Here is a 60,948-nt window from a genome sequence, read left to right on the forward strand (position 1 = left end):
TCTATCATGTGACCCAAGAAAAGGGCTACTTTGTCTGGGTTACCGTCGAAAGAGACCTTCAAGGAGGGAGACTTCCAAGGACCCCCCACTATAGCCTGGCCAAGTATAGACTGAATGGCCACTAGATACTGCCTGTGGCCAATGTTGACTTCTCCTCCTTAATTATTTTAATTTTTTATTACACAGACAACAATGGGAAAGGGAGAGGATGGGGAAAGAAAAAAAAGGGGGGGAGGGGAAACCCATCTTCACATACAATATGTCATTTGATCACAGGTGCATATACATCCCGTATCTCTCTGTGTTGTATATTTAATAAACACCACAATAAACTAGGGTTTAAAAAAAAAAAAAAAAAGCAAAAAGAAAAAAAAGGGTGGTGGGGGAGGGGGGAGGCCAAAAGGCCCCCCCAAAAAAAAAGTCCAAAAAAGGGGCGGAAAAAAAAAAAGCCATCATCACATGCAGCATGTCGTTTGGTTACGGTTGTTTTAACATCTACATCTTCAATAATATTTACCATCTCAGATATTCCTCTAATGTAACTAAGGTCTCATTTTCCTTCTACAAGCTGTGGCGGCCAATGTTGACTTCTGTCGTCACTTAGCGGTTCCCTTTGCTTTGGGGTGGAAGCCTTAAAGGCAACTGGGGTCCAGCTCCCTGCCACTGGCCTGGATATATTCCTGGGATGCACCCAACCTCAATTTTGGACTGGCTAGACAGAAGTGAGGGATAGGCTGGGAAGGGGGCTGTGATGTATTCCTGCTATCTGACCAGCCATCCCCTCTGTTCTCCTAATAACCAGAACTGCTATCATGGAAGCTAGCCACCCCAAACCACTCCCTCAGACAATCCATCGTCCGGCTACCCAAGGCAGTGGAGTAGCTCCAATCACCCTCTTCATCTTCAGTCACCCTCCTTTCTCTCCACCGAATGAGGTGACCCCCCTGGGGAGAAGGCACAGGTAGTCCTGAGCTGGCTGTTAACCCTGTACGCTTCCATCACTCATTCACTGGCACCACTGTTTGATAGGAATAGCCCCAGTGGCAGAGGCCTGGTCTCCTAAGGGACTCTCCTTACATTACAGCTACCTCTGTTTCTCCTCCTGTGTTGGAATGACCAAAGGAGTGACCTCAGGTAGGAGCACTGCTGCTTCTGCTCCTTCAGACATCATTCAGACCAAACAGGAAGTGTGCAAAGTGAAGTATTGATAGGGGGTGAGAACTGACTTTTCTGTCATGTTCCGGCGTTCACGTTGCATACAAACGAGATTCAGTTTGTTTGGTGAAAAACTTTCATCTCTATCTAAGAAACTACGTGATAACCAGCACTAAATGACAATGATACAAAGGTAATCAATCCAAGTCAGTTCTAACCAAGTTAACACCAGCACCCATATATATATTTATGTGTGTGTGTGTGTGTGTGTGTTTATTTGTGCTGATAATAAATAAGGGAGACTACTATAGATTATTTCAGCTATTTAGCTCTCATCAGCTAGCCAACCCTTACTGGGATTTGAACCTGGGCTATATTACTACTAGGCAGACTTCTTAGCCATTAGGCCACAGGCTCTTATCCGTTATCAGCGAAGCCAGGGTGAAAGGTATCTATTAGATTTTTTTTATTTTTATTTTTTATTTTTATAAAATAAGAGTGATGGACTCTTGTGATGAGCCGATTGACAGATGATGGAAGCAGTTAGCTTCCTCCATAATTGGGGCTTACCAGGGGTTGTAAAAAAAATCTAATAGATACCTTTCACCCTGGCTTCGCTGATAACGGATAAGAGCCTGTGGCCTAATGGCTAAGAAGTCTGCCTAGTAGTAATATAGCCCAGGTTCAAATCCCAGTAAGGGTATGGCTAGCTGATGAGAGCTAAATAGCTTGAAATAGATCTATACTAGTCTCCCTTTATTTATTTATCAGCACAAATAAAAAACACAAATATAACAAAGGCAACAGTAAAAATATTGGGTTTCTGTCGTGATGGACTCTTGTGATGAGCCGATTGACAGATGATGGAAGCAGTTAGCTTCCTCCCATAATTGGGGCTTACCAGGGGTTGTAAAAAAAATCTAATAGATACCTTTCACCCTGGCTTCGCTGATAACGGATAAGAGCCTGTGGCCTAATGGCTAAGAAGTTGCCTAGTAGTAATATAGCCCAGGTTCAAATCCCAGTAAGGGTATGGCTAGCTGATGAGAGCTAAATAGCTTGAAATAGATCTATACTAATCTCCTTTATTATTTATCAGCACAAATAAAAAACACAAATATAACAAAGGCAACAGTAAAAATATTGGGTTTCTGTCGTGATGGACTCTTGTGATGAACCGATTGACAGATGATGGAAGCAGTTAGCTTCCTCCTATAATTGGGGCTTACCAGGGTTGTAAAAAAAATCATATTATATATGATATATATATTATATAATATACATACATACATACATACATACATACATATATATATATATATATATATATGAGCCAAGGTGGCGCAGTGGTTAAATGCAGCACTGCAGGCTACTGCTAGATCAGCAGTCAGCGGTTCAAATCTCACCGGCTCAGGGTTGACTCAGCCTTCCATCCTTCCGAGGTGGGTAAAATGAGGACCCAGATTGTTGGGGGCAATATGCTGACTCTCTGTAAACCGCTTAGAGAGACCTGAAAGGCCTATGAAGCGGTATATAAGTCTACTGCTATATATATATACACACACACCACCACACAACACACACACACCCATTACCCCACCCAGCTCCACCCACAACTCCACCCCTCAACTTTGATCGGGGTATTTGATATTAAATAGGACTATCAGACTACCTTAGTGACACCCACCCACCATCACCAATCACCATGACCCACACCCTGAGCCACACCCCCACTCAGTGTCATCATAGCCTCTTTCCTGGTTAGCCGCATCCGAGCAAAAGAGTTACATCAGAGTAGGCAGTTGCACCCGAGTAGAAGAGCCACATGCAGCTACAGGTTCAATCGACATCAGAGAGGCAACATTAACATGGCAGCGTTAGTGGCGTGTAAGCATGGCCGAGTGGGCATAGTGATGGACAGGTTCCCCTGGATGGCAGCCTGATGGCTGACATTTGCTTCTACCAGATTTATTCTTTAATTCATTCAAATAGCGTAGTAGGATTTGATTTCTCTTGAATTCTTCTTTATGCCTGGCAGAGGGGGCTTTAGCCTTTTGTAAATTGAATAAGAAGAACCATCCAGGTCCTTCTTTTGGTCATTTCTATTTCACTTAGATTTTAAAAAAAAAACATCAGCCAGTTTCTTTTGCATATCCATTAAAGCATGGACCACCAACACCTGGTCCATGGACCACTACTGGTGTAGAGCATGCCAGCAACTGGGCTGCGCAAACAAGCGAAACCTCAATTGTGGAATGCAGGCAGCACACAAAACCACATCCCGTCCAGTCCATGGAAAAACCTTTCTCCATGGAACTGGTCCCTGGTGCCCAAAAGGCTAGGGGTCGCTGCAGTAAGGCATCTTTTTCCAAGTCATTATGTTAGTCTTTCATTTGTAAATCTACTTTTGGTATCATATCTCTCGTCAGATGAAATTTGTTTGACATCTGTCATTTCTTCAATAATATCTTTTGGACATAGTCTATCTCTAGAGCAGACAGCTTTATTGACACTCATGATATTGTGACTATTAATTTCTGGCTCCATTCTTCAAAAATTTCATTTAATATTTTTAATTTTAAAACATTTTGCATCATTTTATAAGTCCCAATAAATAAGAGCAGGGTTGTATTGTTTTCCTTCTGCCTAGGAACTTGAGTCCCCTCTAGTGTTCAGATTTTAAAAGAATAAAATTACTTATCTTTGTTATATCTTGCAATAACCAAAATAATCAATTTCCCATAAAAGCTGTTTATTCTGTATCATTTAAGCAATTCCAAATATTACAGCAAAGTCAATATTCAAAATTTATCACACTTAATGTGTTGTAAAATTGTAACTCAAAAACTTATTTAGCTTTTGTTGTTTATTTCAAAGTTCTTTAAGTTGTTACGCTTATAATTATTTTTTCTTTTGTTGATAGTTGAAGACAAACCCACCTAGTGAAGACTGTTCAAATTTATCATTCCAAAGGTCTCCAATAGCGTTAAGATGGTCAATGGGCAATTTCTGAAAATGATTAGAAAGTAAGATATGCGAACTCAGTATCCTTTAAAATCCTCTGCCTAAACAAGTGCTTGCAACCATGATAGATGATCCTGGCATCTTACAGTGCTCAAACTCTCAGAAAGCTGCAGTCCTGTGGTCTCTTCATGAGAGGCATCTATCCAGAGTTGATTGGATTGATCTCCCATTCTTTCTTTATTCAGAGAGGCTCCTTGAAACCAGACTACTCTCCACTTCCCTTTTTTTTTGTCACAAAGTCAGCTCCACTTTTGCAGATCTGTCTTCAATTTGGAATACATCCCCCAAAATTCTAGATTAATGCTGCTTGAAGCACATGTGGGAATAAAAAATAATACTTATCCATCCACATTATTGTTATATACCCAAATCATACCTTAATGTCAGGTTCCTTTATTTCTCCAACCGCATTCTAATCACTCAGTGATCATTCATGTAATGTCTCTTAGAATATGCTGTAAAATTCTTTAGTGTGTTACAGCAGACCATAATGTGATGGTCTGGCCAGGGTGATGTAGTGCTTTATAGACTGACATGGTGAAAATCTACATTTAAATCCATCTTCACTCTGGAAGCTGACTGGATAACTTTGGGTCATTCTCCTTCTCTTTAGTCAAACCTATTTCACTGGCTTCTTAGGGAGAAAAAAAGGAGGATGGTGCAGCATCTAGCTGCTTTGAGCCACAGAGGGAAGGTAGGATATACATTTACAACTACATACATCCTGACATACATTCAAATGAGATAGATGGAAACTGGTTCTCCAGGAACAAAACAGCATAAATGTGTCACTTATGTTACAGGTAAACACATACTTAGCCATGCCTATTGAACATGACAGCAATTCTATTCCTTCCTTTGATCTTATGATCCAAATAAGGCAATCCAATGTCTTTGTTTTAAATTGACAATTCTCATCTAAATTACTTAGATCTAAAACTTCTAATTCAATGTAATTTTTTATTACAGCAATTTCAGATTTCCTTGGAAATGCTTCTCATATTCTTTGTTTCAATTGTATTTGTCCTCATAAAACAAGGAGCGTCTTTCTTAAGCCATTCACCACCAGATTTCGTGAGACTAGCCATAACACCATCTTTAAATTAATATACAAAAGTTTGACACTTTTCTCCAGTAATTGAAGGAGGCCTCATCATCTACATCTGTGTATCTAAATAATTCATAATAAATACTCCTGGAGTCAGACCCACTTAGTGTCTGAGCATAAACAAAGTCACCCAGGAGCTGTCACTTAACAGCTTCTTTAAAGTCTCTCAAAGGATATATATAGAAAAAGATCGGTAAAATGGTACTTGACACAATGAACCTACAAATCCATCCCAGGAAAGAAGCAGCCAACTTACAACAAAGCTCTCCTAATGGGGGTATTTAATCCATCCTTGGGGGGCGAGGGGGAAATCCCAAGAATGCATGCTGGCAAGTGATCAATGTTTATATTACATTATCATCTTCTGGAACATAGCCCAGAGACTTTAAGAGCTTAGGTGCATTCACAAATGAAATGCTAAAAAGAATGCTGCTATTCAAAGTTTACAAACTAACAAATAGCATCTATTCACGCTGCTTTGTCTCCTGTATATCATACTCAATGTTTAGGAAAACTGGCTAATACTTCATATAACCCTTATTGCCACACTACCGCAGAGCCCTGGTGGTTAAAGTAGTGCAATGTTACAGGCAAACTTTGCCTAAACCTGGCGTTTGATCCTGATGGGGCTCAAGATTTACTTAACAGTTTAGCCTTCCAAGGACAGTAAAACAAGGATCAAGATTTTGAAGGCAATGTGGAAATATTGCTTTAACACTGTAAACTGCCCAGAGAGTGAGGTAAAGTACTATTGTATATAAGCCTAAATTCTATTTCTATTGCTATTAACGGAAGATGTAGAACTGATTTATACTGAAGCTGCCTACTCCCAGTATAGATATATACATTGCCCAGTTTCAGGCAGTGGAAGAAATGTATATTTATTCATACTGCTGTGTAGGACAAATATATCCCATATTTACTCCAAGCATGTCTCATTAAATTCAGTGAGAATTATTCCTAGATAAATAATTGCTACTAGGGAACAGTCAGGCGAAAAGTGGGGAGGAGCCTGCAACTGCTTAATGGTCAAAAACTTAGGAAGGACCCACTGCAACTGATTTGTATTTTCAGACTTGCAAGATTGATATAAACTGTCCCAGTTATCTCAAACAGGAAACATGACCAGATGAACCAATTCTAATTTATGGTATAAGGCTACATTACCAGAATCTTGTGAGTCTGAAAGTTCAAATCTCCCAGCATCTCTTTTTGCAGCCTGATCAATTAGACCAGGTTCTTTCTAAATTTCTTTCTCTGCCTGTTAACCACTGCTGGCTCCTCCCCTCTGATCATTAGGCAGTATCTCCCCCTCTTCATTCAAGGTCATTCCCACCCTTTGCAGATCTCATACAAATAAAACCATTGCCATCCCATGGATCTAACACCTCACATGAATCCATGTACCCAAATCTTTGTGAGTTGATCAAGACAAACGGTTGTCTTCATGGGTGTTTATCTTTAACCAGAAGAAGGGGACAAGTTGGTGTATAAATATTATTCCATGATCCGCATACTTTTGGTTCTCTTTTGGAATTACTCGTTCTCTGAGAGGAGAATTCAGTTGCACATGTGTACTGTATTAATCCAAAATTGACAGGGAGGAAAAGTGTGGCTCAGTGTTTGCTATGCTCATCTGAAAGAAAGAACACTGCATTTAACTTTGGCATATGGTGGTTGGTCACAGAATTCAATTCTTTCATTATTTACCTAGGGATAACTCCCACTGAATTTAATGAGGCATGCTTGGAATAAATGGGGATATATTTGTCCTACATAGCAATATGAATAAATATATATTTCTTCCACTGCCTGAAACTGGACCATATGGTTTTAGGAGAAAGTCTCCTTCTGTTTGGCTCTCAGGCTATGGAAGGCCTTCCACAGCGATACGCATTTGGCTCCTATTCTTCCAGTAAATACAAACTTGGCAAAAACTACGTCTCTTCAACAAGCTGTTAACTGTTAATTTATCTGTAATCATTCCGATTTTTATTTTAATCATATTGATCTCTGTGTTGGCATTTTACATTCTTTATTTTGCAAACATCTTGAGTGTTTTATATAAGCTGAAAGCTGGAGTATACATTTAATATAGTTTTAAACTAGCAATCATGGGTAGTTCTCAACTCATGACCACAATGAGCCCAGAATTTCTGTTGCTAAATGAGACCATTATTAAGTAAATATTGCTCCATTTTACAATCTACAGTTGTCAAATTAGTAAGATGGTTATTAAGTGAATCTTGCTTCCTCCTGGACTTTGCTTGTCAGAACAGTCATAAATATGAATCAGTTGCCAACCATCTGAATTTTGATCATATGACTATGGGGATGTTGCAATGGTCATAAGTGTACAAACATAAGTCACTTTTTCATGGCCAATGTAGTTTCGAATGGTCACTAAATGAACTGTTGTGTAAGTCGAGGACTATCTGTACTTCAAATCACTTGGAGAGGCCTTTCAATCAGTGAGACAACACAGTCCTTTAATATGCGCTACACACATAACCATTTTTTAATTGTATCCATTTCTACTGTAGGTGAAAAATGGATCCGTAGATCCTTATCTAAATTTTACATATAGGCACATTCTTTTAACTCTAATTCAAATTTGCATTTGTGGACGGTCACAGAAAACATGCCCAGCCAGAGTTTCAATATAGATGAGAGAAAAATTCCACTTGAAAAGTAATTTTGAAAATTGCAAACTACAAGAATATGAAACACATTAATCACATTATTCCATCTACACACAGCCAGCCCGTCCTATGAGAATTACAAATGTCTTCAAATGTTCTAACTTGACACCTTAAGGATGCAGATATAGTGGCCTTCTTCCAAAGTCCAGGTCATCCAATAGAAGAGATATGGTACTAGAAGGGCATAATGAACAGAGAGATCTACCAACATGGCATAATATTCCTCCCTTCTCTTTCCTGTCACCTTCAAGCTTGAGAACTTTGTCCTTAGCAAGTTGCAATCTACCATCGTAAAGCTGCCAAGAATAGACTAAACTTTAGAAGAAGAAAGAACAAGTAAATAATTTGCTTCACCACTATTTACTGAAGCACTGAAATGGGGAGGGTGGGCCTAAAGTTATATACCTAAGCACATATAATCTTAGTTTTAATTAAAAAACTTAGCCCATCACAAAAAATGAAATATTATATAATCTAGAAAGAAACCACACTATTTTATGAGCCCTGGTGGCACAGTGGTTAGAATGCAGTATTGCAGGCAAACTCTGCCCACAGCCTGGAGTTCGATCCTGATGCAACGCAACGTTGACTTAGCCTTCCATCCTTCCGAGGTCAGTAGAATTCTGTTCTTATTCCAGCCAGCCAGCCAACCAACCAACTCATAAAGAATATTCAAGATTGTCCAGTGCAAAGATAGTGCCAGATTTGGGAGATATAAGGACATAGTATTTTCTGGCAGGCTTCCTTTTATATTAATGCCCTTCCCAGGAGCATTGGTAGGAGCAGACAGCAATTATTGCTTCAGTATTACAATGGCCAGCTTGCAACTGCCGTTTTAATTTCTCACAGTGTAAAAGGGTTATGTAATGTTTCAGTATTTTTCCTTCTTCTCAATCATGTACAGTTCTTGGAGATTGCTTGAAAAAGTCTCTGTAATTTTGATGGCAAGCTTTTTCAGAATTGGTTTGCCATTGCCTCCTTAAAAAGGCTGAGAAAAAATGACTAACTCAGGGTCACTCAGCTGGTTTTGCCTAAGACGGGACTAGAATTCACAGACTACCAATTTCTAGCCTGATGCCTTAATTACAACACCAAATTGACTCTCTTATATCTCAATAGATTACCATCATCACAGCAACAAATTTTATTAACATCACTCTCAAGAGAACATATGAAGGTCCCATAATAGCATCAACATGTGATGAAGCTTAATACTTTAGACTTAGATACTTAATGAGCCTAATTTTTGGATCCAAATTTTTGGAGTTCAGTTCTCCCCTATCAAAATTCAGCCCTGTCTTAAAGATCCTTTCCCATACTCTATATATCACCATTTGGTTAAAGAAGATACACTATTGGATTTCTTTCTGCTCTGCTATTTAAAAAAAAATCAAGTTCTGCCAGAAGAAAGATTGAGTACAATATAGAATTGATTAAATTATTTCCCCTGAAAACTAGATTGCTTTAACACTTCACATGAAGTGTTAAATTCATACAGGAAAGACATCTTATCCTTGCTAAAAGCAAATGACAGGAGATAGTATATAGTGAATTTTTCTTAGATAAGACTTTTCTTTTTTCAGCTTTGCACAAATTTTGGGCTCATATCTCAGTTTCTTGTTCCCTATGCCTTGTGGGGGAAAACCTTAGCAGCCCATTCATTCAAAGTATCTCTAGTGACATTTGTGAAACCCTCAAGGTGGACTATTGTTACCAGGCTACTTGCAATGCTACCTAGAAGCAGATTTGCTTGTTTGAAGGCACTCAGTTTAGGAGTAGACTGATCCTTGGGACTACATGTATATTAGCTCCCAGATCTTCTGCCAGCTGCTCTGTGTCCACAGCTCAGCAGGGAAAACATAGGCAGGAGTCACCAGAGAAAAGAGAAATATAATTCATGATTTAAAGGAGAGGATTGAATTGTTTTATTTAACTCAAAACCCTAGCTTGTGCCTCTCTCGTTCTTCTGTTAGACCACAACAGTAGTAGATTTACTCCACCTCTACTAGTTTTTTTTTAAAAAGCTGCGTAGCCGAAAATATGTTCAATATAGTAAATGGATTCTGACTCATCTGTCATGTGCCGAGAAGTTGCTTTCACCATTTGGTGAGTGTGCGCCTTGCCGGGTAACTAAGACACAGAAAGTGGGAAGAGGTTATAAAAATAGGCCTAGATTGTAGACTGCAACATATGGAGAGTTGCAATCAACAAACTGCAACAAGCTTTAGCGGCATCTTTGTCTAGCAATCGGCCGGTGGAAAGATTCTGAGAGGTTCTGCTTTAATTCTTTCTTCTAAGGGACAATAACTGATTAAAATCGCATTTCATAGTTGCTATTGCAAAAATAAGATCTGATATGGATAAAATTCTAGTGTGAACACAGTGTTTACCTCTAAGGCAGTGCATCTATTTAAATGGCTATGCCAAAAAAAAAATCCCAAACCTATCTACATTTGTTAACTGCTAATTTCTTTGTGAAGGACAAAACCAAAAAGGCTTGAAATAAACACTTTTCTACAAGCTTTTTTCTGCACACACTTATCAGTTAAGATATGGTGTGTTAATGGGAGGCCTCAGCTCAGATAACCAGTTAAGCCAGTTTTAGCAATCCTCTTTCAAATGTTATTTAATACTGTCCAGCTGTCTATACATATTTTCTCAATAACAGAAGACAAATTCCTTTTTCCCACAAAAGTGTTCTATTTTTTATTTGTCTGCCATTTTTACGTAGTCTTTTTCTCATACAGAAGCCCAGATCAGTGGTAGGATTCAAAAAATTTTTACTACCAGTTCTGTGGGTGTGGCTTGGTGGGTGTGGCATGGCTTGGTGGGCATGTCAGGGGAAGGATAATCTCCATTCCCTCCCCATTCCAGGGGAAGGATACTGTAAAATCTCCATTCCCTCCCCACTTCAGGGGAAGGATACTGTAAAATCTCTATTCCCTCCCCACTCCAGGGGAAGGATACTGTAAAATCTCCATTCCCTCCCCATTCCAGGGGAAGGATACTGTAAAATCTCTATTCCCTCCCCACTCCAGGGGAAGGATACTGTAAAATCTCCATTCCCTCCCCACTCCAGGGAAAGGTTACTACAAAATCCCAATTTTGTCCCGATCAGCTGGGACTCTGGAGGCAGAGAATAGATGGGGGTGGGACCAGTCATAGGTAGTATTTACCGGTTCTCCAAGCTACTCAAAGCACTACTGGTTCTCAAAAACTGGTCAGAAACGGCTGAATACCACCTCTGGCCCAGATGTATTATACAAGATAATCTATTTCTAAATAGAAGGATAGGTCCTAAAGTCAAGAGGTAAATCTGCTCCCCCCCCCCCAGCTATGTGGCTGGTACACCTAAATATATACTAATAACGATGTTAATGACTTTAATAGCTTTATAGATAGATACGAATTGTGATATGTGAGACAGAGTCCTCTAGATCTTTCATAGCTTTCATTGACATGTGGTACATGGTATTAGTGTTTATTAGCTTCAGTGTTTATAATCTTACAATAGATTAAAATTTTAATCTATTCTTGTATTAGAGAAAAAGGAACTTTTTTATCTACAAGCAAGGAAAATAAAAAGGATCATACTCTCACAAAAAACAAATGTGACTTATATACTACTCTAACAGTGCTTTACAGACATCTCTAAGCAGTTTACAGAGTTAACAAATTGCCCCCAACAATCTGACTCCTCATTTTACCAACCTTGGAAGGATGGAAGGTTGAGTCAACCTCGAGCCAGTGAGGATCAAAAACCCCTGGCAGTTGGCAGAATTAGCCTGCAATACTGCATTCTAATCACCGCACCACCATGGCTCTAAGTGGATTGCCTTGATGATCTCTGGGAGAATAAGAACCCAGACAGGCCCCCAGAAAAAAGGAGATCACCTCACACTATTCATTCTTCACAGGGTAGGAAAATGGCATTATTTGCTGTCTCCTTCACTTCCTTACTGATGATACAAAAAAATGACTCCTGTTCTGGAACACAGGCAACAGTATGGTGGCTTGCAAAACAGTCTCTAGATTAGAGATCTTATCTTCCACAGAATAGAGCAGGCATGATGAGGATAGAATTGGACTTTGCTTGCCCTTGCAGCAAAGGGAATGAGAAATATCCAAGAAGTCCTAGTTGGTTGGATGTATGGATGGGTTCCTCATAAGAGAAAAGTGACGAGTTTAAAAGATGGTTTGCATGCACTAGAACAGTCTAATGATTGGTGATGGTTTAAACTAATTGTAACTATTTTTTCCATCTCGTGTCTTTAATGTATTTCTATTACTCCAGTTTTGCATTCTGCATAACACCAAAGGGAATAGAACAGGGGTGAAATCAACTTACCTTTGCTACCAATTCACAAACGTGAATGTGTGCACGTATGCGCAGAGCGTCAAAAATGGGATGTGATGATGTCTGGCGGGTGTCTGGAGCCTGCTACCAAGCGTGCCTGCAAAGGTAAGTAGAACAGTGAGAGGGGGGAATCTGCTGTGCCATGCAATTTAAATTAGCTAGAAAGCAGGAAATCAGACTATTCTAGCTAATATAAATTGTGCATCACAGCTGATTGTCAGCTGTGTTCACCATTCACCACAACTGGTAGTAATTTTTTACTACCAGTTCCGGTGAAGCAGTCCAAACCTGTAGCATTTCACCCCTGGAATAGAATGATGAATATAAATGTCAGAATCGTTTTTAAAAAAAATAACTTTGAAGGAAGACAAATCTAGATTTTTTTCTTTTTTTCTTCAAATTCCATGTTCAGTACTTTGAATGGCACTCTATACAGAATATAACTATCCCTGCTTTCTTCAAAAGGGGATGAAGCAGTCAAAATCCTTATGGGAACCCTGCAATGAAAGCTGAGATCTGATCCCTAGCATGCACTCAAGACACTATTCTTTGTAGTTCAGTGCAATTTTCCAGATCTATAGTTATTCCAGATTATACAAATAGAGTTCTTTATTAAAGACTTATCAACATTTTAAACTGTAATTGTGGAGTCCCAGAGTAATGATTTGCATTGTGTTAAACATGCACAAAAGTGTCATTTGGAATGTGTCTGTTTTGCTTTGGGGGGCACTTACCTTTCCTTTAGCTTCATCAATGCAGTAAATACTCCATGCTTACCTGAATGCGTGCAACACATGGTTTTAAAATTCCAAATAAGGCCACTTATTTCAAAATGTTGGGGTTTCATTGTCTAATCTGTGTTCATACAGCCACATTACAAAGAGAAAAGTAAATCTTAAAATCAAAAAAAGTTTTATATTTTTACCAAGAGTACGCAATTTTAAATGTTGTAAAAGCATTATCCCCCAGAAAAAAACACATGTTGATTATAAACAGATTTAAACAGATTGTATGTTAAGATATTAATCAGCACTTCATCAATTTTTATGAAGAGACACTTATGATTTCAGATTATCAAGGAACCTTTATCATATTTAATCAAAATAAAATGTGGAGTGTCTCAATTTGTCTTTTGAATCTTTCAGCATTTATTGTCCTATAGGAATTAAGAAAAGGAAATTGTTCATCATAGGATGATTTGGCAGTGTTCATTTGTGCCTTTTTTGTCATCAGAATTAATTAAACAAGACAGCCCTGACACATTGCTTCTTTCACATCCATTTTGAAAGCTGAACAACTTAATAGGATATTATCTGTACACTGAAATTCAAGATAGGTTTCCAGTGCTGAGCTACAGGAAACCCTCAGAAAAGCATCTTGGTAGACTTTCAGTAAATTTGAGTTCTGTTTTGTCTTAAATGAAATAAATGGATGTTCAAAATTTATTCTGTCTCTTTAAATTGACCAATCTATTAACACACTATGTGGAGTTATTTTTTAAAAAATAATATTCGACAGACATGTCAAACATGTTGAGGAGAAAATATCACTGTGGCTTAATTAATGCATTTATTTTCAGATTAGCACCACATAAACTGTAATACCATTGTGGGGTCTCTGCCCATCTGTCCTCTACTTGCAGTCTTATTTGCTCAGGGTTGGGATTTACTCTTATGATAAGGTGAAGTATAAAGTTTAATTCCCAACAACTTCGGACACCTTGAAAAGGCTGAGATGCAACTGAAGGCCGCAGACTCCCTTATTTGTACTATGCTTTTCAAGTCATACAAGAAAGTCTGCTTTTAAAAATATTACTTCAGCCCACAGATTATATGTCACCGACAGTGTTCTCTAAAGATAATCACAGAAATGTGGCAATAACAGTTTGACATTGAAATTAGTTCACAACATAACTGAAAACCAATTCCATGTCAAACTGTTTTGCTACAATCTTCTAATATGCCACATAGTTTTCAAACATGTAAACATTAATTGGGTAAACTGTCTCATGCTTATGACAATTAATTTCATGAGAAGTAAACTATTTGGGAACCAATAGGTCTTAAACACTGGAGAAATTGTTTAAAGCAGTCCAAACTCTAGTTTTCATTATAATTTATGAAATCCACATTCTTCTTGAATCTGTAATAATTACCAAGCAAAAACAAAAACAGCTTTAGGGAATGTTACAAAACTTGCAGAAAAAGGAAACTTGAACATAGGGGATATTTTTAATACAATTTTTATAATGTACATCAGTAGAAATTGGGAACTGTGCCCAATTTGGAGATCACTGAAAATGCCAAATGAGCTTTATCAACAGTAAATGACAATCCAGAAATACAAAACATTATGTTTCCCATTGATCTTCTTTGGTAATAACGATTCTGATGTGTTACATTCAACTGCTGCATTGAGGGAATGTGTAGGAATCTCTTTGGGATAATATGAAGGCTGATACATTTTATATAAGTGAGTGGTTGTAGTCTTGGAATTCATTTCCCCCCCATAAAATTGATAATAACCGATCTATATTTTGACAAATGGAAAAACATCTATAATGATTGTTCATTCTTAATCGATCAAGTTTGCCATATTTCAACATATAGGGTTTCTTTTACAATTAGTGGGTTTCTGAAAAAGGACACTATTATTATTATTTCATTGTTCATGAAATATGTCACAGAAGAGCATCTAAAGAAACCCTAAATAACATCTAAAGATAGCAAATGTCACGGAAGTGCATCTAAAGAAGCCTTGAACAATTTGAGAAGTGAGAAAGAAGTGATTCACCAATTCCAATTTTCCATGTTTTTTTTTGGTGTGGAAGGGAGTGTTTATGAAAGTATCATAGAGTAAGAAACTTATAGCATTTCCTATGTATTGGAGCAGTTATGATGGGAGGAATTAAGTTTCTGTTGATTTTAGCTAGCACAATGGGCAAAATATGTTCAGTTGCATAGAATGATTCTTGTTTCTTACTACTTTCTAAACAAAAAGGGAAGTTTAGAATGCTTCGTTCTGCACAAGAAGACTCCACCTGGTTGTAGAAGTTCAAAGATTAAAATCACAGTTTTAATTGATACTATATTACTTACTGGTCTATAAAGCAGGATCTGATAGCTTGAGATGATGGAAGGCATATCTGGAATGGAGCCATTTCATTACATTGGAGTAGGATTTTATACTAAGTACCGTATACCCCCCAAACCAAGTTTCTTGCTTAAATACGTATTTACAAGATGTATTTACCCATCAACCCATGCCAATTCTATGATAACCATTCACTGTTTGTGCCAGAGATATTGAAGTGTTCTCCCAATTATCTTGGAAACAGTTCTTCCCCCCTCCCAATGCTGGGATTTAGGTTGTCTTCCAGGTGAACTTTTAATTCTAAGTGACAACATAATCACTAGTACATTTTCCTTGTCTTTCTACAGTTTCTTAAAATAAACATTTGCTAGGTTTGTCACTGAAGAAGCAATGGGACTACATAGAGTGCAGAGCAGTGGTGGGTTGCAGGCCGTACACCCTGGTACGGGCGTACCGGTGCCTGCCCAGAGCACTGGGTACCATTCCGGTACAGTGCTCTGGAGGGCCCACCTGCCTGCCCGTGCTCCTTACCTGTCTTTAAACTCTTCAGTGCTTCCGCGCATGGCACGTATAGCGCCTGCACAACACTCCGCTGAGCAGGTGGAGCATTGCAGAGGCTCGCGGGGGCATTGCTGAATGGTAAGATGCATGCGCGTGCTGAGCGTGTTCATGCATGCGTTCAGGACGCCGGAACTCACCACTGGCGCACAGCTGTTATTTTGGGGTTCACAATGGCAGAAGAAACAGGACTTCAAAATCTGGCACATGGTAGCAAACAGCTAACTAATGTTGGGCCTGGTTTAATACTTGAACTATCAGGAAAGACCACCATGTTAAGGACCAGAAAGTAAAAAAAATAAAAATTCTAGAAGAAGGGCAATGGGAGAGTACTTCCATATTGCTATTAAAAGGTAAATGTTTTCTCTATCAAATCATGACCAACTCTAAGGGGTGATACTCATCTCCATTTCTTAATTGAGGAAGCTAGCATTGTCCAAAGACACTTCCTTGGTCATGATTATATACTGAGGCAACATAATACTGTTATCTTCCCACCAAAGTGGTACCTATTTATCTACTCATAGTTGGTGCATAGGAGCTGGAGCAAGAACAGGAACTCACCTTTTCACCCGACATTCGGGTTTCAAACCCTAGTTGTCAGCTTTCCATCTGAGAAGGTCAGTGTCTTTAACTGCTATAGGGAAATATTCATGTAAGGGCTAGGATTGAAACATTACTCAAGGAAAACTTTTATATCTCCCTAAAAGCACAAAGGTTGCAGTGGCTTGATAAATTCATTCACTGTGTTCTTAGAAATTAGACTTGCCCCTCCTATCTCCTTATAGACTTCATTCACTGCAATCTAGATTGGAAAAAAGTTACTCCAAAAATGAGATTATATAAGGATTCAGTATTTATTGGAAGAAAGAATGTTCCATTGAATCCATTCCGATGAACTACCTACTCTTGGTAGTCCTTGATACATGACCACAATTGGAACTAGAATTTCCACTGCTAAGCAAAGTGGTTGTTAAGTGAATGGTGTCCAATTTACCACTTTTTGTCACAGTTGTTAAGCGAATATCTAAAGTTGTTTAGTGAATCATGTGGTCATTGAGCAAATCCAGCTCTCCCCATTAACTTTGCTTGTTGGAAGCCAGCTGGTTGCAAATACAAACCCATGACCCCAGGATGCTGCAACCATCATAAATACATGCTGGTTTCCAAGAGCTCAAATTCTGATCACATGACAGTAAGGATGCTGTGATGGTCATAACCACAAGGATCAGCTGTTAGTCATATTTTCAGTGCTGGTGTAATTTTGAATATTTGCTAAATGAATGGTTGTATGTCAAGGACTACCTATATTCAGACAATTTAGGGATGCAAAATTCAAGTCCATTTTTGCCTGTTTTTGTACAGAAAGAACTAGACATATGCATTCATACATTATACATACACAAACTCACTTTATGTGAAAGACAGCAGCATCCATCTGCTCACAGTTTTAATAACTGTCAGCTTTATACATGTGACAAGTTATTTTCACACCTCCATTCTTGCCCCACAGCTTCTACTGATGTGGGAAGACAATACTGATTTTTTTGAAGGCACACAGATTGCTTTTCTGTATCTCTTCACATCTTTATGTCACTGACAAAATTTTGAGATTCACATTTGACTCAATCTGCTTCAGATGAGCCTAGATTCAATTTGGATATGTTTCAAACTTTTCCTAATCATCAAAGTTTAATTTTCCCATTTGGCTGGACTGATACACATTACGTATAATTGGATTCCTTCCCATCCTATGTTTTGCATCTGGCTCCACCCCAGGCGATATTTTTCATTCAACTGCTTTAGTTAAAGCACAAAGTAGATATCATAACCTTTCAATTTGCTCATATACAATCTACAATTTATCAGTGATCACTGAGCTTGTCACTATGCTTTAAAGTCATTTCAAAGAATTAATCAAGTAAATTTACAGTGGAAAAAACAAGGACAACCATTCTTCATGCAGGTTTTTTTAAAAAACAGAAAAGATGGAGAGATCCTGCCTCCCTGCATAATCCCAGGAATGGTTAAAATATTTTTCCACCTCCTCCTTCTCTAGTGCCTCATTATTTGCTATCAAGCCAATGTAAATTCTCAGCAACAAACAGAAGTCTTTTCCAGAATTATCTATTCCGATTCTGCCTGTTCAAACCTTCAATGATACACTATCACCATTTTTGGATGCATCTACTTCATTGCAGATGGTCTTTTCCTTCTTTCTCTTTCCACTCTTCTCAGTGGTATGGATTTCACAAGGGAGCAGTGTCTAATAATGTATACAAAATATAATAATTTGAGCCTCATATTTTCTCTCTCACATGAGAACAGTGGATTGATTTCTTCTAAGATCCATTGTTTGTTTTCTTAGCTATCCTATGAGAGTTCTTTAACATAAAAGTTGGTGTCTTGAATAGATGTCAGTACTCTATTTATTTTTCAATAGCTTCGGTAGCTTCTTTAAAGCCAAAGAGGAAGTGAAGATACGTTCTTTGTAAGTAGTATGGAAGCGTTTCTCTAGGTCTGATGTACATAAATCTTGACACGGTACCAGGGGTGGGTTCCTCCCGGTTCGCACCGGTTCTTGCGATCCGGTTCGTCAGTGAACCTGGAAGTAATTAACTTCCGGGTTCCTAGCTCCTAGCCCCTGAAAAGGATTTGGGAGAGATGGGCAGCTGGTCTTTTTTGGGGGGGGGGGAATCCCCAGAACCAGGAGCGCAGCCCATTCCCCCGCCCAAGAAGACCTTTCCCGCCTCGGCGGCTGCAGGGACCACACCACCAATTTTATTCTTCCTCCTCCTCCTCCTCCCCTTCCGCCCTGAGCAGCAGCAGCGCCGGGCCGGGAAAGGTGCGCTTTGGCAGGGCTTCCACCGCACTGTGGAAGCCCTGTCAAAGCGCACCTTTCCCGCCTCGGCTGCTGCAGGGACCGCGCCGCCACTTTATCTTCCTCCTCCGCCTCCTCCTCCCCTTCCGCCCTGAGCAGCAGCAGCAGCAGCCAGGCCGGGAAAGGTGCGCTTTGGCAGGGCTTCCACCGCGCTGTGGAAGCCCTGCCAAAGCGCACCTTTCCCGCCTCGGCTGCTGCAGGGACCGCGCCGCCACTTTATCTTCCTCCTCCTCCTCCTCCCCTTCCGCCCTGAGCAGCAGCAGCAGCAGCAGCGGGCCGGGAAAGGTGCGCTTTGGCAGGGCTTCCGCCACGCCCCCAAGGACGCTGACCTCGCGCTGCCGCTTCTTCTTCTTCCCCGGCCTTCCCAGTTAGCTTGCTTGAAGCTCCGAGGAGGCGGGAGGAGGGTCGCAGGAGTGGAAGTGGGGGTGAGGTTCTCCCGGCCGGGAAGAGCTGAGAGGCTGCCGGCCCCTTTCGCAGGAAAGTTAACTTTTCTTGGCGAAATCCTGCCCCCCCCCCCGCGTGGTGTGAGTGGTCGGCTGTCCTCTTCCCATAAGCCGCCCGGAGTTACCTGTGTGTGAGGTGGGCTGCCCTATGCATTTGTGTGTGCGCGCTGGAGAGAGAGTGAAAAAGAGAGGGAGAAATAATTATATTAATTAGATAGATCAGTCTTTCTCCACCTTGGAGACTTGAAAGTGTGTGGACTTCAACTCCCAGAAGGGAGTTGGGAGAAAGGGAGAAAGGAGGAGAGAATGAAAGGAAGATGGGGGAAAGAAGAAAGAGGTAAGGAGAGGAGGGTGGAAAGGAGAGAAAGAGGGGGGAGAGAGGGTAGAAAGGGGAAGAGGAAGAGCGGAGTAGGAGAAAGGTAAGGGAAGAAGGAAGGGGAAGGAGAGGAGGAAGGAGGAAAGTAGAGAAGGGAGGGAGGGAGAAAGAAAAGGGAAAGGAAAGGAGGATGGAAGGGAGAGAAAAGGAGGAGAGAGGGTAGGAATGGAAAGAGGAAGAGCAGGAGCAAAGGAGAGGTAAGGGAAGAAGGAAGGGGAAGGAGAGGAGGAAGGAAGGAAGGAAGTAGAGAAGGGAGAGAGGGTGAAAAGAAAGAGGTAAGGAGAGGAGGATGGAAAGGAGAGAAAAGGAGGAGAGAGGGTAGGAAGGGGATGAGGAAGAGCAGGAGTAGGAGAAAGGTACAGGAAGAAGGAAGGGAAAGGAGAGCAGGAAGGAAGAAAGTAGAGAAGGGAGGAAGGGAGAAAAGAAAGGGAAAATAAGGTGGTGTTATAACAGAAGGAAGGGATGGTAAACAAAGCAACCCAAACTGTATATTATAAACCTATTAAATGAAATAATAAATGTATAAGAATGATAAATGTTAAAACACTTGTAACCAAACGACATGCTATATGTGATGATGGGTTTTTTTCTTTTTCTTTTGTTTTGTTTTGATTGTTGTGGGTATGTGTTGTCTATGTAACAAAAAAATAAAAAAAATAATTTTATAAAAATGTGGGAGAAACACTGAGATAGATGATAATGAGATGAGGGAGGGAGAGGGAGAGAGAGAGGAGAGAGAGACCATAACTAGATAGACAGATAGGCAGGCAGATAGACGGATGGATAGAGAGGAAGAGAGAGAGATAGGTAGGCAAGCAGATAGATGGATGGAGAAAGAGAGGGGGAAAGAGGGAGAGGGATACCATAACTAGATAGGCAGGCAGATAGACAGACAGATGGATGGATGGATAGAGAGAGAGAGGATGTTTATAATTAAGGTGACCAGACGTCCCTAGCGAGGTCGCGTGCTGGCAGTAACCGCCACGGCCTAGCTCCCCCTCCCCCCCGGTCAATGGTGTCCCTCTTTACCAATCTGAAAATCTGGTCACCTTATTTGTTTAGGTAATTCTGAGGTGGTTGATGGTTCTGTGAGTGCCTGTCCTTTATAATTTTCCACATTGCCTTGATGGTTTTTATTCCAGTGACTTTGTCTTTCCTGTTCTTAGGCTTAGGAAAAAAAAAACTGGTTTCACTGGCAGTCTTTTGGGGGGGGGGGATTTTTTTTTTTGTGTTTTCCTAGCACTGTCATAGTTTGTGGGTGTGGGTGGGTGTGTAATGTCCCACAGTTATCTATGCATTAATAATGATCTAGTAATATTAATAATATCTAGTAATTAGTAATATCTAGTAATAACATCATCTTGGCCACTCCCACCAGATCACATGGGTGGCAGGCCACTCCCATCCGGTCACATGGGTGGCAAGCCACTCCCATCCGGTCACATGGGCAGCAAGCCACTCCCACAAAGGAGGCCACGCCCACAGAGTAGCTTCGAACAATTTTTGAAACCCACCCCTGCACGGTACCTTCTATTCCAATAAGAGCCTATGTTAAATTATATCATATTGGCCTACGTTAAATTAATCCCATTGGCTATCAGTTGGACTACAAAGTTTCTGAGCCAGCTGTTAACCACTGCTAGTGACAATCCTCAGAATACTAATGACCAGATGACTGCAAAGAATATAAATCCTTCCATTCCCTATCAGTCAGTTAGAACTGAAGAAGCTTCTTGGATGAGAAGTGAAATGTTTTCAAAGGAAAAAAAAAACCAAGAAAGTCCAATTCCCCCTTTTTTTAAAAAGGGACAACAATGACCTGAATGATTGAGAATTTCCATAGACATTCCACATGGTTATTTGTAGGCTATACGGAGAATGACATCTATAGGGTTTATTTTCTACTCCTATTTATCCACTATCTTACTTGTATCATTAAACTCAGGACACTTCTTATTTTTTCTTTCATGGCACTTTCATGCTCCTGGGTAGGAAACGAAATGTACTACTGGTAGAATCTTTTGAAGTTCAGAATTAATTCTAAGAGCTTGGAAATTGATTTTCAGGACAGAACTTCAAAGCTTTTAAGCATTAGGAATGCAGCATATTAATCTCCAAAGTGACATAATCCATCTCACCTTATATTATCAAGCAAATAGCTCTAATTAAGAATGCCAAGGGGTTTTTTTTTACATTTCTTCTGAAGTATAGAACTTCACCACTGTGAAACCAGTGTTTACCTTGCACAGGAATATGGTTGTTCTGCCTTTAATTCTTGAAATCCATTGATGCTTTTTGACTCAGGATTTTGAATTACTTTTTAAACAGTTCTTGGAAGCTTGGAAATATTTCCAATGCCCTTCCTAATATTTCATCTGTCTTGCTTTCTTGAGTTCCAAGACCATTTAACTATAGGTGGCTTCATAAAGTTTAAAAAAAATAGCATTTTATATATAACAATCATTGTCTAAAAGAGAGTAACATACTGTCTATCCTTCTACATCATATCCACCAAGATTTAAAAGGGCCCATCCAACCATCCCAATCCAAGGTCTGGGAAAAAGCCTGGTTAGAAAGTGAGACGCATACCAATTTCCAAAATATACTGTTCCAAAGGAAATTACAATATAGAGGCCCTACGAGTGGTGGTATACACCAATGTTCCCTCTAATTTTTTTTCAGTGTGTGCGGAAAAGTATAGTATTTGAGCAGCACATTTTCATGCCTGAGCACCTGAATTTTTTTCACAGATGTTTCACAGAGCAATTGATTTATAGGATCTGAATTGGAATGGAGAAAAATGGTTTTGTGTATGTGTGTGTGTGTGTGTGTTTGAGTGAGCGAGGGATCCAGTAAGGGAACTGCGCCTATTTAGGAAAGAAGGTAAATTATTGCAAACATGATCAATCGAAGATAAGTATGGGGACAGGTTGGGCAGTAGAGAGAAAGTGATAAAAGTGTGGGAGAGAGGAAGAAAAAAAGAGGGAAGAGAGACAGAAAGAGACAGAGAAGGACAGAGAAAGTGACAGAAGAGTGGGAAAGGAGAGAGAAAGAGAGACAAAGAGAAAGAGGGTGAAAGAGACAGAAAGAGACAAAGAGGAGAGAGAAGGGAGAAGGAGAAAGTGACAGAAGAATGGAAAAGAGGGAGAAAGAGAAGAGAGACAAAGAGAAAGAGGATGAGAGAGACAGAGAGAGAAGAGAGGAAGAGGAAAGAGTAAGAGAGAACATCTTATTTCAACCCTGAGGTGCAAATATTCTCTTTGATTGGTAATTTTATTTGTCCATTTACTATCCAATACTCTCATTTCTCCTTAAGTTCATCAAGAATTCCCTTCTTTTTATTGAATTTATCACAATACCGTGAGAACAACTTTTTCACAATAGCTTTACAGCTATTTAAAATATATAGTAATTTAGGTCAGGTTTTCAGAACATTAGTCACTAAGTGCAAAGAAACAGATTCAGAAAGTTGGCTTCCCTTTTTGTAATTGCCTATTGCCTGCTTAATTTTCTACCTACATTTTTGATAACTGATGTTCACGATTGACCCAAGAAGCCCATCATAGAAAGAAACCCTCCCTATGAACTTTGTTGGGTTTCCATGGAATGAAGTTTGATCTTTTTCTCAACCATACAGTAGCATATTCTTTCTAAGGAGGATATAATCAAGATAGTCCATAATTGCCTATCAATCTAACAGTATGGCGATTGACAATCTCTTTATATTTCAACTCTAACTCTTTCAGTCTTAAAGGTTTGGTGAGGAGAAATCCAAAAATTCTTTTAAAGAGGGAAAAAAATGCTTGCACAATTGTACCCATTGAGACATGTATATATACACAACACACAGAGAAACAAACCTAACAAAGTGCTAAGTCTGCCCACCAACTAACTAACTAACTCTCTCTCTCTCTCTCTTAAAGAGAGGGAGGGAGGGAGGGAGGGAGGGAGGGAGGGAGGGAGGGAGGGAGAGAGAGAGAGAGAGAGAGAGAGAGAGAGAGAGAGAGAGAGAGAGAGAGAGAGAGAGAGAATCCCTCCTTCCTTCAGCCCAACACTCTTGCTGGAATCCCGGATGGATGAGAGGGACTGCAGAGGGTCTCCTCGAGTCTAGGGCAGTGAGTCATTCGGTGGAAAAGTTGCCTCTTGGAAGGAATGACCCGGAGAAGCAAAGAGACAGGAGAGACGAAGCGAGAGCCAAGCCAGGTCATTCCTTTCAAGAGACACGTTTCCCATCGAATGACTCACTGCCCTGGTCTTAGCCACTGAGCTACCGTGTCCCTACTAATCATACATGACACTAAACCAATAGATGATCTTCCCCACAAGCCTCGTGAAGAGGAGAAATAAGAGATCAAATCCTAAGGAACCCCATAATTTTTTCAAATAATTAACACTTCCACATACTTCCTGCTTGTTTTTGGACTTCAGCCATGTTGTTCTCAATGCTATCTTCCTTACTTTTTATTTACTTTCATATCTACTGACAGCATGCTTGATAGTGAAGTTAGACAGAAGGCAGCTTACAGGATTACTTTAGGTCTATTCTTTACAGACGGACTAGGACTTAGTGGAGTGGCCATGAAGGGCTTTTCTTTAAGCAGTCAATTTCACCATCTCCTCCAACTTCATTAATTTCACCATCCATACATCCACCTATGATATGCATTGAGAGAGTTAAGCAACAGGTTCAGACAGAATATTCCATTTAAAAAAAAAAAATCTTTTACACTGTTTGGATGGGTCTATCCAGTGCTTCCCATGGCATCATGAAAAAAATCAGGCTGCTGATGGAGACAACACAAGCATTTCCATATCCATTTCTTGTGTGTCTCTTACATTCCCCATTTCAGGCAGTTTGCAATCTACTTTTTTTTCTTTCTCTTTTTAATACCGGTACTTTACAACTGCAGTCCTTCTAAAGGCCTGTACACTTCCTTTTTACTGTAACTAAGAAGCTGCTTATACATCGCATAAAGGAAAAAGGGAGTTGGGGCTTCTTAGAAATATGATAAATTCACTCAACAATTTCTCAGCCCTGGGAAGGATAGATGGCTGCTTCGTTCCCTCTCAGTTCCCTACCATTCAATGATCTTCTCTGTTTTTTAAAAGCATCTTTGAGGCGATGTGTCCAGTCAATGACAAAAGAAAGGGCGTGAAAAAAAGTCCAGGAGTACACCTGCCTATTCCTCACCCTTGACTGGGAATCATTGCCCCAAGGCAAAATTCTGCTGGCTGGCAAATCACCAAAATTGATGGCCAAATATGGCCTTTTTCAGGCTTGTGCCTCAGTGTGCATATTTTCCAATGAGACAAACCGAGACAGGAAGATCATTTTATTACAATTTATCAGAATATTCAGACAAAAGGGTTTCCTCATTCAAAGAGGGAACCCCGATCTTTAGCTTACATCCCCTTTTATAGTTAACGTAACAAAGAAACCTGAATGAGGAAAGTTGATTGGACAGGATAATAGCATACATGTTTATTAAAATGAGATCTGAAGGGGGAATAAATTGTAAGGAGAAAGGTTGTTTAGGGTTCACAAGAGATAAGCCAGATCTCAATTTGTACTAATAAACTTTTCTTATCTGGAGCTAGTCTCCAGATTGTTTATCAGTTTAAGAATGTTAAAAGCTAATAAATCTTGAACATCACTTTAAAAGAAAGAATATAAATCAGATTAAAATACAAACTAACTATCTAAGTTAACAAATAACAAAACCCATGTTATTTGCCCCTCAGTATGTAGCTAATTATGATGTGAGGGAACTAGATTAACACTATTAATTGTGGATAACTAAGTGAAATATTTATTATAGAAAAATTAAATTTGATGATATATGCTATCTGTAGTAAAATAGAACAACAGATGGAAATGAAATGATAAATTTGATTAACTTCGAGGGACAAATAATAATATTGTTTATGTATTAAGAAAAATTAAACTTCAGATGGAGATATAGAAAGGAAATAATATGGTTGAAATTAGAAATGGAAATATGATGTAAAATGAACTATGTATATGAGAAAATGTTAAAGGGGAAAGCCTGGGCAACACTTTTTTTTATAAAAGAAGTTGAAATTTGTAACAACAAAAAAAAACTTTGCAGGCTGCTTAGCAAATAGGCACAAGTCAAAGGCAGCTGAATAATTGAAGGGAACAGCAATAATCACCTGCCCAAACTTTCCTGACAAAAGGGAAAACCACGAAATGTTTTTCAATTCTGTCATACTATCAAAAGTTGAGTTTAGTTTCAGGGCTTCTGTTTTATCCTTCTCTATATCATACTTTATTTTACAAGTAGTCCTCAACTTACCATTGCCATTGAACTTGCAGTAACAGTTGTACGTCATAACAGTCATTAAACAGGTTATCATGTCACTGCACAGGATTTTACAACCTCCTTTTTGCAGCAGTCAGAAAGCTAACTCAATGGTGTTTGTCACAGTTAAGTAAACCCATTGATTGCTATAAATATTTTTTGTCAGAATACGGGTTCCCGGCAAAAACATTGTAAATTGTGTGACTGCAGGACTCTGCAAAAGGCCATAAATGCTAGCCAACTGCCAAGCACCCAAAATGCAGTCACATGACTAGGAGGGGGCAGCCATAAGAACTTTGAATTTGGGCCATAAGTACCTTTTGGGAGAGGCCTATCATAACTTTAAATGGCTGCTAAGTTGCTAAGGTTGCAAGTCGAGGACTACCTGTACTTATAACTTTCTTTTTAGGAAACATTTCATGAACACACTATCCCCATAGCCAGAACTTCCACAGAACACAGAATAAGGGATGGAGGGGACCTTGAGAGATCTTCTAGTCTAACCGCCTGTGGAGCATGAGACCCTATACCATTCCAGACAAATGGTTGTCCAATCTCTTCTTTAAAGCCAAATTCAGGCAGCCTGTATTCAGACCAACACTTACACATGTGATCCAAGCACAGGCTCAGAATACATGCATTCCAGGCACACATTTCCCAAAGATAGAGACAGCAGTATAATGCCATCTGGCATGAGTGCAAGAAGGGAAAGGGGGAATCAAAATACAGGGGGAAAGGAACTGCACCATATGAGTTACATCATTGCCCTTGAATTTAAGCCCAAGGGAGGGGAAGGAAGAATTGAGAATATTAAATTTAGTTAATAATTAAATGGATGGCACTAAAACTATCGTATTGGCTACTCCCACAAGCAGAGGGAGATCTATAGCAGATCGCCTTTCACTTGTCGGGCAAAGAGCATCTTCAGAGAGGCCTCTCCTGTAGATCCTTAATAGCTTCATAACAAGAAGCCACCTGGTGCAAAAATGTAAACGAGAGAGAACTTGTGGACAGTTTGGAAGCCTGGATTGTAGTATTTCCTAGACTAAGAGCACATGCAGAAGCCCTTGTTTATTCCTTTCTCTTACTGTTCACAGAAGCACCAGCAGCGGTGGCAAAGTATGTGATTTTGCACAGTGCCCATCAAAAGAATAATGGGGTAAACTGGGGGAAATAACAATTAAAACTGGGGCAATGACTCCAGCGCAGGGGTGTCAAACTCAATTTCATTGAAGGCCGCATCAGGATTATGTTTGATTTGGGGGGGAGGGGGGATGGACATGGCCAGGGTGAGTGTAGCCAGCTCAACATCACTCATACTGGGGGCGCCTATGGTGGCCCAAACACTCTGCCAGTAAAAACAGGCTCCCACGCTCCATTTTCGGCTGAGACAGCCTCCTGCAACCCTCTGCCAGCCAAAACGGAGCACATGTGATCTGCCCATGGCCCTCGCAAATTCCATTTCCGCTGGCAGAGGCACCACAGGCCAGTCCTTTGTGGTTTCCAGGGCCACCCCACAGGCCAGATCTAAGCAGCCTGAGGGCCAGATTTTGGCCCTGGGCCTTGAGTTTGACACCCCCCCCCAATCAACTTATCTTTGCTACCGGTTCGCAAATGTGAGTGCTCGGAAGCGCCACTTCCACACATACACAGGATCATCCACACATGCATAGCCTCAAAAATGGGACATGATGACTTCCGAGCAGGTGGAAGTAGCCTCCCACCGCCACCACTACCGATTCGCCAGGACTGGGTAGAACTGGCTGAATTGCACTATTGCCCCTGCTCCAGTGCAACAACTTGCCTCCAGAAGTGGGTGCTCCAACAAGTTTTTAATAAGAGATTGCACAACCATTTGTCTCAAATGGTATAGGGTTTCCTGCCTGAGCACGGGATTGTACTAGAAGATCCTAGAGACTTAGACTTCGAATAACTTCATTGTCACTCTTAAATGGTACATTAATCGGCATACATTAAAATGGAATTTCGTTGCATACAACTCTCAAAGGGTCACCATCTCCAATATACACTACATAAACATGACTGAAATAAATAAATTACAAAATTATGTGCATATCCACATATATTATGCGACACAGAGAAACAACACAGTCTGATTCGGATGTATACATGTATACATGGCGAGGGACATCCAAGGTTAAGGTGACCAGACGTCCCGATTTCAGTGGGACAGTCACGATTTCTAACAATTTGTCCCGTGTCCCGGGCGTTTTAAAAAAGTCCCGATTTTCTGGCTTCATGTTGAAAGCCGAGTGGATTTGCTTAAGAAATCCTCACCGGGGCAAGACAAAAGACACTCTGTCTAACCTCTCTCTCTCTCTGTCTCAGTCTCAGTACTTTCATTGAAGATATAATTAAAACGTTAAAGCAAGAAAACGGACCCCCCCTGCCCTTTTACCTCATTTTATAAGAAAAGATGACTCAGTACCATAGAGCTCCAGGAAATGCTTGGCTAGAGAAGTCACGAGTGTTACTTCCTGGATTTTCCGGATGGGAGAGGCACGGAGGTTGGAAGTCTGCTCGTGTGGGAAAAATGGTGGCAAAGTTTCTTTGAAAAATGTTTCCCTGACTAATTTCACCATTTTAATTTGCTCAGTTCTTTGTATTAACAACATCATTCTGGATTGACTTGGAGTTCCTGCCTGCTGGTAAGTGAGCTGGGTTTTTTTCTTTTATTTTTTAAATGTATTTTAATCAAAATACATTAAAATTTTGATGTTTGGCAACAGATTCGTATTTATGATGGTTTCAGTGTCCTGGGATCATATAATCACTTATGTTACTAACTTATCAGCTGCAGTTATTCACTTAAGAACTGTGGCAAGAAAGGTGGTATAGTGACCAAAGTTACAATGGCATTGAAAAAAGTGACTGATGACCATTCTTCACACTTAGCGACCATTTTCACACTTAGCAACCGTTGCAGCATCCTCATGGTCACGCGATCAAAATGTTGATGTTTGGCAACAGATTCGTATTTATGATGGTTTCAGTGTTCTGGGGTCACCTTTTGACAAAGTCAAATGGGGAAACCAGATTCACTTATGTTACTAACTTATCAGCTGCAGTTATTCACTTAAGTACTGTGGCAAGAAAGGTGGTATAGTGACCAAAGTTACAATGCCATTGAAAAAAGTGACTGATGTCCATTTTTCATACTTAGCGACCATTTTCACACTTAGCGACCGTTGCAGCATCCTCATGGTCACGTGATCATAATTTTGATGTTTGGCAACAGTTACAATTTATATTTGTAAATTGTAGTTATGTTGAAATAAAAAATATTATAATAGTATTTTTGTGTTGTATGAAAATTTTTGTTGCTCCGTATAAAATTTTTAATCAAGCCCCCCACCCCCCCACCCCGGTCAAAGGTGTCCCTCTTTACCAATCTGAAAATCTGGTCACCTTATCCAAGGTCCTTTCCCATTCTGCTATTCTATTGTATTCTAATGCAAAAGGCGATTCGACCCTATAGTAAGGTGACCAGATGTCCCGCTTTTGGCGGGACACACCCGCCTTCCAACGCATTTTCCCGCGTCCCGCCCGCCTTTTTAAAAGGCACACTTTTTTTGGCGCTCGCAGCTCCCGCCCATCAGCTGCTAGCTTGCTGGGCTGGCTCATCGTTCTGTTCTCTATCCTACCAGATGAGCCAGCCCAGCAAGCTAGCAGCTGATGGGCGGGAGCTGCGAGCGCCAAAAAAAGCGTGCTTTTAGCCTTTTACCTACTACCTACAAATTTAAGCCAGCCCAGCCTCCCGCTCACTGATTGGATTGGCCTGGACTCCAGCCAATCAGTGAGCTGGCTGGGATGGGAAATTTTCAGCACGCTTGCGCGAGTTTCCATTTCCTTTCTACAAAAGACGAAAGAGGTTGCAGCTGCGCTGACTGGTGAGTAATCTAATTCTAATCGAATTTTCCGCTCGCCGCGGCAGGAGGAGAGGGTGGGGGCAGCTGCAGCCGCCCGTGGCAGAGAAGTTCCATGCGGTGCAGGGGCTCCCGCCGCCCGGCAGAAGCCCCTGAACCGCGTGCGGGCGGCTGCCCCCTCCTCCTCCCTGTCCTCCTGCGGCCGCGAGGAGTAGTCCGTTCGTGCAGAAATTGCCCGCCCTGGCTGAGTGAATTGGGATCGCCTGCGGCCGCGAGGAATACTCCATTCGTGCAGGAGTCCTCGCGGCCGCAGGCGATCCCAATTGAATTCACTCTGTGCGGGCGGCAGGCGCTGCGCCCACGAGGAGCTGCCTCTTCGTGAATGGGATCGCCGCCTCCGAGAGCATGGGCGCAGCGGCTGCCGCCCGCACAGAACGTCGTGCGGGGGTCCCGCCGCCCGGCAGAAGCCCCGGGACCCAGTGCAAATTCGCTGCGCAAGGTGAAACGGCCGGCAGCAGCCTCGCTCTCCTGCTGCGGCTTCTGTTTCAGTAGGGAAGAAAACTTCCTTTCGCTTCCCGGGCTTCTGCCGCCCGGCAGAAGCCCCGGGACCCAGTCAAATTCGGGAAGCGAAAGGAAGTTTTCTTCCCTACTGAAACAGAAGCCGCAGCAGGAGAGCGAGGCTGCTGCCGGCCGTTTCACCTTGCGCAGCGAATTTGACTGGGTCCCGGGGCTTCTGCCGGGTGGCAGAAGCCCGGGACCCAGTCAAATTCGCTGCGCAAGGTGAAACGGCCGGCAGCAGCCCTGCTCTCCTGCTGCGGCTTCTGTTTCAGTAGGGAAGAAAACTTCCTTTCGCTTCCCGGGCTTCTGCCGCCCGGCAGAAGCCCCGGGACCCAGTTAAATTCGGGAAGCGAAAGGAAGTTTTCTTCCCTATTGAAACAGAAGCCGCAGCAGGAGAGCGAGGCTGCTGCCGGCCGTTTCACCTTGCGCAGCGAATTTGACTGGGTCCCGGGACCCAGTCAAATTCGCTGCGCAAGGTGAAACGGCCGGCAGCAGCCCTGCTCTCCTGCTGCGGCTTCTGTTTCAATAGGGAAGAAAACTTCCTTTCGCTTCCCGGGCTTCTGCCGCCCGGCAGAAGCCCCGGGACCCAGTCAAATTCGGGAAGCGAAAGGAAGTTTTCTTCCCTACTGAAACAGAAGCCGCAGCAGGAGAGCGAGGCTGCTGCCGGCCGTTTCACTTTGCGCAGCGAATTTGACTGGGTCCCGGGCTTCTGCCACCCGGCAGAAGCCCCGGGACCCAGTCAAATTCGCTGCGCAAGGTGAAACGGCCGGCAGCAGCCTCGCTCTCCTGCGGCCAGCGTCCGTTTCAGTCGCTTCCCTTGTCCGTCTTGATTGCTGGAAGCAGTAACAAACGGCGCGTCCGCTCCGCATCGCCCTGACAACCACCCCAGCCGGCGGCTACCGGGCCTCGCTGGAGTCAATTGCAAAACTGCGTTCAGCGCTTTGAGGACCTGAGGCATCTTGGGAAATGTAGTTCCCTATCAGAAAGAATGGAGTAGCTGCGAATTTGTAACAACATAATATAACTTGGTGCTTCGCAGGTTACGAAAATCTCGTTTGATTTGCACACTGTTTTTTAAAAGTTAGATAAAGAAATTATGCTGTGAAAGCGACTAGATAGCCCCCCTCCCCTTCCTGTGTGTGAGAAAGGGAAGGAGAGGAAGGAAGGAGGGAGGGGGGAGGAAAAGAAGAAGGGAGGGGGGGAGAAGATGGAAAGAGAAAAGATGGATGGAAGGAGAAAGAATGGAAGGAGAAGGAGGAAGATGGAAGAAGAAAGGAAGAAAAAGAAGAAGGGAGGGAGAAGGAAGGAGGTAGGAAGAAAAGGGGAAGAGAGGGAAAGAGCAGAAAGACAAAGAGGATGAAGTTGATAGGCAAGAGGAAGGGGGAAGGAAGGGAAAAAAGAGGGAGAGAGGAAAGAAGAAAGGATGGAACTAGAAAGGAAAGAAGGGAAGGAGGGAGGAAAGGGGAAGACAGGGAAAGAGCAGAAAGACAGAGAAGGTGAAGGTAGATAGGCAGAAGGAAGGAAGAAGCAAGAAATAGGAAAGGAGGGAAGGAGAAAGGAACAAAAGCAAAGAGGAAGGGAGAAATGGAAAGAGCAGAAAGACAGAGAAGGTAGATAGGCAAAAGAAATGAAGCTGAAAGAATGGAAGGAGGAAGGAAGAGAAAAAAGGAAGAAGGGAGTGAGTGAGGAAAGGAGATGATGGAAGGAGAAAGGAAGGAAGAGAGGGAAAGAGCAGAAGATGGATATGTTGGCATGAAAGGGATCCGGGCACAATCTCACCTGTTCCAAGTAAAGTTGCCTTTTGCAATTGGCTACCGGTAATCCTCGACTTACGACCAGGATTGATCCCCCAATTTCTGTTGCTAAGGGAGACGTTTGTTAAATGATTTTTGCCTCATTTTGCGACCTTTTATTGCCACGTTAAGTGAACCATGGTGGTTGTTAAGTCAGGAACATGGCTGTTTAGTGACCAAAATTACAATGGCATTGAAAAAAGTGACTGATGACCATTTTTCACACTTAGCGACCATTTTCACACTTAGCGACCGTTGTGGCATCCTCATGGTTACGCGATCAAAATGTTGATGTTTGGCAACAGATTCGTATTTCTGATGATAGTTTGAAATGGTGACAGTATAAATTATTGCTGGTGTAATACTTAACAATGGTTTTTAAGGATTTCTTTTATTTATAGAATACCTTTTTTATTATTTTGGGGGGATTTTTACTTTTAAATTGTTTATAAAATGTATTTACTACAAGAAATGTTCCTTTTTGCAAATGTGATCTTTGCAAATCTTTGTGATGCAATATGTTCAGACCAGGTTTATGTGTCTCAAAGTGGCTGCTATTCTATGGGCAGGCCAGGTTGGTGCAAGGCAGCTTTGCCAGATTTTGTGTGTTTCACCCTCATTGAATTTTATATCGTATAAAGAATGGAAGGAGGAAGGAAGAGAAAAAAGGAAGAAGGGAGTGAGTGAGGAAAGAAGAGGATGGAAGGAGGGAGGAAGGAAGGAAGAGAGGGAAAGAGCAGAAGACAGATAAGGTGAAGGTAGATAAGCAAGAGGAATGAAGGAAGAAGTGAGGAGTCTCGAGGAGGGGGAAAACATTTAGTGACCAAAGTTACAATGGCATTGAAAAAAGTGACTGATGACCATTTTTCACACTTAGCGACCGTTGCGACCATTTTTCACACTTAGCGACCGTTGCAGCATCCTCATGGTCACGTGAAAATTTTGTTTGGCAACAGATTCGTATTTATTCTGGTTTCAGTGTCCTGGGGTGACCTTTTGACAAAAAAGTTTTTTTAATCAAGCCCCCCCCCCCCCCCCCCCCCCCGGTCAAGGGTGTCCCTCTTTTCCAATCTGAAAATCTGGTCACCTTACCCTATAGTGTAGCAACCGAACTATTTAGAGACAAGCGCTGTTGCTTTCTCCATCCGCCTCGCCGGAGGGATTTTGTTCCATGTTTCCGCCTGCAGCGAGCATCAAAGAGTACACAGCTGGCTACGCCTTTCTCCCGCTTGGCTGATGTATCTCCGCGCAGCTCCCCCCACCGCCTCACTGCTTTCCTTTCAAAATAAAAGCCGTCGAGCGAAATGCACTTTTTGCCTAAGTTTCCTCCCCTAGCGAAGAAGCGCCTCTTAGAGGGGGAGCGAACGGCCTCCGCCCCTTTCATAAGTTTTATAACTCGCCGGGTTTCCGCGTCCTGTGACTCCAGTCAGGTGGTTCCCGCCTTTTTTTTCCTCCGTCCCTGTCGGCGGTCGGGAACATCCTTTCCCGCCAAAGAAGCGGCGTTGGACAAAGAAAACTCCCGGAGTTGGTGGGGTGGGGAAATCCACGCGAGAGGGAGCTATCCCCCTCTTCCCTTCCTTGCTCCCGCCAGTGCTGGGCTTTCCCACGAGCGCGAGTCGAGGAGGGTGGAAGCCGGGCTGAGTGGCGAAGCCAGAATGGCTGGAGCAGAGAGAGGCGGCGTCGGAGTGCCTGAGAACCGGGAACATCTCTTTAAGGTTTTAGTCATCGGGGAGCTGGGTGTCGGCAAAACAAGTATCATCAAGCGCTACGTCCACCAGCTCTTCTCTCAGAACTACCGGGCTACCATCGGGGTGGATTTCGCTCTCAAAGTCCTCAACTGGGACACCAGGACTCTGGTCAGGTTGCAGCTCTGGGACATCGCAGGTGAGAGGGTGGGGGGAGGAGAAATTGGGCTTTCTGGAAAATGGACAATCCGGCCAGACTGGATTTCTTCAGCTGGAAGGGGAAAGTCCCTTTGCATGTTCTGAGACCTTGTGAGCAAGTTGCAACTGGCTTCCTTCCATAAGATAAAGACCACGGGGCATAGTACCTTGAGTTGCCCTGAAACGAATTGGGGGAGGCTTCGACTTCAGATCCTTTACTCAATTCCTAAAATCCGTCTCTTTTGCTCCGTTCTATATAGCTCGAGAGAAAGTATGAGAAGTTGTGCTGGGTTGTATTGTACTATGCTGAGCTGCTGAGAGGAGGGAGGTTGTTAAGGATTCTGGGAGTATGTTTGGCTCCAACTTGGAAAAAACTATTTGTTTGGAATATACTTACTAGTATCTTTGATCCTGTGTAGATTTACATCTTGTATGTACACTGAAATACGTTGGAGTTTTCTTCTTTAGTTTATCCACTTATGGATAAGTCAAATTAAATTATTTGTCCCTTAGATACTTATCGAATACTGCCCATAAACCTTTTTACAGAGCTAAATGAAAGATATATTCTAGATTCTAATCTTGCTTCTAAAACTGGGTGTAAATAGATTATTTGGGGCCTGTGTTTAAGTGACAATGGGGGATTACAGCTAGATATTAGACTTGATATTTTTTAGAGTAATGCATTTTATAAAAGGCACATGAGTTTGTGAACTACTGACCATCATATAAGTGGAGTGGCTAAAGCAGCATTTCTCAATCTTGACCATTTTAAGATATGAGGAATTCAACTCCTAAAATTCCCTAGCCAGCATGCAACAAACATTTTGCAGCCTTTTTACAAATCCTCCTTTCAATTGAGGTTTTAATTTTTAAAACTTAAAAATCTATTTAACAAAACTATTAGGTAATAATGTATCCCAGTGGTAGGAAATTAACTTTTGAGAAAAAATGAAAAATAATGCTATATCTTTTTACATCTATAAAATCCTTGTTCAAAGATGTGTTTGCATATAATGAGTATTGCCCTTGAAAACTTGGTATTGTTTGCAGATTGCTTGCAAAATCATTCATCAGATTTTGCAAGCAATAGAGAAATATTTCCCCATGATCCAGATAGGCCCCTTCTGCTCGTATTTCAGTTTCAAGGGAATAAAAATGCTAGCAGTTGCCACATGAATATATTTAACAGTTTAGTTATTGCTTTATCTGAATAACAGGTGTGTGTGTGTGTGTGTATGTAATATATGAGAAAGACAGTTGATGTAGTATAGGACTTACAGGTGGCATTTTGTTAGCAGTAATGAATGTTCTCATGAACCAAATGTAGTTCTCCACAAATTACAATTTTGTTGATAAAAGGGTGTGACTCCAGTTGCAACATGTGATAGTCATTCTGCACAACTGCCTAAGTCTTCTGTCTTTACCCATATATTGCCACAATTGAGAAACAAAGGCAAATGTTCAGCTAGTACACCATCAAAATTGTCAATATTTGAGGCATATAGAAGAGTATGGTTAAGATTTGGAGAATAAGTTTTGTTTAAAGCTGATTTCTAAAACATTAAAAATAAAATGATTGTCCAGTGAAAGAAGCTGACTAAACTGGTTCAGACTATAATTCCCATTATAGGAATCAAATAACATGAGACTGTTAATTTAAATCCTTATTAATCCATATCAGGCCAATAATTTATTAAATCAACTCAAAAGAGTATAATAGCGTGTAAGCTTTCTAGGTTCAACAAGAAGATACTAAATAAAACTGAAAAGTACGAGAAAAGTTTTTCACTTCATGTGTCTATATGTAATTATAGTCTGCTCTATTTACAGTCTTAAACTATAAATCTTTTAAACTTAAAATTCTTCACAAATGAAACATCTTTTTACTTAGTTAATTAATTTTAGGACACAAAAGGCTATATGAATTTGCTTTATTTTTCTTTAGGTAAAGTGTTAAAAATAGGATGAGACAGATTAAATCAAACAAAACTTAGAGCAGAGTGGGAGAGACCTACTTTGTCCTGCACAAGGCAGTTTGAAGTTCCCAGCACGGACAGCCGTTCTGCCTTGGGCTAGCCCCCCTTTCCTTGCAAGCACAAAAGCTGCAAAAATCGAAGAGCATTTGCCAGCAAAACAGTTTCTTCTTTCCCTCTTGCCTGAAGGATAAGAAAACCTGATAAGACGTCAGATGGAAGATCCTCTAATCAGGTACGTAGCCAGGAATTCGGAGGCAGCTGATTTTTTGCTGCTTCCACCAGTAAGCTCCTCCCAGGAAGGATTTAATCTTATCACGAGCTGAATCCGTTTACTGCGAGGACAATAATTGCTTATCAACATTTTAGCTTCTTCTCTTTTTCTCCTCCGAAAAATTATTTACTCAGAGGCTTTTAAAATGGCGCCGAGCAGGCTGGTTTCTCCGGTAATAACGAACACTTTTTGCTAATTCTCACAAGACTTCAAAAGAATTCAAAACAAAAGAGATAGCTTATCACATGTTTTGGTTTCACAATAGAAGAATTTTACTCCTTCATTAACTTTGCTTATTTGGAAGTTAAATGGTGATGAATCTGTTGAACGGTCTTGTTACAATGTTTACTCACTGAAACTTTTGCCAAGCCTTAAACTTCAAAATAAAAGCCTCTTTACTTAAAGCTGCATATTTAGGCAATAGAGTTTTATTAACTGCAGGCAGACAAATTTTGAAATGGCCTCAAAACCAAATATTAACTTGAAGTCGTCACCCTCTACTTCCAGGGGCACATCCTCAGTGCCTGGTACAAAGCTGCAGCCTCCGCTTCCTACGCCCCCTGCTGGGGATGTGTTAACGAAAGAATTTTTTCTGAGTAATCTAAGCGAGGCTCTTAATGCACAGACAATTAAAATGGAAGATAAATTTAGAGATAATAGAGAGGAGAGAAAAGAGGAAATAAAAGAAATGAAAGAAGAAATTAAAAGTGAAATTAAAAGTGAAATAAAAGGACTTAAACAGGAGTTGTATGAGAAATTTGAGGCTAAGGTTGATAAAATTAGAGACGACATGCTGAGTCTTGTAACTGTATTAACAGAACATATTTCTGGAGTGGAAGATACTCTAGAGGTTCTTAATGATGCCAATGCTAACTTGACATTGAAAACAGAGGTGGTGGAACAAAAAGTGGAAAATGCTGAAAAAGAAATTATTATGATACAGTACCGACAAATGGAGTTCGCATTAAGAGTAAGGGGGCTGCGTGAGGAGAAACAGGAGAACCTGAAACAGATCCTATCGGAAGCTTTTGACCACCTGATGGGAAGACCAGGGACCAACCAAGGCTGGCAAATTGACAAAGCTTACCGCGTTAACTCCTGGCTGGCAAAGCAGAAGCAGCTTCCTCGAGACATCGTTATATATTTTACTACAAGAGAGTTCAGAAATATGGTACTGCAAGCGTCTTATAACACTAAGCTTCAAATTGGCGGTCAAGACCTGGCTGTTTTGAAAGAGATACCACCTCAAATGTTAAGAGCCAGAAGAGACTACGCTTTTTTGGTCGAAGAACTCAGAAATCGTCAGATACAGTATAGATGGGATGCACCATTTGGCATCATATTTACATTTGATAAGCAAAGGTACCGCCTCAACTCTGTATGGAAAGCCCGAGATTTTTATTATAATATATTGAAGGCCGGACACCCTGCACCATCTGGACCTAGAGAAAGACCACAAGAAGGACAGGATAGACAGCAAACTACACAACCACCAGACAAGATGGAGCATCTCTCTTCTCTAGAAGTGCAAGGTGCTATGGAACCAAGACCTAGCCGCATGACTACTAGACGTATGGAGAAACAAGCTAAGAGGCAACAGCATCAACAATCATCGGCCATCGATCAAGGAACTACAACAACAAATCTGGAAGCAGTGGGAGGAGCTAGACCTAAGGTTAAACAGGCCGTGCAGGAAGCTCTAAAAATGCTTCAACCAACCAAAGATGACAACTAAGATTTTAACATGGAATGTCAACGGACTGAACTCTCCACAGAAGAGGAAGAAAATATTTCATTATCTTAAACAGTTTAAGAACGATGTAATTTGTTTGCAAGAAACTCATATCAAATCAACTGATCAAAAATATTTGATCAACTCAAAACTTGGTCAACATTTTGCAGCTTCTGCTATGGAAAAGAAGAATGGTATAGTTGTATACTTAAGAAAAGATATGAAAGCTGAATTAATAGAAGCAGATCCCTTCGGAAGATATATTGCTTTAGACTTAATCTTAGAAGGGAAAAAGACATTACTTTTGGGAATTTATGCTCCCAATCAACAGCAAGATAGATTCTATAGGAATCTTCATGCTAAATTAGTACAGTGGGACTATAGTTCCTGTATACTATTGGGTGACTGGAATGGAGTGATAGACACTAAGAGAGATAAGAAGATTTCCCGCCTAAATACCAAGATGCGAGCAAAGTTACCCAAATCTTTCTTTGACATTATGGATGATTTTGAATTGAGAGATATCTGGCGAGAAAGAAATGCAGAGGAATATGACTTCACTTTCTTCTCGGACAGGCATCAATCCCTTTCAAGGATCGATTTTATTCTAACCACTAATGATTTGCTTTCTAGGGTCAAGAAAACAAAGATTGCAGCTAGAGTCCTTTCGGACCATAACCCAGTTTGGATGGAGTTGGGAAGGGTAGTGCAGGCAAGAAGGTTTTGGAGACTGAATGAAAATTTATTTAGATATGAAAACTATATTAATGATTGTAAAAAATTACTATCTGAATATTTTGTTTTGAATATGAATAAGGGTACATCTATGGAATTTGTATGGGATGCAAGCAAAGCGTATATGAGAGGAGTTTTGATGAATATAAATAAAACACATAGAAATAAGCAAGGGCTAAAACGAACAGAACTGGAAGAGGAAATTAAGAGAAAAGAGCTGGAGTTAACAAGGAAACCAGACGATACAAAGGTTAAGGAAGCTATTAACATATTAAAATCTCAATTTGACATGTTGATCTCTGACCAGGTAGCTACTAATTTATTATATGCAAAACACAATACTTTTTGTAATGCAAACAAACCTGGCAGATGGTTAGCTTATCAGATTAGGAAAAAAAGGAAAACTCGAAATATATCTAAACTGATTTACAGAGGGAAGGAGGTGTTCCAACAGGAAGAGATTCAAAAGGCTTTCTGGGAATTTTTTACAGAACTGTATAAAGGGGATAAAATTAATGGTTTAGACATAGACAAATATTTAGACAAGGAGAAAATACCTTCAGTTAGAGAAGAACACAGGCAAAAATTGAATCAACCAATAACCTCGGGGGAAATCCTGCAGGTAATTAAGCAATTAAAGCCAGGGAAAGCACCAGGTACAGATGGCTTGACAGCGGTTTACTACAAAAACTTACAGTTAGAAATGGTAGAACCTCTTAGAGAATTATTTAATATGATTCAAACGGAAGGTAAAGTCCCTCCATCTTGGAAGACAGCGTTTATATCTTTGATACCCAAAGAAGATCAAGATACTACTCAACCCAAAAATTATAGACCCATTTCATTACTGAATGTAGATTATAAAATTTTTACTAAAATATTAGCAAATAGGTTAATGTTGGTCATTCAACAATTGATACATACGGACCAAACAGGTTTTATACAAGGGAGACAGATGAAAAGTAATGTCAGATTAATTATTAATGCATTAGAATATTTGGGAAAGAACAACCAGATCCCTGCTGCGTTTATATTTTTGGATGCTGAGAAGGCCTTTGATCGAGTTAACTGGCAATTTCTGCTGAAGATATTGCAAAAAATGCAGATAGGAGATAATTTTTTACAGTCAATTAAAGCAATATACCAACAGCAAACAGCACAAATCATAGTCAATGGAAGTTTAACAGACTCTTTTCAAATTGGAAAAGGTACAAGACAGGGTTGTCCTTTGTCCCCATTATTGTTTATTATAACTTTGGAAGTATTGTTGAATAAAATACGGGGCTTGGATGGTTTAAAAGGGATCAAGATTAGGCAGCAAGAATATAGAGTCCGCGCTTTTGCGGATGATTTGGTCATAATATTGGAACAACCGCAGGAATCCAGTATGGTTTTAATGAATACGATTAATCAATATGGTCAAGTGTCTGGCTTTAAAATAAACTTAGGAAAAACCAAAATATTAGCTATAAATATGAATATTAAACAAAAGGAAGAATTAGGAGTGATGCTAGGATGTGAGGTAGTTAAAAAAGTCAAATATCTTGGAGTTAACATTTTAACTTCAAATGGGAAATTATATAAGCATAATTATGAACCACTTTGGCATAGCATACAGACAGAGATGAAAAAATGGGAGAAATTGCACTTATCTTTGCTGGGCAGGATAGCGGCAGTGAAAATGAACATTTTACCAAAAATTTTATTTCTTTTCCAAATGTTACCTATACTTAAAAAAGATGCGAACCTTTTAGAATGGCAGAAGGGTATCAACAAATTTGTGTGGGCAGGAAAGAAGCCGAGGGTAAAGATGAAAATAATGCAAGATGTACATGAGAGAGGAGGATTGAAACTACCTAATTTAAAACTATATTATGATGCAGTGGCATTATCTGTAATTAGTGATTGGATTCATTTAACCAATGATAGAATATTGAACATTGAGGGACACGATCTGGTATTTGGTTGGCATGCTTACCTGTTATTCAACAAAAAATTGGATAAGAACTTTAAAAGTCATATTTTGAGAAATGCTTTATTGCGGGTTTGGAAGAAATACCAATATAAATTAAATGACAAGATACCCATGTGGGCAATTCCTAGACATGCAATTGAAAATATGAATACAGCACAAAAACAGGACAGATTTACTTACAGACAGCTTCTTACCTCGGAAAGGGGGGTATTACAATTAAAATCTTTAGAGGTATTAAAAGAGGAGAAGGTAGTTCAAACATGGTTCCAGTATGGGCAATTACAGGCTAGGTGGAAAATAGATCAAAAAATTGGCTTTATTCAAGTTGAGGATAATCTGTTTAAACAAATAAGAGATCAAAGCTTAATGCATATAAAGAGGATATATAATGTATTAATACAGATGGATTCGGAAACAGAATTAGTTAAAGATTGTATGATAAAATGGGCTCAAAATATTGAGGAACCAATAATGTTGGATACATGGGAAAGAATTTGGGTAAGAAATGTGAAATTTACACAAGCTCAAAATCTGAGAGAAAATTTTTACAAGATGTTTTATAGATGGCATTTAGATCCTAAAAAGTTGGCTTCTATGTATCCGAATGTACAGCCTAAATGTTGGAGGTGTGGTTCTCTCGATGCTACATATTATCATATATGGTGGACCTGCCAAAAGGTTAAGGCATTTTGGATAAAAATATGGTGGGTCATGCAAAATGTTTTTAAAAAAAGGATAAAGTTTATTCCTCAGTTATTTTTACTAGGTATATGTACTGATTTTACAGTGGTAGAGACCAATTTGATTCTGCACCTGATAACTGCAGCAAGACTGTTGGTGGCGCAATATTGGAAGAAGGAAGACTTGCCTACAATCCAAGAATGGACATTGAAAGTAACAAACTTAGCTGAAATGGCTAAAATATCGGCATATCTCAAAGATCATTCAAATGAGAGATATAAACGAGACTGGAAAAAATGGATTGACTATATACAAAATAAATACGGGACTAAGAAATTCCAGTTAGCCTATGCTTAAGATCAGAAATGATTTAAACTGTTAAAAGTTAGTTCAGTAAGAAGAAGCTAAGTTCAATCTAGAATGTCATTAATTTCTTTATTTCTTTTTTCTCAATAGATTTTAGACTGTGTTAGTTAAAAATCCATACCGTGTACGGGTTCTGGGAAGTCGGGGGGGGAAGGAGGAGGGGGGATGGGGGGGTGGAGGGAGGGAGGGGTACACACAACAAAAAAAATTGTATTTCAATGTCTTAATGATTGACAAATGATGACATATTTGTGTTTGTTTTTTTTAAAGAAAAATAAAAAAGTTCTCTTAAAAAAAAAAAATAAAAAAAAAATAGGATGAGACACACTAGAAGGGAAAAATATTTTAGCATGAAGTCTGCTTCATGACTGTCTTAAAGTCTGTACTACAGGTAGTCTTTATTTAATGATCATTCATTCAGCGACCAATATTATGAAGGTGCTGAACAAAGGAATTTCCGAACCCATGACCAAAGATGTGGCCATTGTAGCACTCCATGGTCATGTAATTGGAATCTGGGCATCTGGCAACCCATTCACAATTATGGCTGACTTGCCAAGCGCCTGGTAATCATGTGATTGCCATTGGAAATCTTTTCCTGCCAGCTTCCCCAGAAAGTCAATTGGGAAGCTGTCATGGAAGATTGGGAGCCAATGCCATCTGCTGAGAGGAGTCTCCCCCTCTAACTGAAAAGGTCTGTCCCCACATCCAAGGAAGATTTTTCAGCCACAGAAGATTTGCAACCCCAGAGCAGAGAGGCAGTATGATAAGGTAAGAGTAAGTAAGGTAAGAGTACAGGGTGCCTTAAGGCAGGGGAGGCCCGGGCAGACCCATATGAGAGTTTCCCTGCTTAGGGGCTGAAAATCCTGCTTGGGTTTTGGCAAGGAAGATTTCCAGCTTCTGAGGAATGGCAGCATAATAAAGTACAGCAAGCAATGTGGAGTGCCTTGCGGTGACAAAGACCCACACAGGGCAAATGCAGGTGTCTCTTTTTCAGGGGTTGAAAATCCTGCTTAGAATCTGACAGAAAAGATTTTCAGCTCCTGAGCATAGAGTCTGCGCTGAGGCTCCTCCAGTCCCTTGAGGCACCCCACATCTCTTACTTGGGATTCCACTTAATGATCCACCAGCTTGCTTTACAAGCACAACTAGGAGTGCTGAGTGTAGTTATTAAGTAAAATGGTCACATGGCATCTTGCTTAATGACCACTTTGTTGCATGATTAAGATTATGTCCTTAAGCATGGACTACCCTATAGTATTGTTAAAATGAGGTTACACCTAACCTTCAAAGTCAGAATGATTTTCTCTATAAAATCACATTAGTTCTTAATTGACATGTTGGGTTAATTGTATGGCAAAGAAAAGGACATGTTAGCATCCCCCACATATTCATGAGTGATGCTTATTATTATTAAATGTACAGTGGGAGTAGAGATGTGGTATATAGCACAACAATTTTCCTGGAATATATAAGGGTTTAAGAAATTAATCAGTCTGTGCCTAGTAGATGCTATGCTTGATACTGCTTTTTGTGGTTTACTCACTTCTTACAGAGTAGCCAATCCACAACAGGTTTAATTGGATTTATATTGAGTTTTCTGAAACACCTTTCACTCTTTTTTAAACTGCACCAATGGCATCTTTTCAAAACTTCAACACAAGCGTGTTGGGTACATGCAGGCAATCTGCCAATAAAGCTTACCAGCAATACTGCTCCTTTAGGAGACCTCTGCCTTCTGTCTAATTACTTCTTGCTGGTGGCCTTTGGCTGGGATGAACTATAAATCCATCCTAACTATTGGCCATGCTAGCTAAGCAGATTTATGCGGAAGTGAAAAAGGCTAGGATTGGGAATTCCTTGTCTGCAAAGCAGGCAAATTGAGGAGGGAGCTGGTTCGGTTTGGCTACATTCCTGAAACATATTTTACCTGGTTATTTAATTAAATGATTTTCTGTATTTGCACAGCTGAGCCATAAATTAGCCTAACAGGCTGGATCACACAACATCTTTGCACAAAATAGAAAATAAGTGCCCCAAAGCTTAAACAAAGTTAACACATATCAACCTAGTACCTGCTGCTTAAATTTACCTGCTAGATTTTATTCAGGTTAGTTAAGAGGTTGGCCATATACTGTGCATATGTATTCTGTCTTGTGGTCTCAAAAATGCCCTTTTGTAAGCTTTATTGCACTATTCTTGATAGCCAACTTGAGTGCTTATATAAGCAGAAAAGAAAGTTGTCAGTTTATAAGTACATTACTGTTCAATATAAATCAAACTTTTTTAATTGAAATACTTATATATTGTTCCAAGGTGGGGAAAGAACACATTTTTACTGTAACACATGTGAGTGTGTCAGTCTGTGTAGTGTGTAGAATAAGCCATAAGGGCCAAGGTTTATACAGTGTTAGGCCAGTTTTATAAACTATAAACCTTGGTTTGTGCATACAACTAAAGCAAAGAGAAGGAAACCATATTAGGTCTGTAGAGATTGTCAATCATCCAGGTCATGGTTGTTCCAAAGATGCTTTTCCAAAAGGCAACTGGACTTTCTTGGTTTTTTTGTACTTTGAAAACATTTCACGGCTCATCCAAGTTAAACTGAAGAAGCTTCTTTGGTGAGAAACAAAATGTTTTTTAAAAAACAAGCAAACCACAAGAAAGTCTAGTTGCCATTGTAAAAGCACCTTTCGGAAAACCACATCATGGTTTGTATAATGTACAGATTCTGCCATTGGTTTTATTTTTAGATGATTGTGGAAAGCAGTGCCCAAACAATGCTAATGTAGCCAAACCCAGTATCTTCCATTTTAAAGCTTGTAGAGAGAAAAAAAGTGGCTGTACCATTTAAATTTTTAGGATTTTTAGGATTTTATTAAACATTTATATGCCGCCCTTTTCCCTGAGGGGACTCAGGGCGGCTTACAACAATGGAGGGAAGGGAGTGCAAGACAAGACTTAAAAAGAAAAAGAAACGTGAATAAAAGAAATTAACCATAAAAACACACCATTCACTCAACATTCGGGCGGGGTGAGAGTAATCCTATCCCCAGGCCTGACGGGATAGCCAGTTCTTGAGGGCTGTGCGGAAGGCCTGGACGGTGGTGAGGGTACGGATCTCCACGGGGAGGTTGTTCCATAGTGTCGGAGCTGCAACTGAGAAGGCTCTCCTCCGCGTAGTCGCCAGTCGGCACTGACTGGCGGATGGAATTCGGAGGAGGCCTACTCTGTGCGATCTGATGGGACGCAGGGAGGTAATTGGCAGGAGGCGGTCTCTCAGATAGCCAGATCCACTACCATGGAGCGCTTTATAGGTGGTAAGTAAAACCTTGAAGTGCACCCGACGATCGACAGGTAGCCAGCGCAGCTCACGGAGGATCGGTGTTATATGGGCGAACCGTGGTGCGCCCATGATCACTCGCGCGGCCGCGTTCTGAACTAGCTGAAGTCGTTGGATGCTCTTCAAGGGCAGCCCCATGTAGAGCACATTGCAGTATTCCAGCCTAGATATAGGCTCCTCCTAAATATAAGGAGGAAAGTCATATTTGAAAAAAAAAAGTTAAAATAAACTCCTAGATGGAAGTTAAAAGTGTGGGCAATAGGAACATCACTATCTTTATAGAAGAACATCAGCCTTCCCCAACCTAGTGTTTTCTAAATCTGTTAGATTTCTAGTTGTCCTAACCCCTGGCCAGTAAACTCAATGACTATTCTAACTGGCATTATAGAGTTTGAAAGATACTGTTTGGAGAAGACTAAGTTCACACTGTAGTTCCAACAGAACTACCCCATCAAATGGAAAAGTACTGAAATTAAGGAGACATACTAATTCTTATGCAAATAAGGGTAATTTCCCCCCCCCTTAACAAAGGCCTAGATTTTAAATCTAATTTTTACTATTTTTAATAGATATAACCAGTCTCTCACCTCTCAAATTTACAGTGGATTGTAAACAGTGGTGGGTTGCAAATATTTTTACTACCAGTTGAGGCATGCTTCCCTGTGTGCGCAGTGCTTCTGCACATGCATAGAAGAATCCATGTGGGTGGGCGAGGCCTCCCGCCTCCATTACTACTGGTGTGGCTAAACCAGGAGCAACCCACCATTGATTGTAAATTAATCTTTGTTTACTGAAAAAATTACTTGGGAAAGAGATTATAATGGTGTTGAACCACATCTTTTAATCAATTTCTTGCTATAACTCTTCAGCCTCCCCCCCCCTGCTTCATCCTGTAAAATTCAGTGAATGCCTTTCTAAAGTGGGATCATGTTGGGTTCTATGCTTTGATACGACTTGAGAGTCAGCTGTTGAGAGAAGCTATTTCTGGAGGAGTGCCAATACCCAAGTATGTCTAAAGTAGCTTTTTTGATCTAGGTCCAAATAATTTGCCTGCTTAACTTAAATTAATGGGTTCTGCAAAAGCAGATTGCATTTGAGCTGCTCTCCCAATGCGGACTGAGTACTTCAGAAGACCTCAGGAATATATGGCTAAGAAGTGCTTGAGGCATGAAGGAGTTCCTGCAGCTTGTTGCTTTAGTTTTATGTTGTGGAAGGACGTGGTAGAATACGGAAGTGACTGCTCATTCCATTATCACATGAGGAAACCCTTGTGAATGAAAATCCTCTAGGCTTCATTTTAGCACATTTTCAGATTGCTTCTAAGAAAGCAAGACTTTTTGATAAAAAAAATTTTTCTTTGTCAATGTACTAGAAATGTGAGTCCTTTAAAATAAAGAACAAATGTCCAATGTATGAGTAGAGAGGAATTTTCAAAAATGAATTATAAATCTGGGAAAATAAACTATAGACACTATAAATAAATAATAAAAGCCTATACTAAATCTTCATCCTGTGGAAGGGCTTTTTTCTGCATGCAGTGTATGTGATTTAACTAGGTTTGAAACTTTAACAGAGCAAGTAGGGAGAGTAGTTTCCCAAATTGTGTTGTTTTATAACAGCCTTGTTCATCTTGGCTTCTTCTAAAGTTCATCTTAACTTGTGATTGTAGGAATTTTAATGCAGTACATCTGGCAACAAATTCTGTTCTACAAAAGTCCTGTCTTTTTCACCATCATATAGCCTTGCAAATGCATGAGTTTCAGTTACTGGCTGTTCAGTAGAATTTTTCTGCTTCTTCAGCTTCAGATGATTATACATTTGGTGGTTACTGAAAAATTGAAGGCATGGAAATGAATGCAGTCTTTTTAATCTGTCATCTGTCATTATTTTTTTCAGTTGTAACTTTCTTGTTTTCAGAAAGAAATTGTATAATTTGATGATCCTATACACAATAAGGAAAAAGAGCAAAATCAATAGTGCAATGAAAAATCAGACCCACACAAAATAAAATAGTTTAATGTAAATTCTGAGCACTCTGTACAATGGAACTGAAATGCCTGGCCAAATAAAAAGATCACTTGGATTGCAAAATAAGATTTTATCACACAAATGTTCAGCAATAATAGCAAATGTAGGCTTGAGTAGAAGCCAGTTGGTGTTGTGGTTAAGGCACCAGGCTAGAAACTGGGATCCTGTCAGTTTTAGTCCTACCTTAGGCACAAAGCCTTTGGGCCAAGTCAGTCACTCTCTCAACCCTAGGAAGGAGTCAATGGAACATCACTTCTGAAATTTTCCCAGGAAAACTGCAACAAAAGAGACATAGATGTCCAGGCATTCACTCAGAGTAAACACTGACCAGAAGGCATACAGACACAGGCTTGGATACACTTACTTACTGTAGGTGCAATTCCCTCACTTGGTTATAATGGCTGTCTGGTCATTTTAAGCTACTGCTGCAAGAGATGTGAATATAAAATGGAATGAAATTTATTGTGTATATTACGATTACCTTTTTGGAAGAAAATATGCACCATATTAACTAAAGGCGGCTACTTTCCTCAATTGCTGTTCTTTCTTCTTTAGAAAATAATTCAGTTCTTGGAAAGAAATTAAGCAGCAGAAGCCAATACCTGAGAAGCTGCAATCCTAAAATGTAAATATATTGCTTTTGAATTACATTGGTGACACATAGATTTATACTGAAGACTAGGATATGTCAAATAGAATTACTTCATGGTTTTGATTCAGTTCTGAACATTTTTTAATGCAAATGTGTTGTGAGTATGCAAATGTAAATCTGCATCATTTATTAAAACAATTTTAAGCATTATGCAGCTGCTGCAAGTATAAACAGAATTCCAGAGAATCCTGGGATAATTTACAAGTAAACATAGCTAAAGCTAAGAATTATAATAATGCCACTATTATCTAAAAATTGTGAAAAATTCACTTATTCTGATAACTCAATGCCTTGAAATTTTACAACACGTTGCAACTGATATAAAGGCATAGGGTTTTTCCCCTCATAATTGTGCAATTTCCTGATGGACTGAATGCAGAAGCAGATTGTAAGCTGCTTTGGCAAACAGTAAAGTGACAGCTCTGATGCAGAAAATTATTTCCCCCCCTTCTTCTTTCCTGTAACATGCAGCTTTTGGAATGGGGTAAAAAGTTGTTCCATCTCTTTAAAGGAACTAGGAGGAAACCCATACTACAAGTTACAACTGCCTCTGGTATAAATTGAGTCATTTCTCTAACTGTTCTAGCTGGTTTTTCCCTGTTGCTTAAGAACTTCAAGGTCATTTTACATTTCATTAAGCAAAAAGAAAAAGAGCTGTAACAGATCCATCACTTTGAGGCTTATATTTTTAAACCTATCGCATCAGATATTTAATGGAAATTCTACTTTTTAATGAAGTAGAATAATGAGAGTACTTCTTCACCATGGGTTCTAAAACCTCCCATATTATTGTGTAGAAATATTAATTTCAGTTTGCAGTCTTTATCAAGGTAAATTTTGAAAGAGCAGATGGAGAAAAAGAATATCATGGGAAGAAATGACATTAGAATCGGCTAGACCCATGATGGTGAACCTCTGGCACGCATAACACAGGTGGCACGCAGAGCCCTCTCTACGGGCATGCAAGCTGTTGCCCCAGCTCAGCTTCACTGTGCACATTAGCTATTAGAATTCTGCAAATCATTTGAAAAAAAATGTGTTTTTGAAAAGATAGAAACATGTACAAAGCATCCCTTTGGAATTGTTAAAGCTGCCATGTTCTTTTCCAGGCTCACAAAGTTACTATTTTCAGACATGTTCAGCTGGAGCATGTGATAAAGCAATACTACTATTTCATTAATTAGGTTCAACAAAACAAAGTAGGTTACTCTCTCTTACAAAATGAAAGAAAATATTCAGCATTTCAGGAGCATGCTTGTGTGTTTTTAAAGATCATGTAGACTACTACTATTGCTGCTACAAACATAAATACTGTGTAGGTAGAAAGGAGAAGTGAAGCCACACAAAATTTGATATTGATACCAATGCATAGATGTGCAAGAGGCAAAATTAACACCGTTTGTGTATCAATGCATGGAGCAAAGAAACCGCTTGAAGGTTGAGCGCATATGCTTCAGGAACTTTCAACCACCCGTGTACATGTATAGAAGACACTGCTCCAGGGATAGCTGGTGAAACTAGCTATTCAATATGTACAGTGGCCTAGGGCCTCGTGCCAAAAACTTAGAATTGGTCGTATTTCCAGGAAAGGAAAGTGAGTAAGTATGAATGTGAGGATCATTAAATAAATTCATACAGCATATGTACTATAGTTTATAAACTTTAATTAAGCCATCCAGTTTTATGTACTAACTGATCCCGGCAGCGTCACTAAGCTTGGCAGGGTTGCCACGGGCTTTTTTAAATTTTTCTTTTTAAATTCTTATGTCATCTGGTGGCAACTTAATTATTAAATGGAGGATTCAGCTGTGGGTTCTTTTGGGTTTGTTTCTGTAGGTTTTTTTTTCAACGGGACAAAGAGCATGTTCAAGTTTTTATTCAGGAAGAAATAAGCTGGCAGTTACTTACATCTGTACTTCACGTTGACTGAATTAGGGATAAGAGATAGTTGCATGGAGGCCTTTTATAAGTCGAGATTTGCCTTTTGCCTAAACAATCTCTTAATTATAGCCCATGTTTGCTTTCTCAGCCTTGCATAGGTTTTTACTATGGTTGTTTAGGCATTGAAACCTTGAGAATTCACTGAGTTTGCTTCACAGTTGCTGAACCTATGTATTATAATATTTGCAACTCAAGGTAAAACAGACAAATGGAGAGAAGGTTGTCTGTTAAAATCAAATGTCCATTAAATGACAAATGGCTTTTTTTCAGCCCCTCAAAAAACTTGTATGGGAAAATATGATTTAGTGATCATAATAATTGTAATAATCCCCCAAACTAGAGATTGTTAGTGTTGACCCAGAATATATTGCATCTAAGTCAGGGATACTGCTGGGTTTCTTTCCTCCCAATTCAATGGGTTTTAAAGAAAAAAGGATAATATAGAATAGTGAACATCTGTTTTTGAGGGAAACTGTCCAAACCTATTCATCAAACAATGGATTTTAACTGTTGTTTGGGGAAAATTCAATTGATTTAAGAAATGTGGACAAAATTCCAAAATATTTCTTTTATTAAATCCCCAATCTGCTAAACTAAAGTCCATTAAATGAAATATTTACCTTTCTTTGGAACAGTTTGTTTAAAATTCTAATAGAAGGAGTTCAACATCTTCTCACCCTGATATTTAATTATTGACTTTATGGCTCAATCTTTGAGTTGTGATTCATATGTATTATGTAATCCATTGAAAGGTGTTTGTGACAAGACCAGAGATGATACATTCTGTTTCAGCAGAAGCAGGAGGCTGAGTAGATTACAGGATATCTGTTGTTATAAAGCTGAGCTTATAAACCCAGATACCTGACATACATCCCATGTACTTGTAACCCATAGGTCAATGATAGCTAACCTTTTTGTCCCTGCGTGCCAAAAGTGTGTGCACTCACACGACAGTGTGGGCATGTGTGCCCACATCCATAATATAATGCGCACCTCCACAACCCACCCCTGTGCATGCACATGTGACACATACACACATCCTGTGCCCCATTTTGGGTCTAGCAGGCCTCCCTGAAGCCTTCTGGGACCAAAAATGATGTACGGGGGCGCCCCCACCCACACTCCCTCCTGTGAATGCTTACGCTGTTACAGGAGTTATGTCAGCTTTGTATGCAGCTTTATTTCTCTCTAGCATTCATCTCCATTGTTTAGTGATGCATTTTCTGCCTCTCTAGGATTCACCTCTATCTGCTTCTGTGAGGTACTTCCTGTTCCTGTTGGATGTATATCGATAGCTTGTATAGTGTTTTGCAGAGACCCGTAAATCATCTGGCTGGCAGAGCATGCTTGGTGGAGCTCAGCTGGGGCTTGCGTGCTGGCAGAGAGGCCGCCATGTGGCACCTGTGGCACACATGCCATAGGTTCACGGCCATAGGTATTCAAATCCTATCACTGTTATTATTTCTGTTATAAGAAATATAACACATTCTCAGTTATCGCACAATTTGCTTACTTGAGCATGAACTATTACTATTGTATATGAAGGCCCAGAGTAAAATTAATCCAATTATTTTGGATTCCAGAAAGAAATTCTTAGATGTCATTAATGAATATATGAAGAACATTTTATTTCCTTCTCATTTTTCTGGAAACGTGAAGGGCTTAAAGGAATTCCTTTTATTGATACTCATGATACTGAACACTTAAAATATCTGGTTTGACAAGTATCTGATCTTTAGCACCTCAACATTTATATTTATTTCTCTGGTAATTTACTGAATTCAACCATTTTAGTAAATATCTGTGTTAACTCAAGCATTCCCAACTCTTTTTATGAACTATTCATGAAGATCATGACTACATAATTAAAATTATATGCAACTGTGAATTTTATGTCATGAATGATTATATTTGCTTGGATTTATTCTCAATTGATTTGAGAATAAACAGCTACATTATTGTTAAGTTGAAGGTAGATTTTAAGTGGAACCAATTTTAGGCCTGTCAAGGAATTTTCTAAATGCCACTTGGTTCTCAAATGTCAGGCATGAAAAACCAGATTCACATGTGAAAGTTCTACTTAATTGGTTTATTACTATAGTCTATGCACAGGAATCTGCTCAGACTAGTGTTTAGAACCTGGACAGAACTAGATAAGCATTAATGGCATTCAAAGGGGATTGGACTTCGTTCTTTTGTGGCTATGTAACAATTCTAAACTGATCCCTTGTTTAACTTCTCCCCCTGGCTCTGCTATGTCTCCTACAAAAATAGGATTCTTTTCATCCATAGACCTTTAAGACTGCTGGGTCCTAAATATATCAATGTTTTTTTTTCTGTGTATATCTCTACCTTTGCATAATAGTGTACATCACGTGTCTAGGACAGTGTACATATTCAAATTTAGACAGAACAAATTATATTCTATTCCAGTGATGGTTAACCTTTTTGGCACCAAGTGCCAAAACTGGAGCGCACAGAAGAGAGCAGCTGCCGGTGCAGATGCATGCCAGACTAGCTAGCCAGTGGGCAGGCGCACAATGGAACCCGGAAGAGCAGCAGGTGACGGTGCATGTGCCCACAGAGAGGGCTCTGCATGCAACTTCTGACACACATGTCATAGGTTCGCCATCACGGTTCTATTTTCTCAGTCCTCAAATGTGAATAAAATTTCATTTATATTTTGAACTGATACGCATTAAAATATTTTACCTACTATTCACTCTTGATTTATAGTACTTATATTTAACCTTTGTTTTGTCATACTTTGCCATAGTTATTTAGGAAAACTCCGATTAAGTGTCTTCCACTTCTCCAAGTATTTTCTAATTTCTAATATTCCGCTCAATTTCAAATATTCTCCCCCAGCCTCTTTAAGGAAACAATATTTAATATTACTACCCATGTTTTCCCAAAAATAAGACCCTGTCTTATTTTTTGCCACCAAAAAAAGGCACCAGGTCTTATTTTGGGGGGGATGTTGTCCACTGACTCGCCTCACTTTGCACGTTGCCTCCAGCCTCCTTTTCGCGCTCAGAGCCCTTCAGGAACTTCTTCAAATGGCAAGGCCAGCAAGTCTTTCCTGAAGACCTCTGCAGCCAACAACAGAGCTCCAGATCGATCTAGAGCTCTCTTATCAGCTAGAGAGGCCTTCAGGAAAGGCCTTCAGGAAAGCTGCAAAGGAAATGGGCTGAGGTATTTGAGGCCTGGCTGCAACTATTCAAAGGTAAACAGTAGGGCAACTCCACCCCACCCCCTGTTCCCACCCTAGCTGAATTTTTACCCATGCACCATGGAGTGGGCGGATTCTTAATTGGGACTTATTTTGGGGGGTGTAGGGCTCATATTGGCTGCATGTGTAAAAAATCAAGCTAGGACTTACTTTCTGAGTAGGTCGTATTTTCAGGAAAACACAGTATAATTTATAATACTTGCCCATTTATCTTTCAGGTCAAGAACGCTTTGGAAATATGACCAGAGTATACTATAAAGAAGCTGTGGGAGCTTTTGTAGTTTTTGATGTCACCAGAGGATCAACATTTGAGGCAGTTTCCAAGTGGAAACATGACTTGGACAGTAAAGTAGCGCTTCCCAATGGCAGCCCAATCCCAACCATTCTACTTGCCAATAAATGTGACCAGAAGAAAGACAGTAGCCAAAATCCTTCTCCTTCTCAGATGAATCAGTTCTGCAAAGAGGGAGGCTTTGCTGGATGGTTTGAAACTTCTGCTAAGGTAAGGCTATTCCTAAAAGAAGAACTTCTCTCTGTGTTTCAGAACTGACCTGCTGACCTAACCCAGCCTTGTAGTTTGGTGCTGCTAATTCAGAATTGCACAACTTCTTGCTTTCTGGATTTCTAGATATTATCATTGATCTCAAAGAATCAAGAAGAACTTTAATGAAGAAATTAAAGTGCTTTAGGCAAACCGATCAGTCGGCAGAAATATGTAACTGGATATTGCCAGCAATATTTTCCTCCATTTTCCAACAAAAGGAGAGCTAAAATCTTACACAGCTATATTTTTGAATGGTGTTAGCCCTTCCCCCATTCTTTTGAAAGCCTATATTTTTTGATAATATAATAGCCCCAATGTTGCAAAATTATGTTTACCTGTACATGTATTGCAATTCTATTTTTTCAGTCTTCATCCAGTATGGAAACTTAAAAGTGATAATGAGCTTGTGGAATTCTATGTTTTTCATCATCTTTTATAAGTGCAGTAAAACCTTGGTCACAACCATAATTCATTCCATAACTTTGGTCATAAACTGATTTGGTTGTGACCAGAAAATAATTTTGGAAATTTGGCGCTTACAAAAAATGGCGTGAAAGGGGAAATCGGCCACGAGGGGGATGGGAGTGTTGTGAATTTTTTGGTCGGAACCCAATTTGGTCGTGGTCAGAAACGTTCTTAAACATAGGTTCTACTGTAGATAGCTAAACATGAAATGGGAATAAATTCTCCGTAAGGTCTATAACAACAATGAAAATAAATAAATAAGGGCTTGATAATCATTATATGATCCCTTTTTCTTTTTTTAAATTTACTCAGAGTAGTTGGATCAAAGTGGTTTAAAAATGTTGCCAACATCAAATGATTTGTTACTGCCTATATTTATTTAATGATGCTTGGTATTTGTATAAAGAAACATTTTACCAGCTGCTGAACATAGCAGGATAATCCCTTCGAGTCATATTTTAACTTTACATTCATTCATTTAGTTCTTTTATGGTGCACATAAATGATCTGGTCCTTAATTTTGGGGGGGTTTGATGTTCATGGGAAGAAAGTAGAACAAAAGAAAACCCAAAGTCAGGCTGGCCTTTTAATAAAAGAACACAACAACCTGGGACAGTGATTGCTGGCCGAAAGCTCAGGTGCATATGGTCTAAAAAAAAAAAAGTGGCAGCCACCATTCCTTGCTCTGAACAAGCATTTAAATACCTACTTGTGAATCTGTTACTTATCATAAACAAGTAAAAAGTATAAATTCAGAGATGGAAAATTTGATATTTGATTAAAATCTAGATATTCTTTCTTGAGTCTATTCCTGAGAAAAAGTTGTAAAGTTCAGTGGCTAAATACATCCTCAATATAATGAAGGGTTTTCTTTTGGGCTTGGCAAGGAATAACAGAGTTTATTTCTTTGTGATTCAGTGGGCTGAATCAGTTAAATCATGATTTAAATCACTAGTAAAAAAGCTTGATTTAAATCAACTCAATTTAAATCGTATTTTTTAAAGAGCAACTGTCATCTCTGTCCCATAGCGGCTCCTCCTCTGACTCGCTGTTGCCTCACCGACAGTCCCATTTACTTTAATGGGACAGCTGGTGATGCAGCATTAATACAACAAGGTGAAGAGTGTGGCGGGCAGCAGGTGAGTGGATGCCCGCTAACAAGTGCTGCCATGATGGATCTGAAATGACAGGTACCCTTTCAATGTAAGAACTCATTCTTGCTGGTAGCTAGAATCTTTAATATTATTATTTGCAAACAAAATGAAGGTTTCCTATTTAACTTGGAGAGCTTGGATTCATTGAATGTGTTTACCAAAAATGTAAATACTGCACAATACACAGCCTCATGCTACATAACTAAGCTCCATTTCATGCTGAAATCCTGTTAACTGTACATTATTAGTTACATATTATATGAATCAAGACCATCGTGATTTATTTAATGTATATTATGACTGTATGTTAGCTAAATATGACATTAAACTCTAGTCTTCCAAGTGAAGAGAGCGTACGTTTTTACATATGCAAGTAGTTATATAAGGCAGGATGAATGTCTTGCTTGGCCTTTTACCATAGTGAATCAAGAAAGAAATAGCCCAGCAGCTCTCAATTCTTTCTCTCAGTTCAAATAAACCAATTTATGGATCCCAATGTCATGTTTGAACATATACAATGTTTAGTGCCTGTTTGGCAGGGCTCATGCAGTGAGGAAAATCTAATAAAGATGCTATGCCAATACATAGTGTATGTTGAAAACATAAATTCAGTTTTTCTCCAACTGCAATTTGTTGCATTCCTGCAAAGGTCAGCTGCAGTGTAAAATAAGACAAGTTCTAAGGACGGTGACATGTTTTATTAATAAATTATTTCCAACGTTCTCTCTAAAAAGCAGAGATCTAGATACCGTATTTATACTGAAGCATTATGCACTCTCTTGATCCTTGTGTGCAGGAAAGCATTAACTTGTCTCCTGGTCTCCTTAGGATAACATCAACATTGATGAAGCTGCTCGGTTCTTGGTGGAAAACATCCTTGCCAACCTGAAAGCCTTCCCAAATGAAGAGAATGACGTTGATAAATTAAAACTGGGCCTGGATCCTCTAAAAGCAGAAAGTAAATCCCAGTGCTGCTAGACATAGGTCTTGCATCAATACATCATGAGAGCAGGATGTTTGTCTTTCTCATGCTGGACAGCTGCTGTGGTGCTTAATCACAACTATCTTGTGGGGTATTAATTCTTCACATTCCATGGTGTTTAGATTTTTAAAAAAATCAAATAAGACTTAAGAGTTACACGTATGCTATTTTCTTATTGGTAAGCTATTTAGTATAGTCACAAGCTGGCATCCCTCTTTAAACAGGTAGGATCTAGATGAAAGACTTGGCTTCAATTCCTGGTTAACATGGTGCAGAACTTGAGTAGAAAAGGCAGTTCAGTTGGAATTATTCATTTTATTAAGAACTATACATTTCCTTATTTTTTTAATATGTCAAATTTCTTTACCACCTTGCTCTAATGTTGCTTGTTGTCTTGTTTAACACTAGGACTCTGAAACAAAAAGACTTCCAAGCCATTGGGAGCCATAAATAATTCTGAGGCAGGACTGAGCAGGGATTCCTCATTTATAATGTGCCTTAAAGTATGTAAGAATCTAATGCTTGGAATATAAAGGTAGTTGGATAGTGTGAAAGAACTAAGAATATATTTGTGCAATCCGTCAAATAAATGAGTAACAATTCATTTCTGACTGTTTGGGAAGAGACTGTCTCTGGTATATTTTCACATGTTAACTAAAATTATGTACAATGAAATTTGAAAAATAAGTGATCCCTTACTGTATAAGGACAGAAAAAGATTTCATGATGTCTGGGATGAACATGAATAATGTTTATTTTTATGAAACCATTCGTTAACAGAAGACTATCTTTTAAATTAGAGATGATTTAACCTACAAATAGTCTTTTTTAAAAGCAGGCTATTTTTTATAGATGTAATATTTCTCCAATTTACTATTTAACACAGGGAATTAAGAATTGATAATGGGCATACTTTCATGCACAAGAATAATTTGCAAATGTACACTTGTTTCTTAAGAAATGTTCATTGTTGTTTGTGATGATGTCTGTGAATGTTTGGAGAAAAGACTACAAAGAAATACTTTCACATTGCAGTTAATATTTACAGCTGTGGGTTCTACTCTCTTTTCTGTATATTACACCGGTCAAATGTAACTTTTCACCTGCTGCAAACTGCAAAGTACTTTGGACTACAATGACACTCTTCAGATTTAGACTGGATCATATATGTATTTTTGTGTATCTGATGCTGTATTTAATATTAATGCAAACTATATAATAAAAATACTTAAGATTTTTATAAGATAGTGTCAGGTAGATTGTCACTTGTACAAACAGAAGAATGCAAACAACATGCCTCAGGTTGATAATCTTATATTCTAGGCCTGTGCTACCTTTGTAGAAATTTATATGAAGTCAGCTATGTTTTAAATCTTGGTTTGTCAAAATATTCTTTGTTCCTTTGGTTTTCTACTTAAATGCTGAATGTTCTTGAATATATTAGGTTCAAATTCTAAAATGAGCAAATCAGTTTAAACAAAAAGTCAACGTGCTCTATAAAGAAAAATAAATAGAGACCATAAAATTACAAAAAAGTTCCAAAAGACTTCAGTACAACTGATTTGGAAAATACATGTTCATTCATCTCAATCTTTGTTCTTGAAACTAAGATATAGCAACTTTATACAGAATGATTTTCAGTAGGCTTTCAAGATGTTACTTTTAAGTACTGTATAACCCTCAGGAAAGAAAACACTTGCACTTGTATAGATTCAAATATGAATATGAGATTTATAGTGTTTGGTTAAGATAATAAAGTTTTGTGTCCTTCACTTTAGATCATCCAGTGAAAAAAATACACCACCTTTTTGTAAAATGGAAATCAACTGCTTTGCTAGAATAATATCACATCATTTTTAAAACCAGATTGTTTATTTTTTCAATTTCATATTTCCCTTGTTTAAACATTAGCAACATGTCTTATATTATCTTTCTTAATTATTGACCATGCATATTCTGAGAACTGAAATTATTGACTTGAAGTGCTGAATGATTTAGTTTTGCATTACAAAGTTTAATAGGTCTGTGATTGAAGAAATAAATATTTTAAGAATTTTAGAAGGGGAGACAATGCTTGTTCCCAACATTCAGATGACTGGGATTATTTCCCCATTTTATATCATCTAGTCCTGAACATTTTAATATTTTTATACAAAATAAATGCAGTTGGCAGCATATTACATTAGCAAGGAATGGACACACGTCATTATGTGTTTATATTATGAAATGTAATATATTCAATTGAAATGCACCAAATGGGGAGCAAAGTATTCTTTCAGTAATAACAAGTTTACTAACTCATATTCAGTCATTTGACTATTTAATTATTTAAAATACCTTTCTATGAGAACTTTTGAGATACGCAAAAAGCATCTGGAAGCTCCAGTTGGTACAAAATGCAGCAGACTGCATGATTTTGTGCAGACTTCGATGTGCACATATGTCACTTCTCCTGCAGGAGCTGCATTATTGCCGCTTTGCTTCTGGGTGCAATTCAAGGTGCTGATTGTCACTTTTAAAGCCTTTCATGGCTTGGGACCAGGCCACATCCACTTGACCCACTAGAGTGAGAAGGCAAGTGTTCTGACCTAGGCTTCCCAAGAGCATGCAGCAAACTCCTTGTCCCAAGAAAAATCCCTTTTATTAATTTACTGTGAATTCTGTTCATTCACATCAAGGGAGGATTTATAGTCACAGACTTTATCTGGCTGGGAGAGCTAACAGGCTGATATCTGCAAAACGTGGCAAGGAATTTCGGAGAGTCATGAACCAATTAAGCAAACTAATAGTCTCCTGCAAACTCCACTCCCCTTTGGCTCCTCTTATTTCCTCTGGGAGGGCCATTCACCGTCCACCTGTGGCCTTACTCCCAAGTCTACCCCTGTTCTTTAGCTGTTCCCTTCATCTGGCAACTCTGCACATGTGCACACTGGGAACAGGCTCCAGCTGTTCATCTGCCTCACTGATGTCTGACTCTGAAGGCAGCCAATAACTGGCATATGGCTCTGGCCCCCTCTCTGCCTCCGACACAGAGCCCTCATTAGACTCCAGTTCTGGCCTATGTTCCTCCGCAACCTCATCACTATCCAAATCTACTGCCAGCTCTGCTGACCGCTGGCAGACCACAACAGCAAAGAAGGTCCTGTCATCTAAGGAGGTATATCTGGCGGGACTCAGAAGAACGGCCTTCTCCATGGTGACTCCCTCCCTTTGGAACATCCAGAAAATAGACTGGCCCCCACTCTAACACTCTTTCGGAAGCCCTGAAGACATTCTGCCAGCGGGCCTGGAGAATCCATCAAATGGCTGGTATGAGTGTGTTGTCGCAGGAATGGGGGGGGGATGTTATTTTTATTTCTTTTATATTGTGTTTTTATTTCCTGTAAGCCGCCTTGAGTCACTATGAGCAATTAGGCGGCAATATAAATTTCCCAAAATAAATACGTTCTCATGAGAAAACCATGCTGTTTTCAGACAAGCATGATAAAAGATTGCCCTAATGACCTATGCTGATAGGCAAATCTCTTAATGTGAAAAATAGTTGCACAGTTTAGCATAAGCTTAAAAGCCAGAGATCTTAACAGGTCTACATTCTGTGCAACTTCTTATAACTAACAGAATAAGATAAGTAGTAGAGCTTTCTAGGCGGATAGCTGTGTTAGTCTGTGCCAACAAAGTGACAAATATTTGTGACACCTTTAAGAGAACAGTATAAGAATTTATTTTTATAGATTTTATTTAAAAAAACTTCTATAGCTTTAACAAAATATTATAAAAATTACTTCAAAGCTTTTGTGCATCTGAGGGATGTATATATAATTTAGTCCATAGAAATTTGAGCTATAACGAATGTTTTAATCTAATATGCCGAAAGATTCATTATTTATACTAGTTTAAATTATCACAGCTACATTACTTTTTAGGCCATTGTAAATCCTCATTTAGTCTATTTCATCCTGTAAATCATATTTCCTGTCCTAGGTGAGGAATTGAAAAGGGAATAAAAAATACAGATTTTAAAAGATAAAAATATACTTTTTGTAGAGACAAATAATTTGTGAAACACTAAAATTGTTCCTCTGCAAATTTGACTATTCTGTGGTGGGGTAGTATGTGACTTTAAATCAGTCTTCTTCCATCTCTTCCCTTACGGATATATTTTATTGTCAGGTCGTGAGAACAAGAGTACAATACACATGATAGGCATCTGGTTTAGAGAAACTGATGAGTGGAACATTTTTGTATTAAATAACTTAACTATAGAATTATGGTAAACTGACATTTAAAAAAGATGCCCCTGTGTTCTTTATTAATATCTCAGTATTTATAAGGGGCATATATCACATTTTTAAAAAGGGTACTAATATTTCATTTACATAAAACACTCCTGGAAAAAGTGAAGAAAATAATCCAGCAACAGAAAGTCTAGTTCAAGTCTAGATAATCTTATGACACTGGTTTGAGAGCAATGATTAAACTTGAAGGAATTAATTCCTAAGCAACATTCTTAAAATAACCCTGCAAAAGCTATCGCTAAGATGTAAGCAATGCATAGCAATAGAGTAATAAGAAACTCGAGTGGTGAGGCTAAGTTTAAATTTATCCTCAACAGAATTCACTGCATATCTTCATTTCAGTCACTTTATATTAACAAAACAAATTGTTAGTAGGGAGGATGAAATAAATGGAGATTCCCATGTAAGACATGTTGAATTTTTGGGTAAAAA

General features: G+C 39.6%; 1 protein-coding gene and 1 long non-coding RNA gene across 3 annotated transcripts; one reads left to right on the forward strand and one right to left on the reverse strand.

The window, feature by feature from the left end:
* Positions 1–12,909: 12,909 nt before the first annotated feature.
* Positions 12,910–33,471, reverse strand: LOC116508501. 2 transcript variants are annotated; one of them, XR_004255350.1, is made up of 3 exons: positions 33,351–33,471; positions 16,562–16,634; positions 12,910–15,491 (listed from the first exon to the last, which is right to left on the reverse strand). It is a non-coding gene; the product is annotated as an uncharacterized LOC116508501 (long non-coding RNA). The 2 variants fall into 2 exon arrangements; XR_004255349.1 differs by having other exon boundaries at positions 15,971–16,634.
* A 173-nt stretch (positions 33,472–33,644) lies between these two features.
* Positions 33,645–57,746, forward strand: RAB32 (RAB32, member RAS oncogene family). Its single transcript, XM_032216596.1, has 3 exons — positions 33,645–34,142; positions 53,295–53,578; positions 56,068–57,746. Exons 1-3 carry the CDS (start codon positions 33,914–33,916, stop codon positions 56,215–56,217), a joined length of 663 nt encoding a protein of 220 aa, XP_032072487.1. The 5' UTR covers positions 33,645–33,913; the 3' UTR covers positions 56,218–57,746.
* Positions 57,747–60,948: the final 3,202 nt, after the last annotated feature.

This window comes from Thamnophis elegans, chromosome 4, assembly GCF_009769535.1.
Source record: "Thamnophis elegans isolate rThaEle1 chromosome 4, rThaEle1.pri, whole genome shotgun sequence".
Classification (NCBI taxonomy): Eukaryota; Metazoa; Chordata; class Lepidosauria; order Squamata; family Colubridae; genus Thamnophis; species Thamnophis elegans.

Excerpts from the sequence above, each read along its gene's own strand:
- RAB32 (XM_032216596.1), top strand. The coding sequence starts at position 33,914 with ATGGCTGGAGCAGAGAGAGGCGGCGTCGGAGTGCCTGAGAACCGGGAA. Across the intron at positions 34,143-53,294 it reads GCAGCTCTGGGACATCGCAG|GTCAAGAACGCTTTGGAAAT; the intron begins GTGAGAGGGTGG and ends TTTATCTTTCAG. Across the intron at positions 53,579-56,067 it reads GGTTTGAAACTTCTGCTAAG|GATAACATCAACATTGATGA; the intron begins GTAAGGCTATTC and ends TGGTCTCCTTAG.